General features: G+C 39.6%; 3 long non-coding RNA genes across 4 annotated transcripts; all 3 read right to left on the bottom strand.

The window, feature by feature from the left end:
* Nucleotides 1-13,091: 13,091 nt before the first annotated feature.
* Nucleotides 13,092-47,618, bottom strand: LOC128150325 (uncharacterized). 2 transcript variants are annotated; one of them, XR_008238025.1, is made up of 5 exons: nucleotides 47,345-47,618; nucleotides 47,144-47,200; nucleotides 29,052-29,081; nucleotides 27,234-27,318; nucleotides 13,092-16,469 (listed from the first exon to the last, which is right to left on the bottom strand). It is a non-coding gene; the product is annotated as an uncharacterized LOC128150325 (long non-coding RNA). The 2 variants fall into 2 exon arrangements; XR_008238024.1 differs by lacking the exon at nucleotides 47,345-47,618 and having other exon boundaries at nucleotides 47,144-47,337.
* Nucleotides 42,060-44,365, bottom strand: LOC128150326 (uncharacterized). The gene is made up of 2 exons (XR_008238026.1): nucleotides 44,128-44,365; nucleotides 42,060-43,685 (listed from the first exon to the last, which is right to left on the bottom strand). It is a non-coding gene; the product is annotated as an uncharacterized LOC128150326 (long non-coding RNA).
* Nucleotides 47,619-58,768: 11,150 nt separating the features above from the next.
* Nucleotides 58,769-61,420, bottom strand: LOC128150139 (uncharacterized). Its single transcript, XR_008237947.1, has 2 exons — nucleotides 60,944-61,420; nucleotides 58,769-60,207 (listed from the first exon to the last, which is right to left on the bottom strand). It is a non-coding gene; the product is annotated as an uncharacterized LOC128150139 (long non-coding RNA).
* Nucleotides 61,421-72,089: the final 10,669 nt, after the last annotated feature.

Consider the following 72,089-nt stretch of genomic DNA (forward strand, 5'->3'; position numbering starts at 1 on the left):
GTTAAGTGCTAGGAACTGATATCCAGCAGTCAGGATTGTTACTCCAGAACATGTAAGTGAATACCATTTCAAAAAGACAGCAAATGAAACCAAAGCCAAGAAAATAAATGCTGTAGCCAACATCTTACAAGAACATTACCACCGTCAAGTGGTTCTTGTCCTGTGGATGCTTTTTCTATTGCAGGTACTGCTTTCTGGAAATTATGGCTAATAAGATAAAATCCAGAGAAAAATCTTGAAATGGTCTCAAAGAACTCTGAAAAATTTAAGTCACTAAGGATTCATATTTTGGAAAAACAATCTAGTTTTCACTAAACCAGTATCCATCCCTTTCATTCTATATGTGAGCAAATGCATCTCATCAGTTTCTTCACCAACTTCAATTATAAGCACAGACATTAATTTCATTAGGCTTTGTCCTCTTCTCATCTGAAACAGTACGTTTGCAATGACAACCCTGTGCTACTAATGAATCTCACATTTACACTGAGAGTGCCAGAGTTCTTTTAAAATCTTGACTCTGTTTTTTCTACTTCTGTCATAAGTCTACCTGGCAAAAAAAAAAACCCAAACAAAACAAAAAAAAAAAACAAAAAAACCCCAAAACACACAGCTGAAAGGGGCATGTTCACAGAAGTCAATGAAAGAAGGGGGACTGTGGAAGAGAAACTCTTTAATGTTGCTCAAGAAAATACTTTTCAGTCAAACTCCAGCAGCATACTGCCTAATTCCTGTCTGCAGCAGCCCAGTTAAAGCTGCCTGTGCTTAGGGGCGATTGGCAGTCTGCTCTGGGTTCCTTCACAGCACTGCTAATCTCCACTAATACTCTCCCATGCTTCATTTAATTTCACTCTCAGGGCTCTTTTTCAAATTCTTCCTCAAATCTTAAACCAATGCCCTCATTGTTTAGGATTCCTTTGCCCTGACAAGGCTGACCTCAGATATCCTCTCCTCTTTCCTGCTCTGTAACTCAGGCACTCCACTTACTCATTCATATGGTAACCACACATAATGGCCTCCACATTAATTAAGTAATTTTGGTTCTTTAAGGTACTACAGAGGGGTTTTCAATCTCCCAGTGCCTTTCAGACCAATTGAACTCATTTTTTTTTGTTGAGCAGGCCAGAGAGTACATGGAAGAAGAGCCAAGGAGAACATGCTCGTTCTCCCTCTGGGCCATTTCTTTCATGCTGCTTCAGGGTTAGGCCAAAACAACATCAGCAAGTCTAATTTGCCCCAGCAGCGGATGGGAAATGACTAAAAACCCTGCAGATTAATTTGTGTCAGATGTATGCTTTAAAGCAAGCAAGAGCAAGAGAGAATGAGAGAGCATTTACAGAAAAACATGCTCTTGCTGTGGCACTTAGAAGGGCCCTCTTGTTTCAGATCTCTTGGGAGCTGAGTGGCCCTAAGAAAAACAAAGAAGTCCTACCTTTGCTTTATGTTCTCCTTTTGTCTTTGATGCTTCTCAGGAATCAGACAATTCAGCAAAAAAAAAAAAAATCAGAGGGATGAAAAGAAGCAAAACTGTACAATGCATGATGGGGCTTGCAGCAACTGCTGGCCCTTCTAGCAAAAGGTGGGTTTGCACCATATAGAGGAGATGGGCAGAAAAAGAAAGGGGTTGGGGTTTTGGGGGGGGGGGGGGGGGGGGGGGGAAGTGTCCCACATCATTCCAGAAAAGCAAAAGGTGCAAGCTTCGTGTCACTCTGAAAAAAAAAGTAATTATTAACGTTACATAATCAATACTGTAATAGGACAGAGACTGAAGATCAATACATGACACAGACGGGCTGACACTGCGACTGTGACAGTCATAGGGAAGCCCAGGTCCAAACCAGTTTTCCTGTTGAATCAGTAGACCCAAAGTTGCTCCCTGATGGCCAGTTGTGATCACTCAGCTGTGGTGTTCTGATGGGAGGAGTCCTGGAGTGGCCTATGGAAATCCGGCAGCTGTAATACTTAGTTAGGTGCTACTCAGTGTGACTTAGTAGGGAACAACAGAATTTGGATTCCCCCCCCCCCCCCCGTATATGACTAACACGTGAGCTGAGAAACAGCATGACTGGCAGTGGTTAGACATCTTACTGGTATTCTCAGCAAGGCCAAGAACAGTCATCTCTGTGTCCAACATCTCTGGTTAATGGTGTTGCAACATGAGTCACATGTGGTGCTACCACTGTGCAGTAACCATTCTGTTGCTAAATAAAGCTGACTTAGTTTTGTACATTCTTAGAACTCGAATCCAATCCGATCTGCCCACCACATCTAAAAGCATTTGTTTACTTTTTAGGCAGCTGTGCTGTTTAGTTCTCAGATGACTGCCTCAAAAATTCTAAAGGAAGCTCAAAATAAGCCCCATAAAAGAAGTGCAACATTAGCATGGACTTATCTCTGGTGAGAGCTAGTTCTGCTCCAAAAGCTTCAAGCCTTACTCTTCATTCACACTATTCCTAATCCTTGTCATTTCATTATTCTGAGACAGAAATTATAATACCTGAAGTCCTACCCAAAGTCTGAATCCTGATCCGATTTGGCAGCATAAACCTAACTGTAAAAACTTTCAAGAGAGCCAAACAGACAAAAAGCCCCAATCTAAAAAGAAAGTGAAGAAGTTTTGTAGAATTGGACTTTAAATCTTGGTTTCAAAACAGGCTAGCCCTTAGGAGTCTTTGTCACAACTTTCAACAAGATGTCAGATATAGTTAATAAAACATTTAATATTGATGCAGTTATATTGGTACCCTTAGCAGTATCACCTATTTCAATCTAGAAAGGAAATAGCAGTATAGGGAAGCAACAACATAGGATGTCTTTATATCTATAAATGTGGTTGTACTGGGATGTTTTTCAATAAAAACACATACCAGTAACTTAAATGGTTGGACTAGCGCCAGATCTTCCATAGGAGACCAAGAGTCTCAGAAGTCTTAGATGTCTATAACACACCAGTTTCACTACAATTTTGGCAGGTAATAGCATTTCCAGGCCCACATATAAGCACCAGATCACATCTGAGAAAGAGAGAAGGTCTTAAGTTACTTTACCATTTTCAAAATATTATTTTTAAGGCAGATTAAATGTATAAGAATAAGTTAAAAAAATAAAGCAATCCTCCTCAAAGGAATGGAACCAAACAAAGCCATTCTGAAGATACAATAATGAAAGGAAATAGAAATCTGTAATAATGCTGATTATATTGGCAAGTCTTCTCTTTCCATAGCCTATACTTGTGCAGAGTGGTAACAATAGCTATAGCAATACATATAATGCTGTCCGAGCATCTTTATCTGAGACAAAACTACGCTGTTATCTTCATGTATACAAGAACAAACCGAGTCCTGGAGAAGATAAATTCAACAATATCTAGATTCTTAATTCCCTGATTTAGGTCCCACTAGAAGCTTAGAAACTTTCAGTGGTGGGAGAAAGACGAATTTCCTTATTTTATCTGATCAATGGGAAAACTTCAGGTTCATTGATACAGTCTATCAGTTTTAGGGTGCCTAGTGCTGGAAAGAAGAAGAGGCGGCCTCAGCATGCAGATAACTGATTTGACTGATCTCTCTCTGCAGCTCTAAATTTGTTCACTGCACATTCACATCAGTGCTAGATCCAGCTCAGGAGAGCAGCACAAATGTGTGGCCAGAGGACTGCAGGACAGCAAGCCAGCTCAGCCCTGGCTTGGAGCAGCTTTAAGAGCCAGGGAACCACACCCTTGCTTCATGCCATAGCAGAACAAATCCAGAAATCACAAAACCCATCTTCTGGCTACACTGTCAGAAATGTGGTCGTGTGCCCATGCTAGTAGGCACCCACTCCAGTACTAATCTTTCTGGCACCAAAGCCTTAATCATCTAGCCCAGGCCAAACAGTGTACTATGGGAATGCCCCACACTGACAGTTCTGGAGATACACACAAGTTTTGAGAAAATGCCATCAGCATTTCCCTCTCCTCATCTGAGCTGCTCTCCTGTCCAGATAAGAATCACTCCTATGGCTCATCTTAGGCTGGGGCAGCAGTTTCAGTAAGGACTCTGGAGTATTTGATCCTCCAAGACTAGCAGGATTACATGAGATCTGAAGCTCATGCCAGATACCAGCACAGTGAGTCTTTCCTGATCTCTGCCCCATCTAAGCCCAAAATTGCACTTCTGGATGGTACCAGAAGTACAATTGCAACAGTCTTTTCTGCGAGCAGAGCTCATGGCTCTGGCATGAAGAGCCATGAAGACTGGTAGAATCTTCTTGTATGGTAAGAAGACTGTACGTGAGGAAGGGGATCTGAATGATGGTTGCAGCTCTCTCAGCATTCCTCCTGCCATGAAGCCCTTCAGCCCCATTAAAAGTCTGTATCTGTTGCCAATGACTAACCATCACTATCAAAAAGACTTCTAGTATTTCATGACTTAAATATCTGAAAGGTAGTAGAATCTCAGCTAATTACTGATCATTACTATCATTATAATGTCTGCATTATATTTTTTAATAACAGAGGAAGAACACTGAAATAATTATGAAGGTTACAGGTAGCTTAAAATCTGATATCCTTGAACAGCTGCTTGTACATGTTTCCTCATTTTATTCTACATTTATTTATCCTTTGAATTAATGAAGTACATAAACACTATTGTTTGCATACATACCAATACAGATTTCTGCCATGAATAAACACAAAGTGAAACCTAACAAGTTGCTTATCAGCAAGGTACATTTGTTCTGCATTTTCAAGAACACCTGTAAAACTGTGAAGGGCAGAAATCAGATCCCTAGAAAACAGTTTGCCATGGCTAATTTGAAAAAGAAAAAACCTCACATGTATTTAAGAAGGCTAGGAGACTTATAATTTTTGCTATAAGCCTCAAAGGTTTACTTTTAAGAGAATTCAGCTAAGGATTGTGCATTCTTAACAACTCTGAATAATCAGGTCCTGACTGTCCAAAATTAATGATTACAAAAAATTGGACCCTAAAATATATCCATGGGTTTTACATGAATGCCTGGTATTTCTCTCTCCTTGTTTTTAATTTTAGACCCAGTCCACTGTTCACATTTCTAGGCATTAGTAGACACTTGATTTTATTTCACCTTATGTTCAAACTTTTAGGTTCTAGGCCAACCTGTGGCCTCAGCTGTGCTAATGTAAACCAAGCAACTCTATTCACTTGAGTGAGTTTCCATTAGTGAAGGCATAAGCTAGACTTGGCTTTCACACCTGATGTGCCTTAGCACTGTAATAATCTCATGCTGGGATCTCAGAAACAGAAATACTCAAGTGGTCATAACACTGTGCTAAATATGTGTCTAACTCTGTTCTGCTCAGGCTTTTACTGAAGTACCATTTAAGAACTGTTTGGCAAAAAAAGAGCTAGATACTTTGACCTAAATTTACCATTTGACTATATATTTTTCTTTAAATGTGCTGTGACTCAGACATGCATTCACTTGCAATCTGTGTACACAGTGAACAGCTATACACGTTTCATATGACCAGCTCTGTTTGCTTTCTGTGTAAAACAGAAGAGGTCACTGTATCTGAAACAAACCTGAACTTGAAGCTAGAGTAATAAGTAACTTGAATGCAAACAAATCAAGCAATCTCACCCTGAAGTCAGCATGAACCAGTTGTTTTTCCTCAATGAACCCCTGCAAATGAGCTACGTGGGAAAAGGAAAGCATCTACTTTTGGGAAGGCAAAGTGGAGCTTTTAGTCCAATTAATTCAAACCTGCACAGGGCCTACCCTGCCTTACCAGGTGACCCCACTTCTCCCTCCCCAATGCCAGCATGCTCCAGCAATCTCCAAGTCCCCTCTCCCAGCTCTTGGGAAGGAGGGGAGAAGTTTGCTACAGGGAGAAAGAGTTTATAGCTTACCAGCTGTGTGAACAAACTCAGACTTATTGGGCTTCTGTGAACTGGGCTAAATCAATGAGACATCAGAGCTCAAACTTGATGCTTTATTTCCTTTGGTGTGAGGTTCTGCTCACTATAAACGTGATCTGGAACAGCACGTGTGAGACTGTGAAGCAAAAGAGAAATGAAAACAGAATGTGATTGTACGTGAGATCAGTTCCATGCTGATGTGATAATACATTCAAAATTCTCATTTCTGTAGAAAGCTGACCACAGGCACTTCATCAATCAGTATTTCGATTTGTAATGTGTTCCGTATGGTTCTCTGTCATTACTTAATGGGGAACATCCCCTCTGAAAACATCTGACTCGGAGCTCTGCATCGAGAGAGCTGCTCATGTTTCAACCACATTTCCCAGAAACTGAACACTCAGCAACATATTCATTTTAGTGACAGCCACCACTAATGAGAAACAGCCATGCGTTCATTGAATCTTTTACAACCCAAAGAATTTTATATTAACAGCAACAAAAAATTCTCAGATTCATTTACATGACAACTGAACCCCTAGAATCTCAATTTTAACATCCTAAAGCTCATACTGAATTGGTGTTTGTACTTCTCCTTTCTTACATCTTATAGCTTCTCTCACTATTTTTCATCTCTAGTTAGGCCAGTTGTTCTGACATGTGTTCTGCATATCAGAAACAGGAAGCCAGGGCATGAATTGGAGGGTTTATCAGAAGCTGAGAGCTAGTGAGAAAAAAATCAGTAAGTCCATCAGAAGTAAAAGGCTCACACAACAGTCAGTGACTGCATTAGATCAGAAAGGCCTAAAGAAAGCAATTAGAAAAGCTGAGACATTTTAATGGAAAGCTCGATTATTTTCCTGCATCGGTTTTCTTTGCTCAGAACATCAAGGGATTACTAATCTCAAACCTTCTTGTTGTTGGGGGTTTTTTTTTGCGTTGGTTGGTTTTGTAATAAAGAGGGGCAGCTATCCAAGATTTTAAATTGCCAATATAGGAAACCAAAAAATTTACCAGGTCCACAAGGCAGGCAAGTTGTGAAGAAACTAAAATTTTAGACTACATGAAAACAACCACTGTTCCAGAAGAGTGGAGGTAGCAAGCACCGTACCTTTATTTAGAAGAGTCTCTACTGGTTATTCAGGGTATTACTTTGAAACGGTCATTAAAAGCAAAATAATAAAACAGCTGGATGTTCAGCACGCCACAGAGTCTGATCAGCAGGATTTCTGCAGAGAAAACCTGTGTCTCACTAATCTGCTAAGAATTATTTAAATCTACCAACAACATACTGACAAAGGATAATTTATTTTCATAATGAACCTGACGGAGACAAAGCAGGATACCAGCCAAGACAGAGCTATGGTAAGAATGAGAGTAGCAACTCTCCCAGCTCGCGGGCCAGGTGGTTTATTCCCTTACTCCCAGGGTCTTCAGCAGGATTTGTTCCAGAAGTAAATGCTTAGAAATAGAAAGAAGAGGTTTACAACTGCTTAAATTTATGTTATGATCTTCATCAAGGCAACATATAAAGAATTTTTTAAAATTTTTAGAAAGAGTATTTTAATTAATAGTATTTTGCCAGCTAATTAAGTCAAGGTCAGCATTGAAAAGTCAACCTGTACACTAAGTTCAAAGCATGATTAATTAGCATTTCTCACTTTTTAAAAACACACTTCACAGGAGCATATTATGTTTCATCACACTAAGAAAGCTTAAATTTGCCTCCTAAATTCACTGCTTTTAAGACTATGATCCCTCCAGAACCTCAGTTTAGCTTGAATGGCTCATACTTTTCATCTTCACTATAGAAACCAACGATGATCTTGGCTGTTGGTAAAAGAAGAAAGAAATGAAATCCTAAACTCACAAGTGACACAAATGCCCCCTAACTTTTGTTAGATTACTTACCAGATTCAAATAGAAGAGACAGAAAACTCCATCTGTTGGGATAGTAATCACTGAAATAAAAAACTCCTAAATACATGGTGTGAGAAGCTGAGTCTCTGAAAAAGCATGTCTAAGGCAAGGGCTGTGATAAGTAGCATCAGAAAGTTCCATGCACTTTGAAATACAAGAGAGAACAAAGTTAGAAATTAAAAATCCTAATATCTGAAGCAAAGCATTTGAGATAGAAGATTAGGAAAATACCATAACTAGAAATTAAAAGAAAGTAGCTAATTCAGAGAAAGGGATTAAACAGAGCTCAATGAATTTTTGCAGATTTACACAAAGGACACAGTTACTGAGCTTCAAGACATGACAGATATAATTTTATAGAAGAAAAAATGGCAGATGATAAAAAAAAAAAGATGTTTGTTGATAGATTTCTGGAAGCAAAACCAAGGAAATAGGAACATGAATGTTGTAATCCATAAGCAAAGCATGGAGCACCCTGAGTCCAAGCTCTAAGCACCAGGCCAGGTATCCTTGCAGGCAGCCCTGGCAGGAAGGAGATTGAAGTGACAGGGCACATGTTAAGTCTTAGGTAACTAGCTTGCAGGTGCAAAAAATAAGGCTGAAACGATGTTTTCTCAAAACAAGCAGCTGATTGGAAGCACATCTGAAAATTACTTCTAGTGGGTGTCTCATTACATTGCTTATCACTCAGATTATTCTCTTGACCTTTTAGTTGACTTCATTCAGAAAGTGCACGTGTGCTTTGTTGAATTCAGTCTTTTTTGTTTCATCTCATCCTTAGCTGTCACAGAATGGCTTTTCCACCTGGTAAAGAGCTTGTAGGCTTTATGCATGTCTTGTACCTGTGGGTTGTTTTGGTGTGTTTCCCAAAGATGTCATCAGAGGTAAACTTCAACAACTACTTGTGTTCAGGAGTATTTCCTTCTAAGCACTCACATGTTTATCTCTGAAGAGCAAATTATGCCAGATCTGATGCTGGTGATATTTTGAACTGAAGCTTTCAGAGATGTTCCATTTTTCCCAATAGGTTAAAGCTGTCAGGGATGCATCTACCACATTTCAGCTGTTTGGAACCCAAAAAGTATTGCAGTAGCAGCAAAAAAGCTGCTGCTACCAATGTCCCACCTGACCTGGTGCAAACATTAAGATTATCCCAATCCTCCTGTGGTGACAGGGAGCATGGTAGAAGTGTTGGTCCATGCATATGCATAGTACTTGTCTGTCTGAGAGAAATGAATCAAACTTAAGTATACAAAAAGGTCGTAAAAGTGGGATGAATTGTGAATTAATTTAGTTACATTAATAATTGTTTAGCTAGCTTGCTCAGATGTAATCCAGCTTCCATTTCCTTTGAGAGAATTAAAAAGGCTACGTATGTGTATGTATGTATTTCTAAATAACAGCAGCAGTAAATGGTAATCCCTTGGTACCAGAAAATGTACAAAACATCTTATTTTGCTTTTCTTTGGATTATTGCATTGATGTTAAATGTAATAATACAGCCATCCTCATAGGCAGTGAACAGACTGAGAGGGCCAAACTCTGCCTAGTTGCTGGTGGGCACAATTCCAGAAAACTAAACTTTGGATACTCTACCTGTCCAAAACTGTCTTCCTGAAGTTAGTAGAAGGTACAGTCCAGGACTTTATTTCTTGCGGAGAAAACTGAGAACCTGGGTGTTGGTGTAGATAGGCATGCTGATCCAACCAACATGAGCGGCAACAGCATCATCAGGCTCAAATTTGGAAACACAGATATGAAGTTGGTTTTTTTAAAGGGATTTAAGGCTTCTTAATACAGGTGGAGAAGTGCTCAGAAGCACTGCATTTTCAGTTTTACGTTGAACTGAATGAGAGCTTGGCCCATTCCTCCTGGACTTAACCGTGTCCCAGAGAGAAATTGGGACCTTACTGACAGACCAAGGATAAATGAGTAGAAAGAAGGCTTTACAATGCCATGAGTAAGCAGTTACCCCTGTTCCGTTTCAGTAGTTTACACCTCGTGCTCAGCCTGCCGAGGGGAGGAGACATGGTGGTGTTCCCATCGTACTCCTTTTGCCAAGAACCTCCAGGGCAACCAGCCCTGGGCTCCCGCTGCTGCCACAGGCTTCTCATTGCTGATAACTAATTATTTATAACTAACAAGTGCTGTCACTGTGTTCCCATTACTAATAATTACTTATTAGGATTATTGTTGTTACTACTATGCTAGCAGTAGGCTAAATCCCAAGCTCCCAACTCGGATTTTATTCACAGAATTATTCTCAGTGGGTAAAACTTGAATTTGGTGTGATTATTTAGTCAGTGTCACTCTTCCGTTTCCAGAGCTATGTGGCTACACCATTTACCATTTACTACCAGTAATAAACTTACCTAGTTATTTTGCAAAAACAGATGAGCTGCTACTCTCTTCCTCTACTCTGAGGGCAGGGAAAGTAATTTCTAATCATATTATTGTTTTGGTTTTTTATTTAAGAGTCAGAGAGAGGGTGACTCATGTTTCTGTTTGCAATTCAGCAGCTGCCTCCTACTGTCCTCCTGAATCATCAGTTTGGATGAAGCATTACTGCCATGGTCTTCATCATTTGTAGAAAGGGCGGAATTAACTGACCCTTCATTTCATAGCCTTATAAAACTTTCTTGCACAATTGGGCTAGACGGCTTTTGTTTGGAAGGGATGCAGTGAAATCTGAGAAATGGATTGTGAGAGGAATTTGCAGCGTCAAAAGAAGTTTAATCACAATTATTCTTTTCACTTCTTTTGGCACTGATTTAAGAACTTGCTTTGATATGAGGTTAGTATAGGAAAGAATAATGGTCATTTTAAAGGGATGTTTCTGCAGCCGTAGCTGAACATTTTAAATAACTGCCATCTTTGACATGTCAGCCTCTTGAGTTTTCTTAACTTTCACTTAATGTAGAATTTGCTCTTAATTCTGGAAGATCAGTATGTATCTGCTGTGCAAAAGAGTAGTAGTGACATAAAAAGTAGAGATACATACTCTGAAAATTTGAAAACTTTGAAATAAACTTTTGAAATGGAAATTGAAAACTTTGAAAATTATTTGATACAAAAATTCAGGTATGCCCCCTTGTCACAGTCTTGTTTTCCATGGTATCACCAATGAGGAATCCCTGTAAATGGCTGCTGATGACACAGATGAACGAAAACATCTGAAGTGCAGGTTCAGGTCCCACGTGCAAGACTAAAGGATGTCATTTTGATCCCCTTTTCATTAAGAGTATTGAGAACAACCTCCTAAACACTTTTGGGTCCTATCATAACCTAAACTTTTTGGATGCAGTTTTGAGTGCATAAAGTGGTTTATGGACTTAGTAAAGGCAGCCTGATTTCCAATACATTAAATGTTCACTGTGAGGATCTGAGACTTATGCCCCATTATTAAGCCTGACTTTTAGCATGCCCTGATGTTCAGCATCCTTCAGTAACTTTGAGAAGGAATTTCTGCCATGCTGCTTGTCATGTGTGACAAACATAGCAATATGGTTGATTTTCAGCTCGTTATGTCCCCTCTGCATAAGAAGGGCTCTACGACAACAGTTATTAGTGACAAAAATAATAATCACCACCCTAATTTATGTATTAGATACATGGGATTACAGGACATTATTTAACATCACATCTGCCCATAAAAATTAGAAGTGTCCCCCCAAAATACAAATTAATTTTAATGCTTGAGGAAGGCTGCTAAGTAACAATAAAAAAATGCCATATTTATCAGGATTAGCACACTTAAAAGGAATACACAAAGCTTCATAAATCTTATATTGCTTATGCAATATGCAAACACTCATTTTATAAAAAATACATGACTTGTTATTAACAATCTTTTTACTGTGTCAAAGCAGATGTCACTACCAAAGAGCAATTATTGAGTATATTCCTCAAAATATGAAAAAAAGAAAATCTTAAATTGGTAAAATACAGATAAATATCCTCTTGGCTATCACAGTTCTACTGATTAGACACTAATTCCAGAGTACATAAAAAAATTAGGCTTACTGTAATTTCATGATATATTATATAAATATATCAGCATTACATAAGTATACTAATACCTATTTCTTATTTAATGTTATCCTTCCACAGGCACTAAAAGCAGAAAAATGTGCAGATCTCTTTATTCATGCTTATAGAGGTCAGCATAAGATAACCAAGTTGTGATGAAAAGCACTGTTGTACTTGATCAACATAACTTAATATATAGGCAGCACAGTACTTCTGATGTCTTTTAATCATTCTGTTCTCTGTTTTTAAAATACTTAGGTATTAAAAAAATGTGATGTTGGGTGCTTTAATTAGACTGGTGTCACCTAATAAGCTTTATTAGATTTCAAAACACCGCTTTTTCATATCTCCTTAATCATTCCCCGAGTACAACATATATATGAATAATTCATTACAGACAAATAAAATAAATCATTTCCTGAGATTTTGCATATTTATTCAGGACTCAGAATCCCTTCCTTTAATAATTGTAGGTATATTTTGCTGAATTTAAGCTAGGGAAGTTAAAGCACAAACCCCGGCATTTTCCGCAGCAGCCCGTGGATGGTGTTTAGCTGAGGTCACAGCTGTTTGAACAGCTCTTTGTGTGGGTTACCAGGGAATGCCCACAGAAAGCCTGTTTGTGTGCTTTACTGAGGGAACTGGGGGGTGAGGGGGGTGCTTCTTTACATGCATTGAAATGTGTTTTCTACTCATGTTGTACAATCTCCTGCCACATTTTGAATCTCCTGGCACATTTTTATGCTCCCCGTTGACCTCATCATCATCATATAAAACATTACTTGAAGAAAGAGAAGACAGGTGGAGGCTCAATTTTAGTGCTTCCCATTCTGCCCTCACTGCTTCTTCCCACCCGGCTGCCCTCCTTCTCCTCCTCCCTCCCCCACTTCAGTTACCCAACAAAAAGCAACAAGTAAAAAACTAACCAAGGAAGTGTTTCACAAAAAAAATTCCATGTCACCCTTTCCCTGACACACACACAAAAGGCAGCCTTAGCAATAACCACAACCATCCAGCAAATCCAAAAAAGCCTACATAATGAACATACGAAAGTGTGAACTGCTAAACTGCTATTCAGTTAGTTCTTGGCAGAACAGTTTTAACATAAATAGGTTTGACATTTGATTAGAAATAGACACTTTTTCTTTCTTTTTCTTTCTGTTTTTTCCTTCTTTTTTCTTTCTCTTTTTATTTTTTCTTTTTTTCTCTTTCTTCTTTTTTGTGCTAGACATGAATTATATTCAGAGCTCACCAGAGCACAGATAAATGCGAGCTAACATATTTTTAACTTGATTACGTTCTGAAGTGATGTATAGAGGCGCATAGCTACTGTAAGTGATTCCATGGAGAGAAAGGGAGAGGGAGGGAGGGAGGGAGGGAGGGAAAAGCCCTCCACGGATATGATAAGGAAAGCTGGGATGAATTGTGGGCTCTGTTCTCTGTTATCCAAGGGTAGCTAGCTGCTGCTGCACTAAAGGCCTTTATTCCCTGCCTGTGGGAAAGTGGTGGGCGAAGGCTGCATTCTCAGTTACACTGCACATGCAGATTTTAATTAGCTGGATTAAAAACAAGACCGTATCATGTTCTTTAGCAGTATTCTATCTAGAAACAAAAGATTTTCTTTCCTGGCTTCTGCAAGCAGCACAGTACAGCATTAATAAAAAAAAGGTCATGGCAGTTCAAGATGAAAGGTCACACATGATAGAAACTCTATGTGAGGGGGACATCATGTTTATCTCCGTGATAAAGGAGCTCTGTCCAGGCAGGTCAGTGCAACGTGCCTCAGCAATAGGAAAATATAAACATATGGGGTGGATAGATGGTAGAGTGGGGAGCTTGGCAAAGACAGTTGTTCAGTTTGTGGAAGTAGAGAGAAAAAAAAAACAAAGAGAAAGAATTGTTAGAGGGAGAATATAAGCTGAAAGGATCAAGTTTTTAAAAAGTAAAAAGTAAAAAGAGGGTCAAAAAGAGCCTGAGGTGAAGCCTGGGCTGATGGCTGCATAACACAGCTCAGAGCCTGAGCAGTGTGAGTAAGCATCAAGTCTGTGGTGATACCCTCTGCCAGCAGGCAGGGAATACCAGTTTGGGCCACTGGGCTATGTCCTCGCACACCACAGGCCATTCACACATGGGCAGAGCCTGCACACTTCTGCCCATAAAAAGACCATGGAGATACTCATCCCTGGGTCAAGCTTCAAGCCTCTAATTCCAGAGGATCCCCAAACTGAGTGCTTGGGCTGAGACTGAGCTTTTTATGTTTTATTTGGGCCACTACAACTATTGTGTTGGGGTTTTGTTCTTTTCTTTTGTTTTGTGTTTTGTTTAATGGAGAGCCAGGCTTTCCCTCAGTGAAGACCAAAGGAGCGTTAGCAACTCTCTAACCCCCAACGTTCAAGGCTTTACCCTAGAATGCACTGAGCACTTTCAACACTACTGTTATCAGTAGGAGGGAGATGCAAGCCCTCCTCGGCTTCTCGCAAGATCAGACTGCAAAAATAAACACATTATGGCCTTGCAAATGTTAACTGAGCAGTGGTCTCACTAGGTCTGAATAGAGCAACTGCCATATGCCAGCATCTATGGGAGAGTGCTTCAGGCTTGAGGGGCAACGCGGAAAGGGAAGGGAAAGGGGGCCAAAGGTAGGTTAGGTCAAATGTTCCACCTCTGCTTTGACATACTTCCTGCTTTTCAAAATCCAGCTCAGAAAAAAAAAAAGATTGATTTCTAAGTAAATCATTCTGGGCAACAACTCTATTCTTTTCTTCATAACAATTTCATTAAGATTCGCACAGCCCAGGCCAGGTATGACTATGTACATATCAGGCTCCATAGCCTCTTTTATGAGACGGATCCATGGATAGGTCAATTAAAAAACAAAGGGTCTTTTTACCCTAAAAGGAACATTGGGCAAAAGCACACAATCGAGTTCTCATAGTTCAGCAAGGTGTTGCACATCAAATGACCCCATTAACAGCACACTCTTAGCCTGTAGCAAACCTGAGGCAAAATATGTGTTAGCTTAAATGTTGTTGAAATCAGTACTTGTTAGCTTCAGTAATTCAATCATATGTCTGAACTCTAAGAAAAGTAAAGGCTAGTGCTAGAAACCAGAAACCTTCTGGATAAAACAATACAGTTTTTCATTTTGAGCAGCAATTCAGTATAGTAGTTACCTACCAAACTGATAATGCAATGATTAAAAAGTCCCAATTCTGCTGCTGCTGCTGAGATCATTGGAAAATCATGGTTTAATTCAATACATGTATGTAATTTTCTGTAATCTCAGTAATACAGCATGGCCTAATATAATAATTTTGTATGATGATCTTTTTAAACCTACTTGGCCTTCACTGCCGTTTATCTTTAGAATAGAGAAAAATATTATAGCATGAACTGCCTGATTCTTATTTATATTGCTGCAGATGGAAGTATAGCATAGTACCATGAAGGACAGTGTTACATGGGATAATTGGGGTACCAGGTACACAGAGTTAGCCCTAGAAACACAGAGCACCAGCTCCCCAAATTATCTCACACTTCAGGACACTTCAGGCTTATCCAAACCCACTCCCAGTGCTCTGACTGTGAAAACATCATGATATAGGGGTGAATGCACTCATGTCCATTTTGCAGGGTTTAAAACAAATTCCCTTCCCAGACATGTGAAAAAAGTTGCCACGGAAGTCAAAGGGATTTTTATGTTCACATCAGTTCAGCGTGCTTATGTGACCTTGGGCACCTGGTGTGTTTGTATCTCGACACCTCACAGCTTTTTACCCTTTTATCCAAATGGGGTGTTGAGTCACAGAAGATCTTAGTCACTTGCTCAAAGCCGTAGGAGATCCTCCATCGGGGAAGAGAGCTGAAGGTGGCTTTTCCAGAATCTCAGCTTGTGTGAAAAACCTCTCAGTAGTTCAAAACTAACAACAAGTTTTGAGCAGGCAACAACCCAATTCTGTTACTCTATGAGATTTAAAAAACGTTCATTTCAGTACTCATTTGGCAAAAAACAGAATGAGAGAAAAAAGAATCCAGATGTGAAAGAGGTGAACAAACTAATGATTATACTTCTCAGGGGCTTCTGGCCACTGAGGCCAATAGGGGGTTTCTGTTGACTTCTGGCAGAATTACTGAGGTTTCACTCTGACACTAAATAAACTACACAGGACCGGTAAGGCATGGGCCTGAAACCGTCCATACTACTAAATTAGTCCCTGGCATAGTTTTCGCCCAAGGCTGCTTGTGCTCTTCCAGACAATGCCAAAGCACAGTTTAGGTATTAACCTGGGTCAGGGACCATCTCCAATAGGTATTTTGGATGTGGCCACTGTGATTTGGAGGGTGAGAGAGTTTAGCTGTGTGAATGCAAGCTCTTTCATGCCAGTTGGCCTCCAGGAGAAGTCTCTGACTAATTTTATTTAATAGTTTAGATGTAGTCAGCGTGTCCAGGTCTTCCTTTCCTTTCCAGTCTTGCCGAAGCTAGCAGTCAGTGCTCAGTCCAAACATTGGCAGTGTGACATGGCATTCAGCAGGGTGACAGGAGCAACATGATTTGACCATGCAGGTCTCATAAATGCAACACAGTTCATTATATTTTAAAGAAAAGCACTGTTATTTGAGGAGTGAACTGAAGCAGGCCTAGAAGTAATAAACCACAACGTAAAATGATACAAACAATTGAAGAATGAATAGGCCAATTTGTTTCAATTAATTACGGGCTAGTTCTCTGTTACTATAAAGCTGTCTGCACAATAAATAAATATATGTCTTTTTAATAAATACAAACTGTGATATTATATAAATTCCAGGTACACTGTTAAAAACATTAAAAACTAGAAACTCTTCCTTTAAGTATTGCACAAAACCTGGTAGGTTCTAGATGGAAGAAAACAACATTTTAAACAAAGACCTTCTCATTTAAAGCCATAATCATCAACATGTGGCTTATATGTAGTATGTGGCAGCTGCAACAACATTCATATCTCTGTGTGCCTGGTCTTAGGCAGAGCAAGGGAAGTGCTGAAAACAGTAGCATTCCTCATGGATCGGCTCCAGATCCCACAGAAGTCAGGGAGAATCTACCCTCCATGCTTACTTTCACACTCAGGCAGCGCAGCTGACATTGAGCAAACAGACCACAACTATGCAGCTCTCTCCCAGCAAGTCAGGCACATAAGAAAAGATTTCTATCCCCTCCCTAAAGTCAGGATTTTTGCGAGGAAAGGAAGAGAAGTGGAGAGGTGACACCACAGCCACCTGGTTGCTTCAGTAAGTCTGTCTTGCACTAACCCTGACATCTGTAAACGCCTTGAAGCCCCCAAGATCCATTGCATAAATAGCCATGGTGGAGGTTGTTTTTTGGGGAGACAAGGGAATATGGTTTTATTTATTATTATCCTTAATATGTTGTTGCAAAACATTGTCCCTGCTAGGAATTAATACTCATAACAATATCAAATCATCACAATATGAACATGAGTCTTGGGCCCAGCTGGCTTACATGTTCTGGAAAGATCATTAGTTTAAAGTTTCTGCTGCTGGGAACTGAGAAACAATGACACATCTCAGGAAACAAATCCTTCTTTTCACCACTGCACTCCTGATGCTTCTGCCCCACTTCAGATTATTTTATGAGGAAAGAGAAGGGAAAATGCTAGTTGATCTCTTCTCCAACGAACGTGGCCATTGCACTGGATAAGAAGATAAGGGCTGGCTCACAAAGAAGATAAGATCCTTCTACAGCTTCCCAGTGACAGACCAGCTGCTAAGGACTGTGAAAGGTGAGCTCTGGCAATTTAAGAGATACACCAGAGAGGCATCAAAAGTACATGTGTTCTTCCATATCATACATGCACATGAGCTAAAGTTCCTAAAGGAGAGCTCCAGCAGACATAGTTGTATCTACCTAGCAGTGAAGTGGATTGCAATTTTATCACATTCGGCTTGCTTAGCTTTCCCACAGTAAAAATATTTTGTGTCAACATGAGTCAAGCTAAGAACACAGATCCTCATTCCTTGCTCAGATGCATTCACCCAGATGTTTTCTATTTGCTCTACACTAGAAAGTCAATGTGAGGTAAGAAGCAGCACAGGAGACCTCCTATGGTGGTGCATGTCAAACTCTGAAGAAATGGTAGCCTATTGTGTGCAAACTTAAAATCACACTTGGGAGAGGTGACAGGAGGTAAATTAATTTCCAAGTAGTTTCTAAAGTATGTAATTCTGTTTTGTTGCTGGGGTTTTGTTTTTAAATTTGACAGCATTTTTGAGATTTAATTTCAAGTTGAGGGTGTCTGTTCCACCAAAAATACACACAAGTATGGACTCTGTAAACCTCTAACCTATATATTTGATTTGAAACCCCAGAATTACCTTGGTAAATGACAAATCACTGAAAAAAACCCAAAACATAATTGATATTAAATAATAAAAGGCAACAAATGAGAAACCTAAATAATTTCTTGAAAATCTGTTCTCTATGGATAAAAAATTAATAGACATTTTCTTTAGGGCCTCAGAACTGATAGTACTGTGGCATGCACAATGCAAACATGCTTTGCTCCCAAAGACCTGGCACCAGCATTGCTATTGTATAACACAGCTTTAAACCTGCTCTGAAGAAATGCTGTAAATCAGGACTCATTCCACCAAAGTCAATGGAGCTAAATGACCATAAAACTGGTATGAGAGAGAAATCAGATTGTTAACCTCTAAGTAGAGCTTGCACTTGTCTCGCAATCTTTGTTTGGTCAGGCTATACTTTATTCATGCAGAGTGTGAAATGAGAGCCTCAAGCTAGGAAATAAGTATTTGATTGTATTTGAGCTATGCTTGATATAACTTAATGATACTAAACTTTTAGCATAAACTTCTTGGCCCGTATCCAGTAACATTGCCTGAATTGGAATGGAGGTGTCTGATTCTAACCTCAAACAGCAACTTGGACCATCTTCTGCCCACACAGTCTAATGATATGAGAACCCAAAAGCAACTACAGGCTTCCTTCTTTGACCTGGAAGTTCCCACAGTATTTCCCCAGAAACACTTCAGTACCCACCAGGGAAACAAGAGAGATGACTTACCTATCAGCCAGTGGTAGTAGATAGATTCTGGTTCTTTCTTTTGGGGATAACTTGATATTTTATGTTACACTATTATTGAAAACAGGAAACTGGGGCCAGGAACCAGAACCTCAGAACATCTCCCATCCCCTCCACTTTTTAAAAATGGGCTTTACTTGATGTTGCATTCCTCAGAAGATATTTTTTACCTAAATTCTCAGTGGGCTGAGGTGCATAATATTGACTGTTGGCTGGCTGGAAGGAACTTCTCCCTCAGGAGCACTGAGGCACCTTCATTGCACTGTAGGATCAAAACATAGGTATGCAATTTAGGTTGTCTAAACTGCTCTGCAGATGAAATAAAATCCTCTGAATTCAGGTAATGTGGCCCTATGTATCCATGGGCCAGGAGAATAATTCCTCCTTACAATGGACCTTTAAACTCAATGAAAACATCATCCTAATGCTTGGTAGCAGTCAGACAGCACACAGGATGTCAGGAGTCCTTTGGAAGGGAAGGGAGAACAATGCAGAAGATGTCATTCTGCTGTTTCATAAGGTCATGGTGAATACTGAATACACCTCTGATCCCCTCACCTCCACAAAGGCATAGAAGAAGGAGGAGAGCTACAACAGGGTGCAACAAGGATTATCTGACATGTAGAAAAGCTTCTCTACATGGAGACTTTAGGTTGCAGAGGATTCTTCAGTTTGGAAAAAAGGTGACTGATGAGTAGTTGACATAAAATTATGAAAAAAATGGATGAAAAATGCAGGAAAGAATTATTCAGCATTTCTCATAACATAAATGCTAGGAAAACATGCTAGACTAGGAAGACTAAGGAACACACTGTTTTGTTTTATAAGGCCACATGATGTTGTAAAGGTCAAAACTATTAAAAAGCCAAACAAAATACAGTTAGATATACTTTTAAAATAAGACCCATAGAGGGCTACTGAACACGGAGCTATGGACTCCTTCACTTCTTTTTTCTTTGCATGCATATTGAAGATCTGATCATTTCACTCCACTTCGAAGACATTCTAAAATCTATATAGTTTCATTAAGTTTGTAAAAAATGCCTTAAGATTCACCACTGACCAAGGTTATATATGAAGACAGCAGTTTTACATATATATTCAAAGAAAAAAATATTAACTAGATGTTAAGAAACTGCCACATTCAGATCTGGATTTTAAGTTCTTCACTGTTCTGAGGCATCTGGAACATATTTAATGATTAGTGTTATTAGCTATATGTTATGTGGTAATTTAATACAAATTGGGGAGTGTGTGCAAAAATTGTTCAGAATGCAGCTCCTGATTTCTGGTTTCCAGCTACATTGTAATTTATTCATCGTGTTTGGTTTTGGCCCTTGTTTTAGTGGTGGAAAATCATGATAAAAGAGCCATAAAAAAATGTGAGGAAAAATTCAAGGGAAATACACAGCTTTTTTTTTTTTTTTTTTTTTCTCTTTTTCCTATCAGAGGTCTCAAAGAGCAAAGACAACCCCAGAGTTTTTGCAACTCCAGCCCATAAGCCTCTGTCACTGCACAGAGGGGAGGAAGATGTCAGAGAGGAAAGGGAAGAAGCCCTGGCCTGGGTCAAGCGGGTGCATTTCAAGGGTTTCACTGAGCTTGCACCCTGGCTGCCAGGCCACTCTGGTACCAAGTGCTCTTTCCACTCTGTTTCAGTTTCTGTTTTCTCTAGGTGGTAAGGAGCTTTCTGTTTTATCATGGGCTAAATCTGGGTTTGGCAGACACACAAAAAAAAGTGCATTTCACTTTCTCTGGGAAATGTAAACAGCATCACACCCAGCCAGCACTACCAGTTAGTGTAACAGCAGAGAAAGCTCTGTTTCATATCTGGATTTTGCCTCCTGAGTGGCACATGCAGATGAAAGTAAAATAATTAGTCTGAAAAGGTTCATCCATTTATTCTGCTGGCACAAAGACCTTCTTTGTTTTATTTTATGGGATCTTAAGGATCTCATTTCCCATTTTTGATTATGTAAAAAAAATAAAAGAAAGAAAGATGCTGCTGTGTAAAGAAAGCACCCAACTTTAAAAGCATTCAGAGAGGGAGCAGTAGTTTTGGCCTTCTGTTTGTGTGATTCCAATAGGTGTATTTAAATGTAAATGCTACCCTTTCACCCTTGAGCCACCTATTCTTGCAGCCAGCAGAAAGAGAGCATTCATGGTATAATGTCTTTATGAGGACAGATCTTATACTTAATTTCTCATGTGAATCAAACCCTTTTATAACACATTTTGTGAGATTAAAAGAACAATATTAGTCTAGTGGCTCAGCAGCCAGATCACTGCTCTGTCACATGGGAGACGTGCATTCAAAGGGACGGCAGGCAACTTAGCAGGGAAGTGCATGACTGAAACTGCAGCCACGAAAAGATTCAGTCCTCCACTCTCACAGAATTGTTTAAGTTTGCATTATCTCCTCCCTCGGGCCAGCCAGAGCCACCCTCTCTCCAGCTCCTTACTGGAAACTGTGTCCAGCTGCTGCTTCCTTACAGGGAGTTATTAGGAGGACGTAAGACCCCAACTCTTTAAACCATCTGTGTTAACTTGCATTTGCACAGTAGGGAAGATTTTCAAGAAGGAGAAGGGAGACCTTTTTGAACAGCTATTTTCAGACAAAGTCCCTTTGCCCAGTTTCACTCAGTGCCCATGCACTGAATCATAGTGTGTTCAGGCTGCGCTCGTGGCACGCGGATGTCTGAACTGCACAGCTTGCGAGCAGGCGGCATCCGAGACTCTTAGCGGAGGTAGGACATGACAATAAGATTGACAGAGTAGGCTCAGATCCTGTTATGTCAGGGTAGAGTCTCACAGAAGCCTAGGGAGCCCTAAGTGCTCTCTCCATATTAAGGGATTTATTTCTCGAGTGGGGAAAAGACTCAGTTCATTTTGGCTAAACAAGTTGAAAAATAAATTAGTTAAGCATAGGCCAAGCAAATTGTTGCATCTTACTTTGCCCCCACTGAATCAAAATAAGATGTCATGTTCTTTTCAGAATAAATTTTTTTCATGGTTGCATGTGACAGACATCAGACTTCGGCTTCATGTCACCTCCACACACCAACAAATACAGTTTGGAGCATGGCTCTAAGACGGCTGCAAGATGGCTACATCATGTACTGGTGTATGTTCAGCACCGCTGATTACTAGAATTATTATTCTTTTTGTGATGCTGCTCAGAGGACGCAGTGATAGAGGGTCTTTGTGCAGAGTGACATTCAAATGCTTAACAAGATGTATTTTTCTCCTTAGATCTCACAGTTCAAGTACAAGCCACGTTATTTTCTCATTCTTTACAAGCTGTGTGATGCAAGACAGAGGAGTCTGTGTATGCCGCAAGTGCAAGCACCAATGTCAGGCAGTCCCACTTACTTCCCTCACTTCCCCTTCCCTTGATACAGAGCATATGTCTCATTGTGGCACTAAGCAGATGAAAACTGAGGGGAAATAGCCTATTATTTTAGGAGGTGCAGGACAAAGCACCTGGAACACTGAAATGCTTGGAAAGCACTTCTGTGAATGTTTTAGGTTGTAATATATTAAACAATTAAGAGGTGTTGGTATTTCTGTGCTCGAGGGCATTTAAAACAGGGAAGTCCCCTTTAAAGGCACTAGAGCGGAATGTGTATGGTCATGCTCTTTAAAAGAAAAACTACCTCTTTTTTTTTTCCCCTTCTTTCAGCAAAAAGTCCAAGTTTCAGCTGACTTGCTCTTTCAGCAGAGGAAATGAAGGCAGATTATTTTAATGCTGTTTTAAACAGTTAACTCCTCAAAAAAAAAAAAATAGTCCAAAGAATAGAATTAGTTACCTTGAAAGCTCTACTCAGGTAATTTAGAAAATAGTTTTGCTAATAACCTTAATGCATTGCTTGTATACCCAGGACTGTCAGCACTACAGGTTACTACAGGTTAATCAGTAAATTGCTGGTACCAGCTACAGCCAACCCTTAAGAAATCCAGAGTCTCTTACGTCTTTGCTTCTATTTTCCGGCCAATAAATCAGTGGCTGTGCAACATCAAATTAGCAGGAAAGAATAAGAACTTAATACTGACAATTCTTAGCTGAGCACACAGTCAAAATTAAGTGTAGTTAATGAACACTTAGTTAATTCTTAGAAAGCTCCTCTTAGCATGCTTTAAAGTACGTGAAAGTGAAATGCAAGTTCTTTTAGACAGGTAAACAGACAGGCATGCTCACACACACACACACACACACAAGCCCACACATATGTAGTCTACATTTACATATATGCACATCGATAAATTCCAAACAGACAAGCTCTAGGAAACTTTATAAGAGAAACAAGAAAAAAATTACCTACTGGTCTCTATAACGCCAACAAATGCACAAATTCCCTGGAAAACCTTTAAAATTGTCTATTCTAATATTTTGAAAGAATATGTTAGCAATCATTTTCACCAAAATATTTTTTCTGACCAAAAAAATAACCCCAAAACTTAATAGAACCTAAAAATTATTAACAGTGGAAAATGCCTGCTTCAAGCTGCTTCTAAGAAAACAAACACAGGAATTGGCAACTTCTGTGCAGTTTTAGCTCCAAAGTAATTATGGCAGGCTTTTGCTTTAATCACTTATCTCAGGGCAGCCCATCAGACTAACAAGAAAAAGAAAAAAAAAAGTATTAAAACTTAGTTGAGTTACTGGAATCTTCTGGAACTGAAAACTATACAGATGGTCTGCAACATATTTGTATAGAAGATGCCCAGTTGTTGATGGGTTTCCAACTATTATCGTAGCATAGTAAGAAGGCAGATACTGGGCAGTGAGCACTGAGCAACTGTTGTCACTGAGCCTTCCCCTCTTGGCTGCATCCCCACTCGCCCAACGAGCAGTTTTGGTCTCCCAGAGCAGAAACAAAGGTTGCTTTGGAGAAGCTGGGAAGCCTAAGAACACCATGTAGATTTAGGACTGGATAGGAGGTATTGTGCAGAGGCCATGCCCATTACTCATCCACTGGCAATGGGCTCTCTTCCTTTTGTCTGGAAAGACGGTAAACTTTCAATGCCATCTGAAAACAGAAGGCCTTTCACAGAGTGCAAGAACTCTGCCATCTCAATCATGTGAAAATATTGTAAACACTTTCCCAGCCCCCATTCAGCTGTCTGAAAAGCAGAGCTAGAAAATACCAAACAAAACGGGGAGGAAAGAAAAGGGTGTGCGTTGCGCACTTCATTTTGATTTATATTTTTTACTCTGAATAGGAATTTTGCTTGGAATTTTCTTTTTTTTCCTTAATGTTAGTGAACAGGGTTAAGTAGCTATTATGGAGAAAAGGCAGTTAAAAGCCTATTCTATGTTTTATTTAGAGAGAAAAAAAAGTCCAGTGCCCAGCAGTTTCTCTCCAGCAGAGCTTCTCTCATATTTTCTTACAGTCTCTGCAAGAACAGATTTCAAATGTGCTATGGGACTTGGATTTCTCTTTCAGTGCTTAGACTGACCCACCCCTATGAACTTTTTCCAGGAGGGTCTTCTCTCCAAACATTTAAGCAACACAAGTGTTGTATTAGTGACATATCTTAACGTATACAATAAGGTGTACAGAATAGGAAGGGGTTCACAAGGAAGAATATGTTCAGAGAATACCTGCGTGTGTGTACATACATGTTTACATGTCTATCAAACATACAACATATGCAAAAGTATACGTGTCATTTGCACGAAGTTCTTAAACTACTCAATTTGCCTGATGACACCTTCTATATACGTTGTGCTGGTGCGATATACCATTAACTCTGGACACTTGTTTTTACAGGTGATTTCAGTGCATCATGTGGTTATGTAAAAGTGATGTAGTTCCTTGCTGAAAAAAGATGTACTCATTCTCCTAAAGTCAGGGACTACTTGAAATTTCACAGTAACTTTGAACCACAGTAACACATTAGCATCTCAATTCTTCACTATTTGAAGTATGAGGTTTTCATTTAGGTTGGTCAACTTAACACTGGAGAAGGGCAAAGAAAAACAACTATGCTGGTGGGAAATGCACTTTGTTCCCTTGTGTAGAAATCTTGCTCTAGAACAAGATTTCTGGTCCAGTTTGGTTCCTGATCCAATTCTGAACAGAGCAGGAGAAGGTAAGCCTGGAAGTATTCCTGCTCCCTCAGAGGCAAACCCTCTGCTCCTGACCTAGGAAAGGGTCAGCTGTCATCAATGACTTCCAGAGGGATGTACCAGGGAGGATATTTCTTGTGAGTGTTCAACAAATGGTGCGCACGGATGGAAGCCAGTCCCTGACAGGCCAGTGAGAACTGACTGCTATAGGATCACACCATATAGAGGTGGGAGGATCACCTACCTGATTTCCCCTCACTCTGCTGTGGATACAGACAGTTTGCTGACTGAAAAGGAAACTTTATTATTTAAGCAGAGGGATATGAGTTTGTAGACCAGTTTTGCTATCCAAGTAAACAGCAAATGTAAAAATGCAAATCAAGTGATGCATTCAAGCATGTTCGGTGCTCTGTTCCCCATCGGGCATGTCCAGCTAGGCTGTCCCTTGACACCCCTGTGTACACAGGAGTCCATGTGCACAAGAAGCAGGTAGATCTGGGAGCTCACTGTGCTCTTGGATGTTCCTCAGACCTCTCTTGAGGTTGATTTTGGTACGCTTATTTGGCATCTTAGGATATTCTGCTCTGGCTTCTGCCCTACAAGAGGAAAGACTATGCCTTTCCCTGTGCTAGAGATGCACTCCTTTATGCTGGTGAAATCAGCAGCTACTCAATAAGTTGACGTTCCTGTTCCTGATTTAAGTAGAATTCAAGGACCATAATGCAGAAAAATGCATGAGAAGTTGTTACCAAGTTGTGTCAGATGTGGCTCATTGGGAGGGTAGGTTCTCCTCATCTCTCAGTATACACATTATGCATCAGTATGGCCTATTTAAGAGTTTTAGAAGTTCAGCACTTTAATTCCATGCCCCCCCAAAAATGAGTGTGTATTAGTACGCTTAGATAGTCACTTAGTCTTTCTATACACACAGTGTGAACACACAATCATAGATTAGAGAGCGAGGAAAAGTAGTTGCCAATAACTGAAGCAGGGGCTGATAAACTGACTGACGTTTTAAACTCACAAATGCATTCCTTCGGACTGCCTTGCACATGCTATCTCAATACTTCCCTCCTCCCCTTTCCATTTTATAAAAAGAAGCTGCAATAAATTAGAATTTTATGAGGGTCCAAATAAAAACCTTCACTAAAATTGAAAACAAGACATGGATGTAGAAGCATATGGAAGGTTTATGAGAGCAGAGGAGGAAAAAAAAAAAAATAATCCCAAGGCAATAAAAACCTGTCCAACTCTTTCTTGGTCTTTACAAACCAAAAATTACAAGAGACAGATGAAGAAGTTTGCTATACAATACAGTACTGGTACATCTTCCAGCAAAGAGACATTATAGTTTTCTTACTTATTCCTCTGATGCAAGGTATCCTAGTTAGAACTGCTCTTAGGACCCATTTTCTGACTTTCTTTATAAAATACTTCAAAGTTATATATGGAAATGAGATACCTTTCTGCTTTGATCCTTAGTGTAAGGGTAACCAAGCAGAAGTGGCTTCCTGGCCTTTCATACAGTTTGCTTTGGAACTAAACACTGGACTCTCTGAATTCTGTAACTAGCATTTTAAGTGTTTTAAGGGATAAAGGCAGTTTTGTTTAATTTATATTTTCATCTTTGTTCTAAACCTCAAAGTGATTAATTCTGGTCACTGTATACACAGTTTTACTTCAATTTTTTTTTCACACTACTTCTCCCATTCTCCCAACTCCCCCATTCCAGAATGGTGTGGGTACAGGATTTTGTTTAGCTAAATGATAGAGTGGCTATTAAGGATTGTTGTGCTTTGTTTTTAAATACAATACTCCACATTCCAGACATTTCTACCAGACACAGTGGTTTGGAACTAAAGAACACTGCAAGCGATGAAATTTGGGTCTGTTTCTAAATTATTGCAAAATACTTGAAGAACTTTTAGATTTTTCCTCTCTAAGATGACCCAAACTTGAGGGCTAAGCTATGGGGATATTTGTTAGGTTAGAAGTGACAATCCTGTAGTACGTTTTGTTCTATGAGAATAAATGCAGGTTCCCTGCTCAGTGCCCAAATAAGGCCTATGAACTGCTAATTTCCATTTATAGAGGACAAATATGATACCAACCAGTGACAGACAATATTATATTGGCTTAGAAGTATACTGATTTTACATTCCTGTTAAACTGATCAGTTGTGAAATGGTTAATAGTGCTAGCCATTAAATTATCCTTGCTTCTGATACCCACTTAAAAATGAATTCAAAGTGCGTGCCATGGGTGGCAAGGATTGCTCGTCATGCCCCATCCCTCAGCTGCCAAAGCCAAACAAATTCTGAAAATAAGGTGAGAAAACAAAGGTGAAGACATCCCATATCAGAGTGGGGGAGGTGTATTTACAGAACAGACATGCTCATGGTCTGGGGAGGTGGCGTTCCTACAGAAAAGTTGCCACAAAGGCTCTGTGCTCATAAGATTCACTCCAGCTTGGAAACAAGGATGTATATAAACAGCACAGAGAGAAACATCTAAAGGGACCTGGGGTTTTGCATCTTCCTTTAGATATAATCTTGCTGAAACTCAGGAGACCTTTCCTGGGAGTGCTATGACTTAATCAAACACCATGGAAATATCATTCTTCCAAAGGAAAAACAAACACAAACAAACAATATTGTGACACACAATTCATTAAGAGCCCTTGTTTGCATGGTGTCTTTCAGAAGTTGAGAAGAATGAGTATTCTTGGATCTTCTATCATTAGATAGGACAGTGAAAAGAGCATTCAGACCTTGAACAGGATTGTGCCTGACTACTACTTTATTAGAGTTTTGAATGTCCCTTGATTCCTTCTCTTTTTCTATTTTGGCCCCAATCCATGGCTCCCTGTGTGCAGTCCCGCTGACTTATTCAAGACATGCTCCTCGGGTATCTGTAGAGGTGGTGGAACATCACAGCTTTCAGATATTGAACAAGGTATTCATAATTATTCAAAGGTGGGCCATCTGAAAAACTCGACTACTGAACAAATATGAACTCCTTACACCTCTCCTTATGCCATAAAGGATGAACTTAAACAGGGTAGCAGGTTAATATTCTACAAGAATTAGCTTTAGTTTGATGTTAGGGATTTGAAAATAATGATAAAAAGTTTATTTTCTTTTCATTTATTACAATGGCTGTAACAAGTTCTGACTTTTTTCAGAGTATATTCATAATAGATATTGTTTCACCCTAATTATTTTGCCACACAAAATACTCACACCTAAATACTGTCACAATGAAGAGCACTATAGGGAAGATCAAGCAGTCCTGTGGGTCTCTTAAGGTCTTCTGGACCACAATCCCAAGCAAAGATAGGAATCCTTCTGAAGCATGGTGCCTAGCCAGACTTCACACCTTTCTACAGTGGCGTTAGGTGGCAATGAGTCCCTTTCCAAGGCACACAGTTCTCCTGGGTAAGGCATAAGGGACCAGCACTCCATTCAGCTCTAAGGAGTCTCCCGAAAGGAAGATGGCTAGAAGTTCATCATTGTGGACCTATCCCACAATTTCCAAAGGCAAATCTTGCCTCTATTCCTTCCCCCTTCATCCCCTCCACACAGTTTATGTTGCCTGCTGCCCCAAACATCTATATTTCCCCCCCCTCTATGAGACATGTAAGACAAGTCTAAACACAGCTGTCAAGTTCTAAAATCAGCATCAAAGCTCAGTAAAAGCAAGAGGGAAAAACAATATGCTTTGTCAAACAATACTGCCTCAGATCTCAAAGGGTTATACAATGAAAGTAATACCCCCTTTGAGTTCTGTATATGGCAAGCATTACCTAACATCCTCAGTCAGAACCCCACTGTTTATGAGGTGATGAGAATAGAATACAGCTCCCTCTTGTCAGTAGGACATCTCCACTGCGCTGCAGGAAATTTTTTTGTTATATTTCAGATGTATTGAATCTTCTAGACATTAGAAAAGTAAAACATGCACTGTGCACTCTGGAGCCATCACCTCTCTTGGTCAGCTCATAGGTTTTCCAAGGTCACAGAAAATAGTCTTTTACATCATAAGTCTTACCTTTAGGGCATTTTTCTCCTCCACAGGAACCTGAAATGATTTAAACAGATTTATCAAACCAGAAATGGAAACATTTATATTTGGAAACATTGATATTTCTAAACATTTCTTATTTCTTTCCTTCCCCACTGATACTGATTCCCAGTCTTTGAGCCATGTGAAGTGGTTTAAAAGTTACTTCTCAGGAGAAAAGTTTGCCTGCTAAATCACCCCCACCTCCCCACATGGTTAAGGCTTTCTGCTGCACTACCGGTATTACTATTATCACTATGTATTTGTATTTATATGTTTGTGTGTTACATATTCATTTTTTCCTACACAAGTCAGCTTTTTTTTTGTTTTATAGACATCAATTTTTATGGTTAGTATGAATTCTAATGATGATCTAATATGATCACCTATTTAATATAAGCTACAGAATTCACCAGTTTGTTGACACTCTGGTGACAGTATATTTCTTCAAACTGCAATAAAGAGGCAGACAGGCACCTGAAAAGCTTTTATTGGAAAGTCCATTTCTTCTCTCAGTTGAGCTGCCAGGGAGGGAAGCTTAGACCAGATGTCACAGACCCCCAGCACCTGCTCTTCAGGTGTCTGGGGTGAGCCTGGTCCTCTCCAGAGCCTCCCCAACGCTTTTCTGTGAAGGACCCTAAGCCACTGTGTTGGCACAGAGGCAACAAGTTCAGGAGAAAAAAAGAAAAGTATGTTGAATGGCACAACAAGACTTTTTTTTTTTTTTTCTTTTTTTAAACACACAAACGACCAGGCCTAAAGGGTCTCTGAGTGGGCAAATAAACCTCAACATTTGCTCACGTGCAGCAGGACAGATGCAGCCAGATATGTGTTTGGTAACACTGCCACTCTTCAGCAGGGTGAGGGTCTGCTCTTTTATCACAGACACGTATGGAACACTTTTTGCTGCCACTCCATTTCAGTTGACACTTTACTTTTTACTCGATAACAGCGTGTGCAATACTCCATACTGCAAGTGTGAGCAAGGAATGGGAAATACACCTAATGCTGAGCTACTGTTATCATATATTCCCTGGAAATGGGAACGGGTTTGCAAGCATCACAGCAGACAGTCCTCATTTCAGATTATAGAAGAAAGGAGAAGAGACAAACTTAAGACTAAACAACACAAACAAGTTTTCTCCTGCAGAGAGGCCGCAAGACAAGAGCATAAGCTGTGTTCTTCCTGCTAGGTTACTCACCAGGAGACAGAGACAATAATCCAGCAGCCATAGTATGTTATTTAGCAATAAAGAGATGAAGACCACTGCTTGCCATTCTCCCTCTGTACAGTCCTTGCTGTTTTTCCTCAAATGTACAGGAAACCTTCTTCAGCACAAGAGGCATCTGCTTACTACATAGAATCATCCGGGCCACCCTTGCACTGCATAGTCTGTTAAAGATGCAGGGGGCTGGACATGGTGACAAGGAATGAAGACACCCAAGTTATTCAGCAATAAAGGCAGCTTGATGCTCCTCCACTGTGAACAGGTGATTCTTCAGAAACAACAGGGGAGGAATGACAGACTTTTTAGGGTCCAGGCAGGAAGAATATTAGTATTTTAGCTGGTCCTCAATAAAACAAAAGTGGAGGAATAAGAGGAAAAAGATCACTTTTCTCTTGGTTCAAAATAACTACTCTGTGGTGCCACATTTCAAAGTCTACTCTAGGTGAGCATCCCAGGCGATCAGCCAAATAAATATATGATTTGAATATTCCAGAAATACATACACTTTCCTCAGAATGATTCTTTCCTTCCTGTTGTGAAACCCACTCCCTCCACAAGTGAGGGGCTGTGCAACTACGAGCTCCCTGGGACTGTTTCCCCATCCATGACATCATACCATGACCAGCTTATCATTGCAAAATGCCTGGAGTTCCACAGAGAAAAAAAAAAACCACACACACACTACCCTTACCTCCACCTCCTCCTAGTGCTTGGCTAGGCTTGTAGTTCTCAGCCTGGCTTTTGCTGTTATACCCAGTTTGAGCCTAAGCAAATTCCAATCCACTCCTCCCTCTGAGGGTCCCATTTATTTAAACAAGTGGGACCAGAATTGCTGTACTTCCCAAAGTGCTGTTGCAGCTGAAGCAGCTTATAAAGCAGTTCTGCTGCAGGTAGCAATTAAAAACATGCAATGGGGAATTTCACGCTGCAGAGGGGCGAGAGCAACACAGCAGCCATTGCTAGAGCTTCAGTACTGGCAAAGTCAAAAGCAACACTCAGCTGCTCTGTAACTTCCTTAAGTCAAAAGACTATTAGCTGGAATTGTTGCATAAACTTAATAACAGGGTTTGTTTGTTGTTTTTTTTTTTTTTATTTAGAGGCTGTCCCACCATTCTATTATCTGTCATTAATTTTCCATATGTTCCCCTCAGCACTGCTCTTAGGCTGGGTTCGGTTTACAGAGTTGGATCAGATTTCTTTACAAGCCAGGACATTTGCTGGCTTGCTTACTAGCTTGAGGCCAGTTGTGTTTGAGTGAGGCCCAAGCAAAACGAGTGAGATTTGGTGACTTTCCAGTGACTAGGCACCAAATCTGCATGATCCAAGGTTGTTGGTTTTTAAAAGTTTAAAATTTTTAAAGTAGAAGTTCTTTCATTATTTCAGATTATTTTTTTAAAAACAGCTGCTGGCTGATACTTGCTCAAATACTGCAGCATCCCTCTGCTTACTATAAAGCAGAGCTTTTTGTTCTGTTTTCTTTACACTAACCATAAGGCAACAGTTTCTTGGTTATCTATATTTTTAATCACAGATGGGCAAATGCACTGGTATATTTGGAAGAAAGAAACTGATGAGAAGCAGATCAATGAACCGTTTTGTTTCCAGTATTTGTACTAGATAATGAAGTCTAGTGTTTGAAACTCTTTCTCTCAAAGGCATGCAGATTTCACGTGAAACCCTCCTCTAATTCAGATCTGACTTCTAGAAACATTTCTTACACTGTCACAATCTGTGAATCAATAAAAAATAATTAAAAGTGAAGTGTCCTTCCATCCAAGCCTTAAAAATAAAGAGTACCTGAATAATCAGTGATCCTCTAACTATATCCCTGATTATTTAATTCCTTTTTTTTTTTCTCCCTGTTTTTAGCTTTATTATTCTTGGCACACCTGAAATGTATTTTAAATTATTTGGGACAAGGACTATTGTAAATTGCCAAGAATATTTGGGGGCCTTATGGAAATTCTAAAGTAGAATTGCAAAAGTAATTTGACACTGAAGGACCTCCAGACCTTTGAAAATCCCCCATTTTATACTCCCCACCACATATGCACAGAAATTTAAGGTAGGTAGAACCAGAGTACAGTCCAAACATGACACAAAATGAAAATACCAGTATTAGATACTGTGTTTCAGGTTTAGTCAAACACAGAGTAGCACGTTAGTAAGAAGTAGTTTGAGAATACCTTGAATGCGAAGGGATTCTCACAAAAGTGTACATCTTGTCTGTCCTTAGCTGGTGCAAAGACATTCCCTGATTTTGCTTCATAAATTTAAGCAGTGTGGTATAGCTGTTGTAACAGATGGCATGTGAAAGTTATATGAAAGCTGCATATAAATGTAATATTGTCCATATTGTTATTAGTAGTAGCACTTATCAAGGTAACCAAGCACAAGACCCTGTAGACCTAAGCATTTACATAAATACAGATAAATATTTTGTTCTGGACACAAGCAGTGTGAGGTCCCACAGAGCTGAAAACTGCAGCTCCTGACTGCTAGGAGTGTGCTTGTGTGCTGGGATCCAGAGATTTTGGAGGCAGAGAATATAGATACCCCACAGAGAGGGCTGAGCAGGAGCTGCCCATATTAGCCATTAGGAAATGTGGAGGTTATTTGACTTAGCTTAAGCCTCTCTGGAATTTAGTCGCCTATCTCAAGGCAGAGATCTCCACCCTCCTCCGCTGCTATCCAGACCTCCTCCACCAAAACAGTAAGAGAAGTGGGTGCTGTTGCTGCCAGGCCTGTTTTACTCAATTGCTACAACTGGACCACGCCCTCAGACTGCGGGAGATTTGGGCTCAGCTCCCTCTAGGCGTGAAGGGATTTGAACCTGTATTATTCACACCTGTACTAAAAACAATCAGGCTGTATGTTATCCTGCTCTGGAAAGTTCCTCCTAAAGCTGTTTCTTTTGGCATACTTAGGAAATGAACCTAAGAAAACAAACCTAAACTAAACATCATATCACCTCTTTTTTATTTTTGTCTTTCACATTTAATCTTCTTAAAGGGACAATTTATTCACTATCTGAGGCTATTTACAAAGTAAATACTTCCTTAAATACAGCACCATTGCGATGTCCTAAACTGCATGTGCTTCCCCACAAAGCAAATTAGAGTTTGATGAAAGAAGGGTTAAATAAATAGTCCAACAGAAAGAAGAGAGAGAAACTACCATAGTCAACTCACTCAGGGCCTGGAAGTGTTCTGCAGAACCCAGCAGCTCATCCCACCAAACCACAGGGATGTCCTTTTTCTTGTGTTTGCTTTACGATTTATGACACAGGGAGGAAGGGAAGGAGATTGGAAGAGGGGGACAGGTGAGGAAGAAAACAGGAAGACTCAGTGACGAAAGGAAAAGGCAGATTTGCAAGTCATCGGCAAAAGTGCAGTTGTTTGGATATTATACCCTGTGGTAGGTCAGACAGAGTGTAAAGAGGAGAGGGGACAGTCCACATACAGCTCTCACTGAGATCCCTGCAGAGATCAGAACTACTGCAGAACCACCAAATAACCCCCACCACCCACTAAATGTGGAGCTGAGAGAGAAAAAAGAAAATTAGGGGGGATAGCTGGGAAAGAACAGTCACAGGAGCCAAGAAAGGGCAAGATTTCAAGGAGTCTATGGTGTGAACAGCATTAAGAGCAAGTGATAGGTAAAGAAAGATGAGGTTGCAAAATAGACCTGTGACTGGGTCAGGAAAATCCCAGTGGGGGATTAACTACACACTACGGGTTTCTGTGCTTAGATAATACAAAAAGCTTTACAAACCAGATTGTTGGCAAAACTTCATGAGTCCCACAATGGAATAATTAAAATAAAAGCTGTTCACTGAAGTTATTTTTGGTGGGCATGTTTGGATCACAGAGTGCAGTTGTTGAGCACAATATAACACATGCCAAAAGTCCTATTATGTGCCTGCCACTGCGCCCTGCCATACTTGGAAATATGTTCAAAAACTTTGGTAGAGAGTCCTTATTGGCTTCACACTTGAAGGACAAACCAGTGCTACACATTTCAGTTGGAGGTCGCAGTGCTGATCCTGAGCCATTTCTCCAGGAGGCAGAGGCCTTCCCAGTTGAGTCCAGGCAGGGAGACATTTGCTCTGTGGCAGACCTCAGAGCAGGCAGGGGACTAGTCTAAATGGGGTATTCCTACTCAAAATTCATACATAGATATTCTAGAGTGACAGGGGCATAGAAGTCAACAAAATTTTATACCATGTGGTGACCTTCCTATCTGATGAAATGGGGTGCTCATACCAAAATACCTTCACAGCTGAAACAGGCTGGCAAACCAGATGGTAAAACATTTAAGACCCATTAGAAAAATATCACCCCACTCAGGTATAACATTTTTGTTTTCTTGAAGTGGAGTTCCTCAAAGGACCCTGCAGATAAGCCGGGTGCTTTTCTGAATGTTCCCGAACCACATGCTTTTTTCCTGAAAAAACACATAGTACAAAAGTTGCTGTAAATGGAGACAAACAGAATACAAAACGAGTTCTGAAACAACAAGTGTGAACCAGAAATTTCAGAGGAGGAGACAGAAGACACCTTTTGATTAAGGGTATATCAGGCCCAGAGGCTATAATTGCTTGTATGGAAAACTGCTAGACATCTAACCAAATTCAAACTTCTTTAAACCCAAACACTAGGTATATAGCTTGAAGTGGCTGAAGCAAACTTGAAGCATTGCAAGAAACAACTGTCACTACCCATCTGCCAGGGACCATCGCCTCCTGGGAACAGAAAAGCAGAGCACATACCCAATTTGTTAACTGTTCTAGTGAAACCATACCCACAGTACAATACTGCTTCTCCCCTGCAGTAGACCTATGCCGGCAACTTTTTCCTCAGGAATGTCTCCTTCCTTCAGCACAACAGCTCCTGATGACTCACAACAGGGCAAATTGCTTTCCTTTTCTCCAAAGGTTATTTTTTCCTCAACACTTGACAATGCAGGTTGACCCTACTTGCTGTTATGCAAATACAGCCTCCAGACAGTAATTTTCCAAATCAGGCTTTTACTGAAAAAGAAAAGAAAACAATCTGAGAAGGTCCTTAAAAAGGAAAGAGAAGAGATACATGTCTTTACTTGTTGAGTGTTTGGGGTTTTTTTGAGGGGAGTGGTTGTAATTTGCCAAATTCTTATTTAAACACCTTAGAATTACTTAGCGTTTAACTCAGCCACGAAAGTGTTAACTAGCGTACGTATGAGGGCTGAGACCAGGTTCTTGAGAACTGCTGTATTTCTGTCATCTGAAAGTAAAACACTGGGTTAGGAAAATCCAAATGGTGGCTTCATCCTCAGAATGACAGCAGAAGGAAAAATATTTGCACTTTTCTGCCTCTAAGGAGAAGATTGGAAAGGAGCAGTTCTCACAAGACACTCCTTTGTTCTCTTGACAGCAAGAGCTATACTGCTGAGACTGCCTCCAGTCACACGTTACTAATACTCCAACTTCTCCTGTCTGGAGCCCGTGCTGCAAATATTGTTTTTCCCAGAAATCACAATGTTCATTGGCCTTATTTTGTGAACACCAGACTCCCTCTGCTCCATACCTCTGCAGGTGATTTCTGTTCAACGGGTTCTCAGAAGCTACACAGCAGAGCCAGGACTTGTCTAGAGTTTGCAGAGACAAAGTCTTCCTCCAGCTGCACTTATATAGCTCTGTTACACCCTCCGTTGTCATGGATGTTATTTTGTACATCAGAAAAAATGATCATCTCAATAATCTCTACTGATCTTTTTTTTGTTCAACATCTGAATCTGAGACTTCTGGGGTCAATTATGACTTCCTAAAAATGCAGCCTGGATTCAGACACACTGTTTTCTCTGACACTGCTTCTCACTATTCTTAAAAAATAAATAAACATCTATTAAAATAACCACACTGCTCTCTTTCAAATCTTACCTTGAACTGCTCATTTTCTGCAATACCCATTTAAAACGTTAACCGCAGTACAATTACTGCTGTGCTTAGGCTGTGCTGATCAGTATCGCTGCGTTTGTACTCCCTCCTCTTGTCTGTCTCCATCTCCTGACTCTTTGTTGTATGTTTAGACTGTGAGCTCTTTAGCACAGAGATTGTCTTTACCTTCTCAGTTTGGACAGGAGCTAGCACCATCAACCTAAGTGCTGAACTAATATAAAGGATTAACAGGGAAGACAGCTTTGCTTTGTTTATGAGTGACTGGTCTACTCATGACATGTTGGAGTTCGTTGTGCACAGATGGGAAAAACATTGTTTGTACAAGAGACATTAGACATCAATCTGAATTTTAATCTACAATGTTCAAAATTAGAAATTATTGTGAATACTTTGATGTCTTGCTAAAATTTGGGACATCTTAAGAATAATCTTCTTTAAATGCTTTTGACATAGCGTATGTCATAAATACCACTTCCAAGTAAATCTTTTCAGTTTCTTTCTTCTCAACTTCTCCTGCCTGGAAAGAAGTATTGATTTTGAAAGATTCAGGGGCCCCAGACTCAGGGCCAGATTCTGTTCTCCTTGGCAGGTCTGTAAAACCAGAGCAAGTCCACTGACCAAAGCTGAGCTCCAGGGAGGAAAAACAGTATTTAACACTTTTATGGGTCCCATGCTTTGTTATATTCTCACCTCCCTCCACAACCTCTTTAAAACACAACACCAAAATACCTGACGCTTACATTGATCAGCTCATGAGCAGCATGGAGCTGTGTGGGAGCACCCATGCTGGTGAGAGGCTCCCTCACACTACCAAGGGGCTGTCAAAAGAAACGGCACAGCAGCTCAGCCTGTCTGATTTGGTAAAGTTGCTAGAGATAGACTCTCTGCTGCCTTATTTATTTTCATACTGCAGAAATATGAGTTACTGTGGTAAAAGTTTCCATGGAGTGGGAGATTCCCAAGCTGGGTCTTTGGAGGTTTTCACTTCTTGCTAGCAGGGCCTGGGTGCAGTTTACACAGACCAGCTGATGGGCTCCCACATTGAAACCAGCCAGCCAGTTTGCACAAGTCTCTCATTCTAAAATATGTGTAATTTATTTGAGTTGATAGAGAGGATAAGAATCAACTGTCTGTCTCCCAGTTAATAAAAAACATACAATGAGAGCAGAGCTCTGCCAGCATATCTTGTTTACCCAAAAATGTTTGGCATTAAATGTGAAATCGGAAATGAACTCATTATCTGATTATTTTCATTTTGAAGAATTAAGTGCTTTGGGGGAAAGGCTTGTCTTAAACAGTCCACTCATATGGATGACTAATTGCAAATACATATGTCTGAAGAATACAGCAAATGCTCTTGACTCCCAGGGTAGGACATAGCACTATCAATTTGGACAAAAAAGTTAGGAGTATCCTCTCACATGACTTATTTCAAAACAGAAGGAAATCCATTTAAGCTAGCAGCATCATGCCCATACAGGTGAAAAGAAAAAAGTTACAAAAAAGGCCATGCCCTGTAATTCTTAGCCAGGCAATATGGATAAGAAGTGCTTAACAATTACTTGTAGTATATTTGCCCCTTCCCCTCCAAAAAGATAATTATATAGCAGTATGGATAGTTATAACTTTCTAGATGTAAAAGTATGTTGAAAACAGGATCCCTCAGTGGTATAAATGAACATACCTCAGTGAAAATTAAGCAAATGGAATCAGATACCCATTCAGGGCTAATAATGTTTTAGGAAAACTTCCCATTCTCGCACCAAACCCAGGTCACTCAGGATTAAGAGAACTGCTTTTAAGACAGCCCATTGGGCTGCATTCTTTTGTTTCTCTCCTGCTGCTTCTTCACTCCATTCTCATCTGTTTGATCTCAGCTTTCAGTGTTTTCTGGTTAGCCCTCTCCGTAGCTGGCTCAACAGCTGCTGCTCCTTCTAGGGTTGCTGAGTGCCTCCTCTGTACTCAGAATGCTGCTTTCTTTTCCTGTTGGCAACTGGGGTGAATTTCAGAGAGGGTACCATGGAGCCCTCCACCGTGTGTCAGCACTGTGCAAGTTAAACAAGCATGTGTCCTCCACTGAACATTTGGCTCTTTCTTTTTTACTCCAACTGAAATATCCCCATTCTCATGTGCCCTGTGAACCTATCTGCAATATCACAGTGTGCATGGCTTAAACTTCCCTTTCCTCTTAACTACATTTGAATTTTTTTTTTTTTTTTTTTTTTTGGCTAGCCCAGCAATCTAGAGGCAAAAGTACATTGAGTGGTGTCCAGGAAGGCAGCAAACATCCCAAGATGATTCTGGGCTGCCCAGCAAGCCAACACATTGCTTCACAGGCTGTGTGTAGCATAGGCAGGGACAGCCCAGATGCCTTCCCTCCAACTCAGCCAGTATGCAGAGCAAGTATCCAACAATTAGTCAGCTGAATCACTACACACTTGGTCCCTATCACTCATTTCAGATATCTTTACAGAGCAGATGCAGTCAGGAATGAGAAGTTACCTTGTCTGGGTGAATAGCATTAGGGTCTCCAAAACTCTGCAACTACCGTTTGTGATTCTTCCTCAGTCTATGTTCTCCATTAGTTAGGGTGGACGGGGAGAATACAACTCCCCAGAGCGCGCCTTTAAACTTAAGTAATTTTAAAGGACAGATCCCATCAACTGCAATATTCACTCTCTGTGATCACATAAGAATGACACAGTATTTTGCAGGAAAATGCACAAATGTAGGTAGAATTCTAAAAAAAAAAAAAAAGTATCATTGCAGATATAGCCTATAAAAGAACATTATGGGGAAAAAAAACCCTGAAAATGTTATGTTCACACCAGCAAAGATACACATTCCCAGCCTAATGCTGATGTGACAATTTCCAGGTACTCTTGTTTCTTCTCTTTCACATAGCAGTGCACACACCAGAGCTTGCCTTCTCTCCAACAGCTGGTCTAAGGCAGTGGAGGGTCACCGGTACTGTTCTGTTTCAGTTCCTGGAGGCTCCCTGCTCTGGCAAAATGCCACACTTCCTGAGCAGCTCTGTCTTGCCCCAGAAGCTGAAGAAGTATTCCCTCTTTGAACTGTTAAACTTTCATTTCCTATCTGATGTTGTTGCAGCATGAGCAGCATTTTAAAGTCTATTTCAGTGTTTGCTCTTTCGTCTTCAAATCTCTGAAGATCCTATTTTGGATTGAAAGGTACAAATGAGCATGAACTTTGTGAGTTCTTTGGTATGGCAAATGTAAGCTTTTAAAACAAGGTATTTGAGGTTTTCTGTCCATTAAACTATAGAAAGTAATTAACTAGGAAGTGTAAAGTTAGCAAATGTGAACACAACAGAATAGAGTGTTTGACTCTCTTTTCATTCCAAATGAAATGGAAAAGAGGAGGAGTAATAACTTTCTCAAAGGAATTTGTCACATGTTGTTTGCGCATATCTTTCACATCTTGTTCTTTCACAGCCTGTTAGACCCTGGAGTTGAAGCTGCATTCTTCAACTTCCTTCTGTAATCCAGACCAAACCATGTCACCCATAGCTGTGTTTTTATCTCATTGAATACTAAGGTTTTCACTGTTTGTTTGGGTTTTTTTAATTATTATTAATATGGTGTCTAAAATAATTTCTAAGAAGTTGAAAGTTACATCTGCTCTCCACATTACCAAAAACGTACAATGGTGCTGGTTTCCGTCACTCTTGATGTTGCTGTTACTGACACCTTTCAACACTTGTAATAGTGCTAAGTGTTTATCTCATTAAAGAAGTGCAGTCAAAAAAAAATGACCATCACCTCATCACCATCACCATTGCTGATTAAAGAAAGCATCTTGTTGATTAATGTTCATGCACAGAGAAGAGCAAACTTGTCCTAATATTTTCATGGGCACAATGTCACCAGGAGTCTTTTCCCATAGTTTCTGCTTTTTAAATTATTTCTCTCAAATTCGTTGGCTTTAATCCACTTTTGGGTTGGGACTGCAACTTTGAGCTGGTCCTGTCACCTGCTCCCTTCTCCTAGGGAGAATGTGCAGCTGAAGACCCAGTGTGGCTTCTGTCAGAGTTAACCATAGACCCCTAGTTAACTTCAATCCTTAGCAAACCACTTCATTTATTTCTAACACACTATACCGTGTCACGCAGGCGTATGTAGTGCAAGACCATTTCCTTCCCTTGCCTAGCCCTGTAGCCAAATGGGTGCAGATATAAACAGCAGGTGGGAGGAGGCTACAGTCTTCCTGAGGAACAACTGATCGATTGGTCTGGCAGCAGCTACCATAAAAGACACTAGGCAGATATACAGCCAACGATGGGGAATTAGGGACTCACTCATTGATATTTTAGCTGTAATGTAAAAATTCAGTTTGGAATGTTGAATGAAGCAATATTAAGCTGAAGTCTCTACACTATTTGTATATTTTCATCTGTAAGTTTTGTATGTCTTTGAAATGGCTTCAGCTTGTCCTAAGTGGTAATGCTAATCTATTTTGTTTCATACAAGCTGGAGGCATTGAGAAAAGTTACTTTCCTCTGCTACTTCATCTCTAAATGTGCTAGGTACTGAATCACAATGTCTCTCTGTGAATGTAGTTTCCCTCTTTCCAAAAAGCTGGATCAGCAGAAATACAGTTACCTATTTAAAAAAAACAAAAGCCATGTTTTCAGGATCCATTGAGGCCGGTAGGAATCCACCTTTTAGTATCAATGAGCTTTGGCTTGGGTGCTTGCTGCTGGATCACAACCTCATTTTCACAGTGCTCTCCTTTCTCTTACGGAGCACAGTACAGGACACAAGAGGCAAGCTGCACAGGCATCTCCAGCTGCATGCCTGGTCAGTAACAACTTGAACTGTTGGCATCACAGCCTGAATAACAGTACAGATCTAGCAGTTCAACAAGCTGCGTGTCCACTACTGTTTCAGTCTGTCTTCAAGGAGTAATGGAGAGGAAGGGTAACAGTTGTCAGTCCTCTCTGTTAAAGGCTGATCTACTCACAGCCTACTGTGTTATGGCCTTTGTTTTTCATGATTTTTATTCTCAAATATTGCATTTTGTTTTCCTGATAAAAATATGGTCAAAAGTATTGTTTGTTAGCACCTGGCATATTCAGTGGGCAGATTCCAAATTTACTGGAGTGGTTTGGTTTATTGTACTTTTGGGGTAGGGAGAATTGGCATGAATCAGCTTTTCCATCAATAGAGTTTCCCACATCTTCTGGAACCACCCAGTAAGTGGAGGTGCATGGGTTGATTTCCACACTGCTGCTGTTGTTGTTCAGGTTTTCTGTGATTCTGCACTCATAACTGAATGCCACATGCCTAGAGAAGGGAAGACATTGAACCAAAGATCAGACACACATGCCATCTCTCACAAGATTTTGCAATTTTTTGTGTTGATTTTTTCCCTGTCATGTTGCATGCTGAAGTGTGCCATCAACTTTTTTTGCACATAGGGTATTTTCTGGTCTTAGTTAACCAGCTCCTTAGGGACTCAGGTTTACTCAAAATATAAAGCAGACACTACTATGACAGCCAAATACACTGTCTCAGAGAAACAGCAAATAAACCGATCCCATTTGTCTTCAGGTTAATTTGGAAGATGAGGATATGTAGCAGAAAACACGTCAAGTCCTGTTGCATGCTCTTGGGAAAGTTACGTTACATTAACCCCACTCCATCTGCAGCTCTGGAACTTGAGAGCAGAAGCAGAAATGACCAAGTAGCTTCCAGCTGAGTAAGCACACATTTTATACAGCAGCTTGTTTTAATAAAGTATTGTTCTCTGTTATATTGAGGATCCAAGCACTACAAGCAGCACAAAATCAAAAAAGTCTATGGAAAGTTTAAGGCTCAAGCAGAATAATCATATTTATTACTGTCAGAATTTACCAACAGTGCCCACAAAGGCACTTAAAATGGAAATCTGTGTCCTGTGCTGAAGCATCACAAATGAAGCAAAATACCAAGCAACTTCTCAGGTTGTCTAGGACACCTGCTCATTCCACCTCCTAGCCCATCTCTGAGGATAGCACTAAATAGTGAATGAATTGAATTTAGACTGCTGCTGAGGTGCAAGGTTAAGGACATATGAAAAAGATGCATTTTAAGATGAGCACATTAAGATTTTATGACACTTCAGAGTGCCCTATGCTTTTCAGAGCAGTAAAGGACATGTAGCTTCTTCTCAAAAGAGATTATAATCCATATTTGCAGATGATTAAAGAACGTAACTGTAAACGGAGGTGAAGAAAAAAAAGTAGGGTTAACATGAATACGGAAAATTGTTAATAAATAGAAAAGCCCATATACAGGGCAAATTAACCATTTCTTCTGTATTTCCATAAGAAACATAAATGAAAAGTTTAAAAAAAAATTAAAAAAATCTTCTGGAAATATCCACATGCAAGGAAGATTGCAACCATATGAGATTTGGGCATTGCCATAAGTCAAGGACACATCTGAACACATGTAATGGCTATTCTCATTAGCCTTGATGAGATGAAGTGTATCAGGAAAGTTCACGTTAGCAGTCCCATCACAGTGGCATGTGTGTTGCACAGATGAGAGCTGTCATAAATAGTTAAGTTTTGACAGGCATGTTTTGTAAACCCTCTTAAGCTTTAGATGAAATGATAACAGGTTCTAGCCCAGGTGGCTGGCTGTGGTGGCATGGACACATTTGAAACAGTGGCTTAGCCTGTACATCACATGTTCATTTTTCCATTTTCCATGTCCTTGTGCTACAGGACATACGAGATTGATACCCTCAGCTCTTTCCAGTCTTACACAGTCTGAATTTACAGCTGCGGTCAAGCAATCCACTTGATGTCTTGTTTCTAAGACACACTGTCTCTCTCTCTCTGTCCATATTTCTGTTTAAAATAGCAAAAGGTCTTCCCCTTGCTTTGCATGGATCTGTGTACACTGGTAATTCTTAACATTTGCAAGCCTATCCGCCTCTTTTTCCCCTCAAGTCAACTACAGAAATGACAGTGTGACTCTTCTGCAGAGAAGCCACACACAGCTGCAAGACACGCTGATTACAGAGGGTATTTCTACCAAAGCACAGTCTTTGACAAAGTGCTGCCGCCTGCACTGTATCGCAATGACTGTTGCTCTCATTGATGCCTCAAAGCATTTGGGTTCCCACATCAGATATGAAAATGAATAACCATTATTTCTTCTGCAGGGTAGCTGCAATGCTAGAATTGCATAAATAGCATATAGTAGCCATCGTAGCCCAATCTGGGGCCTCCTGTCAGATTTTATGAACAGAAGAGGGTTGGGTCTAGTTGATAATATGGGAAAGAGATGAGAGGGGAAACCCCCAGCACGGCAGGAACTGGTGTTAGTGAAACAATAGCTGGAACTCTGAGTCATTGCTGAAGCAAGGTCCAAACATGAGCATCAGAGGACACACTGTACCGCAGAAAGAGCCAGCTTCTGGATAAGTTGCACACAAGGAGACCTAAAAAATGTTTAATTCTGAAAACGTTAAAAATCCCTCTACACATATTTCAAGAATGAGATCAATATACCCCAGGTGGTTTTAAATTTGGTAACTACATTTTGCCATACTCCAGCAATTTTAACTGGATTTTAGCATGTTCTTTGCTTTTCTGTCTTCTACAATGGTAGAGTACTGCACCTTAAGCAGTATTAACTAATAATTCTCTGTATTCACTTACCATAGAGCAAATGAGTGCTTTAAAAGCATTTCCCGACTTAAGCCTTATGATCATGCAGAAAGTTTGAGAAGTCTGGTAAAGACAAGGAAACAGAGTCCAAGAGCTCTCGGATTTGTTGAAAAGCCATAAAGGAATGTTCTGTTTGGGGCAGGCAGATGGTCTGATTATGTGTGTAGTATGATCACAAAGCCAGGAGGAAAAGAGAGAAAACACTGAGCTCACCTGTCTGCCTAAGGCCAATCTTCTTGTTTTTTAATGCAGCTCTTGCTCTCACTACCTGAGTGAAATCATACTTGGAGAGAGCGTGTCCTTTAGGTCAGAGCCGCAGTCACAAGACTGCCTTTTCTCTCTTGCCACAGAAGGTTTTGCATTTCAGGAGTTGATGAAATGATCCCTGCATAAGGTAAACAGGACTCAGTTCAGCTGAATATAATAGATTTACCCAAGATTTCAAGTGAACACTGAGAACTGCAAAGCACTTTAGGTGAAAAGCTCAGTTTCAGGGGAAGATATTATTCACTGCAGATTTTTAAGAATGAAAACACCAGCTGAGTCAAACTATTCCAAAGCCAGAATATTTTATGTATGATCAGCTTAATAAATGGAAAAATGTGTAAATCTGCTCCTTCTAGAGCATTATAAAAATGACATTACATAGGAGATTGATTTCCAGAGCTCCCAGGGGTACGGTCTCTTTTCCTGATGCACATGTCTAAGCACCATTAACACTGTTACCAGAGGGACAATATACATGTCAGTATAAAGTACATGATCAAAACCTTCTGAATTACAACTCCCTAATTAGTGTCCCCGTGTCAATTACCCCATTCGGGATGTCAAATATTTCATGAGGATTAAATTTCAAAATACGCTGACTCTCTGTTTGATATATAAAATCCCAAATGGCTGCTCAACATGTATCAGTGTTACTATATCACATACAGCAGGTAAAAGATTAAACAGTCTTTCACATACCTCTACAATTTTAAGCTACCATGCTTTTGATAGCATTTTATTTGGCACCACAGTTGCACTCATATATTTTTACTTGTGGGGATACTTACTGTGCAAAATGGGAGAAAAAAAAGTTTCACATTTTCAGCCAGCATTTTCCTTTCCAAAATAGCAACAACATTGTAATTCAATACCCAAACTGAACCTCTCTGACCCCTGAATCTAAAACTGAAGGGTAGGGGAGAGAAGGAGAGGAAGAAGAAAGGGAGCTCTACAATGCTGATGTCAGAGAAATCTTTGCTTCATCGTGTATTCTTCACTGCCAGGGAGTAAAGAATGTACGTGTATGCAGCTGGGATGTAAGCGTATCCAGTTGGAACTGTTTTGGCTTTCAGATTAAATCAAGCTTCCCCTAAGAAATCTGGCTTTCTTGATATACATCAATATTCAAGTTCTAAAACAAACTTGGCCTCCATCTATTAGAGGAAGTAGATCTCCAGGTGAGCAAAATAACACTGAGCTGATTCAACAGGGCAGAGGCACACACCTAAAATAAAATCTCTGTGTAGTCCCCAAACTGAAGTGTTTCCAGAATGAAGATGAACCAATGAATCAAGATCTAAATTATTTTACACCTAGGGCAGCTTTAATGCTTCACAAATTGAAATCTTTGAAAGTTTAATGTTTGGTTTAACTTGTTAACCTTTCCCTTAGTTATCACTTTTTCACTGTCACTTTTCCACAGATACCACAATCAAAAAGTGGTTGCATAAAAATTCTCTAATAAGCAAATTTACTGACTGAAACCAGGACAAAGAATATTAATTGACTATTGAATAAAATGCACAGAAAGCAACTTTTGAGTTTATAATTGTAAATACTGTTTCAGAAACTCAGCCTTCGCAATGACACTTGTCTATTTTAGATAGAAACAAGTACTAGCAAGAGTAATCTGCTCATATTTTGTTATTAGACCACACAATAGACTGTTCTTGAGCAAGCAACAACCCCAAAATTAGTCCCAGAAACAATAAAGTAAATAATTTAAAATATCAAAGGAAAGAGGATCATGTTTGGCTACAAAGAGGCAAAATACAGCAAATAAGTTGCCTATTAGAAAGAAATATCCAGAATCCCAACCAAGGGCTTCTTGTACTTCATTTGTGCTGTAATAGCATATGGAGTGGGCTAAAGGTAAGAGATTAGAAAGAGCCAAATGTTATTAAAATACAAAGGTCTAAACTATAGTGCCTTTTAAGATCTCAGTCCAGCCTTGAGAAAAGGGGAGAGGAAAAAAAAAAAAACACCCCCCCAAAAAAACCCCAAACAAACAGAAAAATCTGAATGAAACCAAAATGCCTAGAGCAGCTTTACACGTTCATAAACTACATTTTACCAAGTAATTTCAAGGACATTTTCAAAGTCTTGCAGTTAAGCTCCTGCCCTTGATGCTCTCTGTAAACGGGAACTCCCTTTAACCCACCCCTGTGAGTGCTGCAAACCACTGAAGACAGGGAATCTTTTATTAGACACATGCAGAGTGAAAAGTGCAGTGTGGCTCCTCCCTGTGCTCTCATCTCAAAGCAGACCCTGAACACAACTCCAATACAAATATTACAACCACCATTGACATTTTCCCATTAAAATAGATCCCTTTTCCAAGTTACCTTTTTCTTACATTTGCTGTTTCACACCAACTCTATTAATAAAAGCCAGATATCATTTTCACCCTCTATTACCCTTTTTAGTGGTGCCTAAATTCACTGAGTCATCTGTGTATACTACTCTTTAATAAGCCAAGGTCAATCTAATTTCCTCCTCCTAGTGCTCTCTCCCCCACAACTTCTTCACGTGTTTCAGCTTTACTTTGAAGCGACTTCCTTGCCTGGCATGCTAAAATCCAGAAACAGAGTGCCTATCATTATGACTGCAGTTCATGCCCTGACTAGTCACAGCAGAAGGAGAATTAGACTATAATCGCCTAAACAATGTAGAATCTGTAAATCAAAACCAACCAGCTCTTTTTGGCATGTAGATCAATGAACCAGCGTAGGGGTATGAAAATCCAAGCAACTTTTCTAAGGTAAAGTCAACCTCAGCGTACGGATTTTTTCAGTTTGGATTTTTTCTCTCCTCTGCCCTTCACCCCCCAAAAGCAAGTCTTCAGAAAACAGTTTTTATTGCATCCTGAAAAACAGCAGCTTCTGCTGGACTAGAGGGCAAAATAGGCACACACAAACATAAGCTTAGAATACAGGCAGTACAGAGATTAAAAACAACCTACCTTTAGTACTACCCTGCCTAGCCTTCTTGATGGTAAGGATGTTTGCATTACTTTGCTCTAAATATAAAAACAAACAACTGTGGCTGCTCTAATCAAAGGAGTAATAACATGTTGCCAAAAAAATTCACAATGCATCAGAACATTTATACAGACTCTAGAGTTATTTCACTGAAGAAACACAAACTACCCATAGCCACGTACAGAAAATATTCACAGAGAGTCAGAGGAACAGAGTTGCGCCTGATGGAGTAACATAAAGTTTCTTGGCATGGAGCAATAATTTCCATAACACAGTGCATAAGGGGTTTCTGCTTGCAGAAATAAAGCCCTATCATGCTGACTGATATGTCATCATGCATGCAATTTAACTGGGATAGCCCAAGTCCCACTGAAGTCACTGACGCTTCATATTGTAAGTTACTTGAAACCTCACAGGTGTACAGGGAGATCTCTTCCAGTAACGCAAATGGGCCTAAATATAATCCTCCAAAGAAGGGTCCATAAGATCAAATTTTTCCTTATCTGTCCTAAAGAAAAACACCAAATTGAAGGATTATAAGAAAGAGTTTTAAAGTAGAATTTTTTTCTCTCTAGTTCTCTTTGGTTGCTCAGCTTTGATGTCTGCCAGGTTCATTGTATTTTCTGGGTTTTGTTCCTTAATGGCTGCAATTCTCCGGGAAAGGGGGAAGGTGGCAGAGGCCTATCTGCTGACCACATACACCCAATATGTGCTTCCCAAGGCTTCCTGTTTGTGACGTCTCCGAAGTGGAAAGTTAACAACTCTCGTAAACAAAAAATCTGTAATCCTAACTCCTCCTTCCACTCAATTTTTCACGCCAGTGTGGACCAGTGTGGAAAGAGGGGGCCTCTGGAGTATCAGCTTTAGTAGATGGGGACACGCAGAATAGTGTGAAACAGTTGGAAGGCCAGGTTTAAACATGTAACCTGAAACACTGGAAACTAGAACTCACAGCGGGGCTTAGCAACAAAATCAACAATATAGGCAGCGCATGACATGTGATCACCAAAGCAGAAGCAAGGTTGCTTAAATATAGCCTCTGTAGGTATTAGAATATTTCTGAGAAGTACACATCAAGCACGAGACAGATGCTACTAATAAGTAGAGCTTTAGACATTTATTTTTGTATTTAAATATCCAGCTATATTTATCTGAAAGACTTAACCATACCATTCCTGACTGAAAGGTATGCCAGTTACTTACTGCTGTCTAGACAAAAAGATTTAAAACTGGAAAAGATAAAACCTTTGCAAGGGAACACGGAAACGTGCTTTAAGAGTCCACGTGAAGGGCAGTATCTCTGCACTTGAGTCCCCCGAGCTCTGGCTTTAAGAACTTTGTCTATTGGGGAATTTAGTATATTAATTATTTTGTAAACAGTTTCCTAATGCTTGTTCTTGAACCTAAATTGTTTGGGTTTGGGGGGAGAGGTTAGTAAGTTATGAAAACTCTAGAAAGCTGGAAAAATCAGTCTTACAGGCAGGAGTGATGCCTGATGATCATCTGACACTTCTGGAGTTGTGACCACGGTGTGGTGAACCACTTCAAACTAGGACATAAAGACATGAATCATCTACAGTGAGGAAGCTGTCCCACTTCCAGATTTCCTGCAAAAAAATAATAATAAATCCAGACTATCTGGACACTCACCCTAAGTGTTTGGACAGCTTTAAATGATCCTGTGATCTCAGTGAAGAAATTGTTCTTGAAATGAGTTACACATTTCACCTCTATTTTTAGCATAACCATAAACCAGACCTACTAAACAGAGGTTTCCCAATCTCTGCTGCAGTAATTTGGTACCATGTGGTACATAAAGCTGGAAGGAAGCGGCATATGAAAGAGTTATCACAGACTTCAAGGAACAGAAAGGTGAAGAATTTCACAAGCTTCCCTAAATATTCAGAAATATATATATATATATTGGATAGGGCAAATATTTGTGCATCGCTACATCCTTTAAGCATTTTATCACCAGCCTAAACAAACGACAGACTGATAGCAGTCCACAGGTAACGCTTCAGAACATCAAGTTTCTATCAAGAGAGAGAACTTCAGATAGACACAGGAATGAAATTGATACATTTCATCCCATGGTCCCTTGGTCACCCCATTTGCATTGCACAAAAGATGCCCTGGAGAAGTAACTGAAGACAAAGCCCAGGTGATAAAAAGTCAGTGCACTGGCTTTATGCAACTCATTTCTCCCATTCTGCTGGGAGTGATGTTGAGGTTCAGGTCATGGACACAGTGCACAGTACCAAAGTATGCAGTGCTCTGTGTGGGTCTCTTACAGCCACGAGCCTCTGAGACAGCTGCAGCCCAAAACAGCAGAAGTATACATAAAAGTGGCATGAGTCAGTCACCTTTCTTCTCCCAAAACTTTACATGGGCCACTGAGCAAGAATTAATTTTACTGAATACTCACCCTTATTCCCTAAGTAGATCAAATCACTTCAGAATTTATTTTCTTATACTTGTACTAACCTGAAATACTGATCTTAAAATACTTCCAGGTATAAGTCAATACAAGTTTAACAAAAGAATTCACGTGGCAAGAATGCTAAGCAATAACTTCACCAAACCTAGTTCTTGTACTTTAGTAAGTATTGCTCTTCTTGACTAATTTTTCCTGTGACTTAATAAATCTCATGGAATCAGGTGCTATTCGAGATACGCAGAGCTGCAAAACCTATTCCTGTCTTGATATAAACTTATAGGAAGTAGACCTGGAAAGGACTTTAAAAGGTCATCTGGTTTGTGCTCAAGGCAGAATGAATATTCATGTCACTTGTGACAGATGTATGTTCTTAATGACGGTGACTTCACCACCTCCCCAGGCTTTACTATGTTTATGTTTAGAAAGTTTTTCCTAATAACTATTCTGACTCTCCCCTGGTGTAATTTAGCTTGTTATTTCTTATTATGTCTGCCATGAACAAAAAGGACATATTACTCCCCTCCTCTTCACAACAGTGAGGGTTTTTTACATCTTAATTATGGCCCTGACCCTTCCACCTTCTTTTTGAGTGCTTAATAACTCCAATTTTTTCAAGATCTCTTTGGCTAGAGTGCTCCAAGCTGAGTCCTTACCAGTATAAAATACTAGAAAATTCACTTCTGCAGGCTGCATTCTGGTTTTCATATACATACTAGCTGGTCACTTAGCTTTTTAATAATTCATCAAGTCATGTGTAATTTGATTCACTTTCATTCTGAGATCTTTTCCAAACTGCTGTCTATTGTTTTACCCTACCCTGTATTTGTGCAATTGATTATTTCTGGCTAATAATTTGCATTTGTCCCTATTGAACTTAATCCTATTTCTTTCAGATGATCTCTCCAATTTGTCAAGATCATTTGGGATTCTAATTCTGCTTTCCACATGTTCAGAATCCCCCCATCTCCTATCAATATGCTAATTTGCTGCATATAATATTATTCCCTTATTCAGATCATTCACGAGAATATTTAACAATATTTAATCAAGAACAACTCCCTGTGGAAACTTCTCAGTATATTTCAGTTAAACAATAAAATCAGGTAATTATTCTCTGAGTTTCACTTTTCATTCAGCTTTGCATTTACTCTCGAGATTATGTTTCTTTAGCTTTCCAATTAGGATACCATTCAAAAGAGTGCCAAAACTTAAGTAACGTAGAGCGGGAGGAAACTTAGTCTATCCCCTGTAACCGTAGGCTTGTTACGTCATCATAGAAGGAAGTTAGTTTGCTTTGTCATAATTTGCTCTTGACAACTTATTAACCATTCCCTCTGTCCATGCTGTGTTCTAGTTATTTATGAATGTTTAGGACATTAACTGCACAATCTTTTCTGAGATTTTGGTGATTTTGTCATCGAGTGTGCAACTGACAATCAAGTACCAGCATGCAATACCATGCAAATTAATTTTATGCAAAAACCGAAAGAACTTTTGAATTCTTTTTTATCCAAACATATTCTTCAAATATTCACTGTTAAAGACGGTAGCATCCATAAGAGGTCTTGAGTAAGTACAGAACTACGCGTGTCACACATAAATGATAAATCTCATTGATCAGCACTAGTAGAAACATCCCCCTATGCTGATTTATGTCTCGATGCAGCATTCATTGGAATAAAGGCCCCCACAAAGTATATGGATATCATGTGGTAGTGCATCAATTATGCTCATTCAAATCACACTCAAAGCACTTATGTCATATTGTTGACTCTTCAACCACCTGCTCTTGTCAAGGAGGTCTGGCACACAGTCTTTGAAGTATTCTTGATTTGCTCCAGTCATGCCCTGTTCTGATTATAAAAAAATCTGTTGTCATCATTTTCATATCAATATCTTTTGAATAGCCAGCGCTATTTATAGATGTGCATAAATGAGATGGAAAAGGTGCAGAAGATGCATAGTCTCTTTGGAGGAATACGTTTTGTGCATCAGTCAGATGATATAGGCTATCTAAACACACATCTGTCAAATTAAAATCCAGTTAAAAATGAAGTGGCACAACATTGCTGACCAGAGATACTACTAAAATAGGTGATCTACTTTTTATCTGAAGTCAAGTCATGTGGAAGACCAGGAAGCATTCAGATATAAGACTCCAACAGAATTACCCTTGAAAATAAAGATGTTGAATTATTAGACTTTATGCAAAATAAAATTCAAATGCAAATTATACCAAAACAAAGGTGTGGGGTTTGTCTGCATCAACGGGGGGGGGGGGGAACCATAAAAATGAACTGTCCGTAATGAGTCACGTGAGAATAAAAAACAATTTGTAGGTCAGTTTTTCCAGGAATCAGTTCTATGTCAAGAACTTTACTGTAGTTTCCTGTTCACAGAAGACTTTGTGCAAAACTTATTGCTGGAAGACCATCTTCACTTTTGAAAGTATCCTAAAAGGTTTAGAAAGTAGAATTTCACAAGTTGTTTAGGGACAAATTTTCTCTCATGTAATCTTATTTTAAATTGAGTTATTCCAGATCTACATTAACTAGTTCAAGTGAAAAAAATAATCTTGGCTTTCATACGTAGCACATGAGGCCTTTGCTGGCCTTTCACTTCTGTTGTTACTTTATGATGTAAGGATCATAAGGATCATCCTTGATCTCTGCAAGGAATTAGATATTTATGGGGTCCTCTCCTTGCAAGTTCATCCAGAGTTTCAATTGCTAGATTTCTTTCCCCCAGTAATCTCATTCACTGAGGATTAAAAGTCCTTTATGTAAAAAATATAACATTTTCTTCCTGAATTTGCAGGAGCAGGAAAAGATTAAAAAAAAAAAAAACCAAAAAAAAACCAAACCCGAAACAGAGTAAGAGAAAATATACTTGAGGCTGGAGTCTGAGACCAAACAATCCACCTGCGGGACTCTTATTGGACATGTGTGAATTTTTAAATTCAATAAACATGGAACAGGAGACAGTAAATCTCAAACCACAAATGAAAACTACTAAGGTCTGTAAGAAATGTTCAAGTTACACATGGCCTTCTGGACTGTCAGCTGTTCCATTCCAGAGCCGGAGGAGTTGTCCTGTCAGGAACAGTAATGGCACAAAAGGAAAATAATCTCAGGACAATTACCAGTCCTGAGGATAAGAGGCAAATGTCTTTCCATTTAGCTATGATTAATCAATATTAATAAGGCTAATATTCCAGTCTCTGTCTAAAAAAATTTGGCAACTAGCAAAACTAGAAAATTGTAACCAGGTGGTTTATTACCATCCCTTCACTCTTTTTACCCATTACTGTCTACCTGTAAAAGGATGAGATGAAGTGGCTTGCATGAACTTCCTGAAGATGCCATCCTACTGAATGATAAATGAAAAAGAATTGACAGATTAGAAAATGGCATACCTGCTTCTTACTAAGTAACTGTCTACAGCTATAGTGGAATAGGGCAACTGCTTTCTTCCCTCACCCCATCCCACATCAAACCAACCCTTGAAGACAATTTCCTGAAATGGCACTTTTAGCTAATGGAAAAGCATATTGTAGGACACAGAGAGAAACTATAAATGGTAACAAGGCTTAAATTCCCCAGCTCTGGACCCCCATAACCTGTTGTTAATCTAGTCACTCTGAGGAAGTGGTGGTATGATGATAATTACTTCTCAGTTCCTCCAAAGGAAGTGCTACATGGTATACTTTAAATAGAAGAAAAGAATATTATCTTTTTAGTATTTTCATCATGTGTCGTTAAGCCACTGCATTCCTGTGCTGCATCCCACTGTGATGAAGCCAAGGGTGGTGTCCACCTGATGTATTTTAAGTGGGCAGCAATTTGCAGTGCATGTGATTGACAAAATTATCCCGGTATAGGTACCACTGGTTCCCGCTATATTCCAAATACTCGCAACAAGAAATAATGCAGCAATCAGAAAAATATCAGAACTGCAAATAACTTTCCAGCAGACTGATAAAATGGGGCTCTTTCCATTGATTTCAGCAGGCAATGGGAGAGAATCTAGGTGACATTATTAAACAGCAAACTTTCACATATGCATGCTTCTGAAAAAAAATTCATTAACAGGAGAAAATTTCAAAAGTTTCACCAAGAACAGAAAAGGAAGAACCACATGAAAGAGGGCTACAACAGACTTCAGGTCATGACACACATTTGACCCATGTTGCATCAAAAGACATTGAAATTCACTGCTTGCAGCCCTACCTCATGTTCTTCCTTCTCTCAACAGGATATGAACCAAATAATATGCATTTTAAGTGTACCTCTATTGAAAGATTTCAGCCATGCTGGAACATTTTAAGCACCTTTCTTTTTAAATAAAAGAAAATATTAAATATATAGACAAAGGGACTGTTAATGTAGGTCAGGATAGGCCTATATTAACTAGGATGCCTATTCCAAGCACAAACAGCAGTCAGTGTCGGAAATGCACAAAACTCAAGTCTTGTGTGTTTCATAATGATTTTTTTCCACTATAGAAAGAGCTGTGAAAGGGTCATACAAGTCTTGAACAACAACAAATCACAGTGCAACAGGAGGCTATGCTTTGTTTCTGCATATACCCTGAGCTATTCAAATTTGGCTATGGTGAAAGCATGGCATGGTGTGTCAGAAGACTAGAAAAGCTTTACTTCACAGTGGAAGATTTTATTGCCTTCAGTGCATATGTGGTGTGTAAGCACAAATCCCTTTGCCCACTGTTCTATGAAGACACCTACAATGAGATGAAAACAATACAAGGATCCTCAGGTCACAAAATGCACACTGATGCCTATGCTTTGCCTGCCTTCCAGTGAGGGGTGACCCAAGTCCTCTCCATGGTGAGTCTCTGAGTCACGTTTAGAATCTTTTGTTTGTTCTGGACAATTATACTTTACCCTTAGCCAAACTTCAAGCATCTTTAGTCCAGAGGGTGAATTGCAAATCCTGGAAGATCAAAGTTATTCTTAAGATTTGTGGTGCTTCTTATTCTTCCTGTAAGTCAAAAAAATTGAAAGTGGTTTGTTCCTCCTTTTGCGCCTGTAAATTTGCTTCTTCACATGGAGACAGATGAGTTGGCAGCAGATGGAATTAGAGAGTCAATGTTTTGAATGCGGCTTGTGCAGCCAGCTCCACTCTCAGGAATCCAGAGCAGCTAATCTTGAAAGGAAAATGAGCACATCCTTCAAAAACAAATACCTGGCATCAGATGTGCAGTTTAAGCTATCAGCCATTAGTTCCAGCCTTAATAAACTAATCTAGAAAACAGCTTGCTTTCCCCTACTGATTTCTCCTCTCGGTCTTTTCAGTTGAATAGTTGTAACAAGTAGTGGGGACATAATTGTGGATTCATCATAGATTTGGGAGACAGGAATTTCTAAACCCTAAATTTTAATCTTGGTAATTGACACTGTGTGTATTTTTCTGCAAAGTACTTAGCCTCATTATGTCTTACAGTTCTACGAACATCACACACCTTACTAAAAATAACAGAGAGACCCTGTGCTTAAGAGGTTGCCTGCAGGTGGCTATCATGTGGGCAATAGATCCATTATTGAAGCAATTCCTTTTTGCACATCTATGCCAGAACAACAACCATTAGAATAATTAGATTCTTTTGTTGGCCAAAGAGCTCTGAGGTATCCATCCCTCCAGTTGCTGGCCTTTAGTGAAGATGAGTTGCTGTCTTTTAAAACCTTTATGGGCTCCAAGCTGACTCTCAGGACAAATAGTTCCTTTCTCAGGTCAGAATCAAAACCTGTTGCATTAAATTATACTTGCTGTTGCCATGCCAACATGCTTTCTTTGCTCACACTTCATTTTGCTCTCTAAATGGCATGCCTAATAAAAAATCAGGACTTTCCATTTTAGCCATCTCAAATGTACATCTGGACTCCATCCCAGACTGTAGGTTCCTTTAGGAAATATTCTAACTCCAGTTAAAAATACAGTTCTTAACCATTTAAAGGTGGCTAGGCACAATCTCCCAGCAGGACTGAATTTTAACACAAAGCACTTTGATAGAGAACTACTATTCAGATTTTCTGATATTATGAAATTTGGTAGATCAGCAAGGCAGAACATGAAGTTGTTTTCCATCATGCGCAGTGTCTCTGGAAATTTTAGGGGGAAAATGTGAAAAAAGAAAGAAACCTGTGTCTAGCAAAGAATCTATAGACAAAGATGAGCTATGTAGAGAGTATGGATGCCCAGGGGATACACTGTTTCCATATAAAAATGTCTGAAGTTTGCCTTAGATGATAGTTTAAAAAGTTATCCAGCTAATCATCATCATGGCACCAGGACAGCCTGTAACAGTGTCTTACTACAGAAGCAGCCTTAGTTCTTCTGTTCCCCGTTCATTCTTGGTGTAGGGAGCAGGGCTGAGTTGCGGAAATGTTCTCCCTGCTGCCCAAGGCATTCCAGTGGGCAGGGGAGGCACTTTGCTTTGTGCCTCATCAAGCTTTACCTCAACCAAAGAAAACAAACAGCAGGTTTTGAAGACACTGTAAACTTTGCCCTCACAGCTGGAGGCAGATTGAAGCAGTGGCAGCCAGCAGTAAGGGACAGGCAAGAAGAAAACAAAAAGTGATAGAGACAGCCATGGCACAAAGAGTTCATTCTGTGCCCCTATTAAGAAGTCTGAGAGTCCCCTACTGGGGAAAAGAAACCATTAAAATGTTCATTAGAAAGAGTATCACCTTGGACATTTGTTATTTATTGCAAGTCTTTATGAGCCATTACTCTTCAGATGTATTCCAATAAGTCTCCATGTACTCCATGTCCTGCTCCAGTCTGTTAGCAGACTAAACATCCTGCAGTAAGTGCCAGTGCCACAGTGCTGCTCTGTAGCAGTGGGACTTTTGGTTTACAAGGAGGTTTCTTTTACATGCACAGCTCGGATTGATTTAAAATTTGAGCTTTTGTAGCTGAATCCACAGAGTACTTAATTTTAGATTATCCAAAGGAAAAAGGTTATAACAATCAAAAATAAAGTTGAATGTACTCTACACAGTTTGTTCAGCAGTGCCAGTGGTTTTAAGAAGGATGAAACAAGATTGGAAGCACTGCTCATGCACAGAGTACCCAGCCCACCGCTCCAGCTGCATGTCTGCCTTAGCTTCTCAGCTATGTAACATAAAATCTTCTGCCTGGTTTTCCTCTAGTGTTTCGTTGGTTTGCTTTTATCTTCTCAAGAATTTGCCTGTGACACAGTTCTTCGTTCACCATTTGAAATACAGAGCAGGTTGAAACTATGCAAACTACGTATTAAGGTTATATATTTCTACCTGCACAGCATGAAAGACAAACACAGAAGATGACCAGGAGATTTGGCATGTAGCTCTACTTTCTCATTTCTTACTGGAAGTAGATGCCAACTGGCAGCGTAGAAAATTTCCTTTAGTATATTGATTTGTGGGTTTTTTAAGACAGAGTCCCAACCAAATGTTCTCCCCATACCCACCCAGATCTTACTGTAGGGCACATGGCCTGCTGGAACATGACCTTTCCAAAGATCCACAGCACACCTTCCTCCTGCTCACAAGCACACATCACTGAGATACCACAGGTGCTGGGTTTACCATTAGGTATAGGTCCAGGGTTGTATCCATGATGATTTTCCAGCTATGGTATATAATCACAGGTCTGCCACACTGCTACAGCTAATTCTGCCATTAGCTGATGCAGATTCCCTTAGATAGCAAATGCTGCCAAGCGTGCACAAGAAAAATGTAACACTACGGGCCCGTGAACCAGGACGCAAACAGCTTTAGAAATTTCTCACCCCTATTTATTATGTCACCCTGCAATTACAGAAGTATTCCTACTAGTTGGTGTTCATTTGCACGAGGACTCAGAGTCAAGAAAACTCGGAGAGGTGAAAAATAACTATATTCTCTAAAGAAGAAAAATAGAACTTTCCAAAGACCTTTAAATTGGTCATACCATCACACTTGACATGGTCATTGTTAGAAAGTTAGGTTTAACCATTTACTAGGCTCTACAGACCTGCTGGGTACCAATAGACTACCTCAACTCTAAAGACATTTGGAGGACAGTAAACTGCTTAGTGAAGTTAAAACCATAGTGAGCTTGAATCTAAAGCACTTGTCACAAAATTCCCGTGCATTTGATATCTAGATCTCCCTAAATTAAGAGGACTGGAGACAAAATATACGAGAGAGACAATAGTTCACATAAATCAAATGTCCTGCACTGAGCTAATTCTGTTGCTTTCCCAGAAGTACTCCTGCACTCGGGAATTCTTTTAATTATGGGAATGAGAAATAGGCAGCCCAAACATGTTGTGTAGCCTTAATGATACACAATGAACAAGCAATAAAGAAAATGTTAAACCACTTTTCTGTGCTTGGCCAGTCAACAGAGAGTTAAACCTAGCAAGGATTGGTTTTCAAAGCTGCTCTCAGTTCCTTATTTTATGGTGTCATTGCTTGACATTGTTAACGTCAAGGAAATGCTGATATGGTAAGATATATTTCTATGTGTTCAGTCACTTACAATATTAGTACAGGGAATAAAGAGAAGATGTGCCAAAGTGTGGAATGATGAGACACGTTGATAGTAAGAAGTCAGTATGTTCTTCCTTTAACCCATATGCTACATGGTAGATTCTGGAGACATTGTTTCTCGGGGTACTTTGGGCAGAAAACGAAGAGGCTTAGAACTGTACAGTTTTACTCAGTGTGTCTTGTAGTTGGGCATACTTAGTCTTAACTGTCAACTTGACAAAATTTATTATTTTCCTTGAAACTGCAGAACTGCTTTCAGCATTGCAAAATAGAATTTTACTGGATTTTCTTTCACAGCACTGAACATGAGCACAACGTCCTAGGCATGGATACAAAAAGGTTTGAAATTACCTGGCAATACGGCATCAATTAGGAGAAAGGAGTAAAATTTATTTTCACTTTCATTATAGAATTGTGCTGTTAAGATTTAGCTGTGTGTGGGAAGGATAAGTTGGTTCTTTGTGTCTCTTTCTTATAGAAGGTATTACTCTAAAGATGGTTTTCTAGCTTCCTTTTTAATGAATGTGTACTTTACAAAGACAGAAATTCTATATTTTTTCATGTTCAAAATGCATGAAGATATACTCTGGGTTAAGATTTATAAAAATACCAAACTCAAGAGACTGGAGAGAAAGAAAATACTTTCCATTATTTAATCTTCATCATCTGACAGGACACAATTCCTTTAAGAGACATAAATTCTGGTGCTCTGTCCCCTCCACATGCATAGGTGCCGTCAGTCAGCCAGGCGCAGTTAGAGTATAAGAATTACCCTGTACGTATGTTAATGATCTCTGTGTCTAAGAACATAAGGATATGATATACACTTCTAGTACATGGAAACCAGAGTCACTGTAATATAATATTGTAATGAATAAAATCAAAGAATTTCTGTTCGGAGTGTGATTGTGTAAGTTACTATTGATAACTTGTCCACTGTTAAAAACTGGTCTTCCAGCCACTTTCCCATGTTTTTTAAAAAGCAGCTTGACTGTACAAAGGCCTTCTCACTCTCTGGTAAGGATAAGCTTCAAGAGCAGAAGTCTTGTGAAAACTTAAAGCCAAGGCGACACACTTGTGCAAACTCTGCAGAAAAGGAAAAACCAAAATCTTACCAGCATTTTGGCAATTCACATAGCTACAGTTCTCTGTATTAAACACAACATATTTTTAGATATATGAAAGAGGGAAGAGGAGAGAAGAGGGAGAGGAAGAACAAGAGGTAGTGCTATGTAAAACGGGTAAAGCAGACCTTCAATGAGAGCAACTTCATCACAGGTCACTGTGACCCACATTAAAAATCTTTGTCAACACTGGACAAGTGGGCTTACAATTTTGCCACGTTGAATATACAGTCAGATGAACAGATAAATTAGGATGAATTTATTACAGTTTATAACCTTTCTACTTTTCCAGATGCAGAAAAACAGTACGAATGCACAACTGCAATAATCCCATGGCATTCACAGATTTAATAATTTGTAAAATATGAATTATATAGTAGATATCCCACACTTCTGTGTGTCACAGGACTGGCTGGCTAGAAACAGCTGTCTTCTCTGTGTGTTTTCAATAGATTTCCTCTATTACACCTCCTGAAGTTACTTAAAAGAATTTAATATTCTCACTTCCTCCTAGGTAAATCACTCCTGTGTTTTTCCTCCTAGAGTTCATTGTCTTTTTCTGTACTGTGTTTAGATTGAGGTCAATGGTTCTGGTCTCTGTTTCCTCCCCAGCTACCCCAGGCCACCGCCTCTCTTCCAGGCAGGAAAACCCAAGTGACAGTCAGTGGCAAACTGAAGGTCAGAGATTTCCTTGGCTGACCTTCGACACCTTCCCGCAGCAGCCTGAGTCAGCAGTGCTCCTTGCAGATCAGATCTGCCTGGTCTCTTGAGAGCACTCAAAGAAATAAAACTTCATGACTGATGCCTCCTTCATGAGAAATCCAGTCATTTCTAATCCAGTTCTTAAGCCTAGCGGAAGGCTCTTCTTCACAAAGTGTTAAGCAGTTTTCTGTTAAATCTGGTTCACATCCTACTCCAGGTGTCTGTCAAAATACTGAAGCAGGCCTAAACAGAAATTTACATCCATTTAACTTTAGTTGTCTATTTAGATAGCAAGCAAGTAGAATTTTATGCACTTTTATTAAGTTTTTTCTTTAATGTTTTGGCACATCCTAAAAACAATCCACATTTCACAACAGTTCCTGTTATCAAAATATGTCATTCTCATACACGGTTTTTAATTAACACTCCCTCCTCACTGTGCACATTAAATATTGTGCTGGAAGTAGGAAGATTTATTTTACAACTCTAAATCTAAACTTTAAAAACTGAGTATTGATTCTCATTTCTGATTATTCAACACAAGCCAGTTTACAGCCTTCAAAAAGTGGATATTCAATAGTCTCTGATATCCTACAAAGTTACTGGTATCAACAGTATATAAGCTTTGACAAACAGAGCATTCTTAGTCCAAAGTCTATCTTGAAGTAGTTGCTTGATGGACATCCAGGTAAAAAATATGAGATGCAAATATTTCTCAAATATAAGGGCAAGACTGGCTGACAAGACAAGTAAAATGCAGAGAAGTGCAGTGTGCTGTAAGGGGTAGATAATTCTCATGCAGAGTCAATAGATGGAGAATATGAACGTGTCTGCAGCATTTTTTCAGGAATTTCTTTGTTTGCTAGCACAAGTTCTGCTAAGATGGACAAGCACATCTTCGCTTCAAAGCACCACTTTTTATTTACAGCCATGTGGTCTACCCTGGCGCAGACATATAACCGCATGTTCAAGGCATTACCTGAGGACACCGGACACCCGCCTTCCATTTCCTTGGGCCAATGCTGCTTGCATCTTCAGTGGGACTCACATATGGTGATGTTATGCTCACTTCTGCTGCAGGGGCCCAGCTTCCAGAGCAGGCTGTGCAGTCTTAGCCCAGGCTGCAACCCCTGTGAGATCACAAAGCACTTACATGCATAGCAATGGGATTCCCAGCAGCCAGAGGCCTCAGTCAGTCAAGCTGCTGAAAGAAATGCCAAATGGAGAAGTGTGTCTGGAATCCCTTGTTTCTCTACACTGCAGAGCTTCTTTAAATTCACTGCTGATCATAGGAATCACTTTTTAACCCCTCCTGTATTCAGGGGCCCCACACATCCCTTTGGGCATGAGTGACTAGATCAAGATCACTCTTTTGTTTCGAACAGCCAGTGTTAATATTACCATTCACCTTAAGTTATAACACAGAAGACTTCTGCAGGAAACAGGCAACCAGGACCCTACACCCACAGCACCCTTAGCATCCTAAATCCACATATCCCCCACTCAGCAGAAAACCCCAGAGTACTTCCACATAAGCCTCAGTTGTTCTTATCTGAGGTGAAGGATACGGCTTTGAATGTTTGGATGGGAGCTCTGACACACAGCTCAGTGTTTCACCACCAGCACTATCCATGATCCTGGAATGGAAGCAGCCAAGGCTGCTCACTTTTGTGCTCAAACCACCGTTGTCACCCCAAGCAGACCTACCAAACCTGATCCTTCAGATGTCGTCAAATCACAGAAGCCTGTTTTGTGACTTCTGATGGTGCTTTCACCATGCCAGGGCACTCAGTCCTGCCAAAATGGTACTACTTCTGAATAAAGGCAGTGCTACTTAAGGAATTTATCAGCAAAATTATGTCTCTGGGCTTTCAGAAACCATGATGACTGCAGGTGGCCTTGCGAATTCTCAGTCTGAACTGAAATTTATGCATCTGAGTCTCACTTAAGGGGCTTGAGTCCTCCCTTTGACCAGTATAGATGGGTCTGTCTATGGCTAAGAGCTGCACATATTCTGGTAGATTAAGGAACATCAAATGCCTTTCCTGTTGAAGTGGTGGAGCAGCCTTGACATGGTTTTAGTCTGGGTCAGCTAACATTTGGGAGAGTGCCAGGTTACAGCTAATTCCTAGCCACAGCTCAGGAGTTAGTATAGGCCAGAGACTACTCCCAAAAGTCAGTTTGGGTTTTCTGAGTGTAGGAGAGTTCAACAGTACGGACACAGGTCCTTCCAGTTGCAAATACATTTAGAGCTAACCTCGCTAACATGGCAGTGAGGGCCAGACAGAGAAATCCTTTCATGTCTCAGCAATTATGTTCCACAGTCCAAGACAGCAAAGCAAAGAGAAGAAAGTATGTAAGAGTACACAAGGACGGTTTGTCCTATGTTGGGAACTTTCTGTTCTTGGAGACAAAAAAAAAAAAAAATCTGTTAATGACAAGACATACCATATTCTTATGTTATAGAGTTGCACTTGTAAAATGGAAACACAGGCTCACAGCTGATAAATAGCCAGAGAGAGCAGTCACCAGGCTGATTATAAATATGTGCTCAGATAGCTCAGGGACTCCGAGGACTGAGATACTCTACATGGCAACATGGTTATTTAAATACCTCCTCTTCCACCAGAGTACAGCCATTATTCAAAGAGAGGAAGCATATTCATTCCTGAGTGCTCCAGACAAGGGACAGTTATGAAAAGCTTTCTGCACAAATGAGGCAAATGTGGTATCCCACAGGGAGACTGAACAACAGCTTCTGTCACAGCCTCAAAACGACTGTACCTGAATGAATGGAGGCTGGAAGGTAGCTGGGTTCATGGACAGCAGTGTTTGTTGAAGTCTGTCACTCCCTCTTGAGGGTTACTTACATGGGTTTAAAACTTTATTTTTGCAATTGCAACAGATACAGCTGACAGCATGAAAACAATTAGATTAACATATAAACAGTTGAGGCTATAATGCTATTAAAATGGACGTTCAAGGAAACTGTAGCCATTTCTACAGCTGTTTTGGAAAGTCTCTCTTTGGCAGAACATGCTGGATTGTCATTCCAAATGCCTGTGCTTCCCATGCTGGTTTCCTGAGGAAGGGTTTGTGGATGGAGCTGTTTATTTATTACATTTTTTTTACCCCGCTTAGCTGTAGCTGTGGATTCCCCAGCCTTATGAAAGTAGTCATTAGTTGCCTTGTTTGGCCAGGAGAAATCTGTAAAGAAACTGGCTCTTGTCCAGAGGGTTCCTGGAACTTTCTCCCAACCTTGTGTAAGAGCTTAATAATATCAAATTTAATTTTATGTAAGATTTGTTACAAGGCCATAGGTGTTTTGTGAGAACAAGGAGCAAAAGAACTGAAATTACGTTTATTGTTCCAAAGTAAATCATACCAAATGAAGTTCAGATGGGACTTCCTAAGGTGATCATCTCTCCAATTGGAGCAAGACCACAAGGAGCAGATCCTGTCATCTTAAATGAGAACCAAAGGAAATCAGCATCACCTACATCCACATACCCTCAGGCTATTTTGAAGGCAAGTTCCTTGGCTGTGCCAGCCTAAAGCTGCAATAAACTCCCACAAAAACAATGGACAATCGCAGCATTTATGATGTTCTGTCCCTCAAGTGTTGACCTTTTTTTCTCTGGGAAACAGAAAGCAACCTGCTCTTATATGTTTTTAAAAGAAACACTCTATTGCAAATGCCTCCCCCTTTGGAGGAAGACATACAGAACAAACACCTAACAGATTTTAGTCACGTTACTTAATATGCTGTTAGAAGGGGAGCAGATGCTACAGCAAAAAGTGCATTATGAAGCCAGCATAACAGTATAAAACATAGTAAAACACTACCTTTTCAGAAGACATTTATGCACTTGACACTGAACGCGTGAAGCTTAAGAAAATACCACCTTACGCAGAGTGCAAGTCCTATTTATAGAAATTATGTCCCTGACAAGAGCATCCATCATTTTCTGAAGTCTGCAGTTCTGTGGTGATTTTCAGCCACATCCATAACATCAACAGTTTGTCACCCGTACAGAGTGTTGCATGCAGCACAACAACCTGAACGCTATTTGTTCTGATCATTGATTATGGAGTTCTCCTGTATTATTACATACTTACTGGGTGAGAGCAACCTGAAGTGCTATTTCTAGTTTCAGCTGGCTGGAAGGACTTACCCGTTCTAGACAACCATCTGTTCTGACTAAATTACAACCTCTCCTCATGCTTCAGGATATCACTGGCTATGGAAAAGTTGTGAAGAAGCTTTCTGTTGGCTAGAGAAGCACCTCCTGCTTGTCCACCTTCTCAAGAAACCAGAAAGACAAGCTGACATCAGCCTGACACTGCTTGCTGTGGTATGCTCATGCACTGCCTGATACCAGATTCAATTTAAGATCCTGTTCTTCTTCAGCACAGATCAAGGACTGGGCCTTGTACATCTCATGTACTACCTTGCTTGAAAGTTTACCATGACCTAGCATGACAGCTGTGGTCATTGGTAATCACTGCCAAAAGGGAGGATCATAGGAGTGGGTGGAAAGGAAATCAGACATTCCTGGCAGCTGGCCTGCAGCTCTGAAGCTTCCTTTCACCAAACATCAGACTGAAAACAGATCTCCGCTTGCTGAAGAGAAAAGTATGGGCTTCCACTTTTCAATCACTTTTCCTTAGTGCAGCATACAAATGGTTTCCTCTCCCCAAAGAGAAAAGGAGAAAAGAGAAAAGGCAAAGGGAAAAACACATGTGTTCACCCAGTGGAGTGAAAACAAAAGGCCAGAGAACACTGTTCCTCCCTGTTTCATTACTGTCATTTTTCTTAGCAACAGTAGATTAGGCAGGCAGGGAACGATGGCCCTTGGAAAGCAAAACAGAGAAGTGTTTACCATATAAACAGAGAATTGAAGAGTTACACAACAGTTGAAACAGAAAAGTTTTAAGTTGTTTTTTTGATGAGCACACTACACAGAAAAGGATATATTCCAGCAAAATTTAGTATGTGCTTTTACTGTTAAATTTTCACGAATTCAGTAATTACCTACAATGTGGTTCCCCTCAAGGGCTCAGCAGGATCGCCTCTACCTCCAAGGAAAATGAACCAACTTTTTTCTCATAAATAACCCATCTGAACCCAACTAAATTCTATGCTGTTTAGTCCTATAAACAGTTCTCAGAAATGTAGAAGAGGTTCTGCTTGTTTGGCTAGGATTGCATCTTTTTTAGGGCAGGTGGAAGAGAAAGTAAAAAAGAGGAACAACCACCAACAGCGATTGTGAAATAATGTGGTTTACAAACCCGTTGATTTGAAAACAAATTAGATTTAGTGGCTATGTCCACCATGGTAAAACCCCAAAATTCAAGAATTTCCCTGGCTTCTGGGCCTGTCGATAATTTCAGAACAGTACTGTGAAATCCTCCAGCTATTCACTCCAGCTGAGCCTGCTTAATTAGAATTCCTCAGCACTTAGACATTTTTCCTTAATAGCAAATGATACAAATAATCACTTCAGGAGACAGTGGAATATATAACATGGGCTCTTTTTTAAAAAAATATTGTTATTAAACTGAAAGACAAAAGTAATAGTGACAGCTCCCCAACAGATTTTTGTCAAGCCAAACACAATCAAAACCATCCTGAAGTTTCTGAGGTTGTACAGACTGGTGGTTTAAAACTCTCTTTCTAACCCCATCGTCATGACTCTTTCAAGTGAACAAACATGCAAAGACATTTCAAGCACCATGGCAATGTTGACTCGGAGCATTGTTAACTCCTACCAAAAGGCTGTGGGAAGCACAGTTAAATGATAGAGGGTTTCGTTTATTAATCTGTGATGAAAACCAGGCTTCTGTTGATGGAGGGGGCGGGGGAAGGGTAAAGATAGGCTTGTCTGTTTAATGTTTGGCCCAGATTTTTTTTTTTTTTTTTTTTTTTGAAAAGCAAGCAGCTGAGTGCATTGCTTCTGGCTGTGTCTTTCTGTAGGTTGCCAGTTGCCAGCATTCACAAAGCACAAGTTATGTAATGCACTCCTATCAGGAATCTGAGTTCAAAAACATTTCATGAAGTCCCATGCTGTTCTTGCCGGAGTAATTGTTTCTGATAGTGAAAAGTCTGTATCACCCTGATTCAGCTGTCTTGGCCCTCTCCAATGGCAGCACTCTGTGCTTTCGCTCAATCTCTTCTCCTTCCCTCCCTCCCAATGATCTCTGCTCATTTCTTAAGGAGACTATTCTCTTCCCTAAACCCCTTCACCAGCTTTTGCCAAAGGAAAAGAAAAATAAAGGAGGACACATGTACTTTCGCCTCTCCTGTGCCTCTTAAACAGGCTGGTTTTTCCTTGCTTATCATTTGCAAAATCCTCATTTCTTTGGCAAGTGCAAAAGAAACACTGGATTTATGATCGAAAGTATATTCATGCCATTGCAGTATTGACAGAATAGATTTTCTGACCTAATTTTGAGAGTAAAGACCTAAATTTCAGAGCAATCTGCCTCCCAGAAATGTGCTTACTCCTGATGGAATCATTTGAGGCACTTTTCAGGAAAATTCTGCAACTTTTCACAGAAGAAAATATTGGATGACTTGTTGAGTGAGGAATTTCATTTGCAGTCACTCTGCCACTTTTGATATCATTAAAATCAATCAGGCACACAGATAAAAGCATGTAATTATTCAAGGTATCTAAATTAGAGTGCGTAAAGAGGAAATAATGCAGAACAGCTCTCTCTTTCAATCTGAATTCAATATTTTTATGCCAGTACACGAATGTGTAAATATTAGTCAATATATTTCAGCATGTAAATAACAGCAATCTGCTTCCTTGGTAAAATGTAAATAAAAGAAATTAAAGTTAAAAAAATAAAATTGCAGTAAGAGTCAGAATTAGTATGAAATGCCCTTATCAAATATCACATCAAAATACAGGCTTAAACTCTAAACACTATTAAACTGTGCTTTCTTATAATTCTCTTTCCAGTGTAGTTGCTAATATAGTTAACAAACAGCTCATTCTTTAAAGAGTGAAATTTGATTCATATCATTGTGTCTAAGTAAATATGAAATTTAGGCCAAAGTATCTTTGAGAGGTTTGATCCATGACAGTCAGTCAAAGGATTCCCATTTCTTTCAGCAGACTTCAACACAGATGCTTGGAGCAAGGATATCTGGGAAAGATGTGTTTAATGTTAAAGTAATGATTTACAAGGTACTGGAAAAGTGTACTGATAGAAGCCTTCAAAGCACAATTAGATAAGACTGACAGATAAAATATCCATATGTAAACCTCAATGTATTTCATCCTGTGTGTTGAAATAAAGTAGATGAAAGGTGAAGAATATAAAAGTTATTTCTAAAACAGCAACAGAAAGTTTTATTATACTTTCAGACACAGTTAAATTTTAAATAACTTAATTATCTTAAATTTATGAGGAATTTTTTCTTCAAGTATTTTATCTTAAATTTCAGGGATTTTGTTTGTTTATTTGTCCCTACTAGTTTTCTTTAGAGTTAAATGTGATGATTCCTAGGAAGAAGGGAATAGAAAGTTGTCAGGCATCGTTTATCTTTAATTCAGTCTGCAATTCTTAGACAAGGCTCACAAGGACTTCTGTTCTATTAATTTATGGTCTAACAAGCCTCAACCTGTATATATGGAGGAAAACCACCTTTTGTTTCAATACAAGGAACACTTAAAATTACTACTATTAAACACAGAAGGATAAGCCTTAATCAAGATTCTTTTCACTTTATTTTAGCAGCTCCAAACATTAGTTAATTCTTGCAGAGAAGCTAACAGAGATTAATTTATACCTCTCTGAGGCACAGAAACGTTGACCATCTTCCCAAGTCAATGAGAGAACCAGCAACAGAACTCAAGTGCTGCAGGTTCAAGTTCTTAGTTATAAGAAATACCTTAAAAATGAAACAAAACACAACAACAAGAACTGCCTACAGTCACTCAGACCTCAAATCCTACAATCACTTCAAAACTTTGTGAGTCCTGCTCCTATGAGCTCCTGGTGAAATGCAGGCAACACTGCTTAACTGACCATAGGACACAAGGCTATGCAAGACCTGGTTCAGTTTTTATAACTATAAAATAGGGCTAACGTTACCAATCTCTTTTTAAAATGCTTAGAATTTTTTTCAGATCAAACCAGCATGGAGATATACTGATGTTGGACCTATGCCTACAGAAATCAAACATAGTTCACAGATTCAAACATGGTTCATAGACTATGTCATCCCAATTTAGAAGCTCTGAGAAAAATGAGTAGAAAACATGGCAAGTGTCAGCTTGCTGCTTCATGCAAAAGCATTGTGAATGAAACATGTAAAAGAGCAGCTGCATAAGAAAAAAATAGAAATTCTGATTTGTATAGCTTACAGTCATTGAATATCACAACATAAGCAAAATAAAATATTTATTGCTACAAGGGTTTATATAATTTGGTTTCTTTTCTCCCTCCAGCATATTAAACTTTGAAATCTTAATGACTCATTTATGTTGCACATGCTTTGCAAAATAATGCCAATTGCCTTTGAATCTACACAAAACAGCAATTTGCTAAAGATTTTGTTGGCTTTGCAAGGCAAAATAAAACACACACACACAGTTAATGCTATGCTGGAAAGGACCAACAAATTCTTCAAGTCCTAAATACGAGTTCTGGGGTACGTTTTGAACAAATTGTTGATTAGCTGCAAGAGTTATAATACAATGTTAGTTGATACTTTAAAACTTGCCTGGTATGCTTGAATTAGCCTGAAGTTAAACAAGGCATATAATAATTACCTTGGCCTGGTGGTATTAACACTACTACCAAACAGAAGTCACTTCAGTATTGATCTGGAGTGAGAAGAGAATGAGACCACCTGTGCTTTTAAAATATAGCTACGGAAAACAGAAATTAACCAACTTAGATGCTGACATGAGTAAGAAAGCAAGTTACGACCATATAAACCAGAGTGAAAAAAAGAGTCCTGAAATGAACCCTTTGCAATAAACCACTTTCTGACTGGTACCATTGACTTCAGCAGCAGTCATAAACATATAGGAACCTGGACAGTTTTCAAAATCATTACTGAAAGAAGATAATTTCTTTTAATATCTAATCTTCAAAACAGGATTACAACATGTTCATAAGGTCCAACACTTCAATTTCAGAAAACATAGGCTACTTGCCTTACAGCCAAAATACACAATGGATTCAGGAAAGCTGGGTGACTGGTAGAAAGCATTGTAGCGAAAATAGCTATTTTCACCAGTTTGCTCCACTCAGCTTCTCAGCCAATCAGTTAAGGCTCTCTACAAGAATTTTCATCAGAACAGAACACAGCAAACTCTCATTCCCTGGTAAAGTTTCAGTCCAGCTTTCTGAAACAGAAGGTTTTCACTAGAATGTCTTTTAAACTGAAGCTTCTGCACACTCAGGAAGTAGCAACACAGAACTATCACAAGATTTGTGACCCATTCTACATTCCAAGTTAATCACATTAATTTTGTGCAGCTAGTCAATGAATTGTAAGATACTGTTGTGTTTGTACTTATGTTGAATAGAGAAGACCCCTCTTCTATTCAGGACCATAATTTCATTAAATCCTTCTACGTTTCTCAGAAATATGTGCCAAAAAGCATTTCAGTGGTATATATCAGTTCCTTGCTCTTTGAATCTCACTCCATTTTAGAGTGTGAGAAAGTACTTGAAGTAGCAGAGTTTACATTTGTTTGAATGCTATGGCTGTCTTTGTTGGCAAGATTCATCTCATCTGCTTTTACCTGTGTGAAAGTTGGGTACCTCCTCTAAACCTCATCTAGGATTCCTACACACTATTCAACAGAGAAAATTATGGACTACCAGAGAGCAATCATCCCACCTTAATTTTAGGTAGTTTGCACAGTTCTGATGAATCACCCTCTGGACACAGGCCTTTTTCTATTAATGGTAAAAATAAAATAAAAAAAAAAAAAAAAGGAAAAAGTCAATGACTCGTGCATCTAAAGCCAAATTTAGACCATTAAGTGTAGGTGAAATGCATTTTACCTTTACTGATTAGCATCCACTTTGGATTTGGCTATCTCAGACTTACACCATGGACTTTCCTAGGCTATGGTGAGAAAACCCAGACTAAATTTATACCCATTGGTGAGAAACAACTTATGGATGCCAGCGACTTCTATTAAAAATATTAACTATAGCAGTCCCTACAGCATAGTGATTCACGAAATTACATTGTTTATGCATCTCAAATAAAGGAAAATCTGTAGTCTCCAAAATAAACACTGAAAAAGTGCAATATTAGAGAGTTTTATAAGACTTCAAGTAGTTAATAATAAACAGGACAAAACCAACATGTCCATGTGCTGGCAGAATAATGCCTCATGAATCATGCACCTACTGTGAACAAATATTTGTTGGAGGAGTTCGCTGGGGTTTTTTGATGTGTCATACTGCATTCATAGGATGACATCTGAGAAGAGAAGATGCGTAATGAAAGAATAAATGCTTTGGATTATAGTAATAGCCATTTTTTAACCTTTGGCTGGATCTGCTCCAAGACCTTCCAGTAGTATCCTGCCTAGCGGCAGTCCCATCACAGAGCCATCCAAAAAATAAGAGAATGAACTCAAAGTGCAATAATTAGGCATCCCAATGAACTGGCAATTTGAGCTAATTATGTAGGAGTTGACAAACGCATAGTAATCTCAACATGTGACAGAGAATTTTATGGCTAGTATTGGCCTCACTAATTGTCTTCCTAGCTAATCTAATGGTCTTGTGATCAGCGCAGGAGGGGCACAAGCATTATCAGATGAAAGACTTGAGACAACTGTGTGACTGTTGGCCAAAATCTACCCCCATCCCACCCCAGCAGTCAAAGTATTTTAACTCTCTGTAACAAGGGTATGTGATCTCAAAAAGACTTGACAGAAATGGAACAGCTATCTCAGATGCTGGATGCACCAGATCTCCCAAATACTGTTTTTTTACCCTCCATTCCATGCTGCTGTTGGCAGCAAAATGTTACAGAAGACATGTAAACTTTTTAATAAGAAGAATTTAAGATATCATATTATTTTAAATTATCTAATATAGTATATATTTAAAATAATGAAAATAATAAAACAAAAATAACTTTTAACTCAATGATGTTGCAAATATTGTCACAACTTGCCCTGAAAAGGTTGGAAATGCTGTAATAAAATCTTCAGTAACCAAAGAACTTTTTCACTTAACACCATGTCTGAAGCAGAAATGGTGGTAATAACAATGGGAATTTCAGGAAGAAAAGGCTATCACAGATGTGTCCTGAGAAGTCTGTGCACACCCAACACCAGGGAAGGATCTCTCTCTTAGGACTTGTTGGCCATTCCTCACCGAGTTCCTCTCCAAATACTGCATTCACCGCCTGCAAAGCCAGTAAACAGGCATAGTATTGCAGGCAAATGGAGAGGGCAGCACAAGTCTCAATTAGAGTACATTCTGAGTAGGAATTATTTTATCTTCAAGATGGAGGAAAAAACCCAGTTGCTCCAGTGGCTGAGAAAATCATGAATGCTGCAGGAGGAGCTCCAGTTAAGACAAAGAAAAGGTTATAAACTCCCTACCGGTGTCATGGACTCACAGTGCCTTCCAGGACATGTCTACGCTAAGGCACCCACTTCTGGCAGCCACAAGATACGTACATTGAACGGCATGATCTGGATCTCTTTCCTGGGTATTTTGGCTAAAACCTTGCTGAAAGCACAGAGAGAAAGAGCCAAATTAGTTCTGTGTTGTGGTACAATAGTTCTTTCTAAAGGATGTGGGAAAAGTGGAAACTTTTGCTTTCCACGGATACTACTGAACAAAAAAGAGGCATGGCCACTAGAAGACTACAAAAACAGTTGAATCCATCTGGAAGAAGACATCCTCACGTATGTCCACAATCAGATGAAGAAACTCAAGGAACAAAGAACAAAGGACACCTAGGAGTGACTGCAGACAGCCAATTATACGACAGCTTGCAACACAGCTGCAAAGATCAATACAATTTTGTGTTGCACGCACATATGCATCTTGAGACAGTGCAGACTGGACATTTTAATGGTCCAATTTTATACAGTTCCCATATGATCCTACATGGAATA

This window comes from Harpia harpyja, chromosome 13, assembly GCF_026419915.1.
Source record: "Harpia harpyja isolate bHarHar1 chromosome 13, bHarHar1 primary haplotype, whole genome shotgun sequence".
Lineage (NCBI taxonomy): Eukaryota > Metazoa > Chordata > Aves > Accipitriformes > Accipitridae > Harpia > Harpia harpyja.